General features: G+C 31.1%; 7 protein-coding genes and 1 pseudogene across 15 annotated transcripts in view; 5 read left to right on the top strand and 3 right to left on the bottom strand.

Annotated features, from left to right (window-relative positions):
- Positions 1-107, top strand: part of LOC149513622 (uncharacterized) — a 1,628-nt gene extending 1,521 nt beyond the window's left edge. The window contains exon 5 of the mRNA XM_089746802.1: positions 1-107. This exon is cut by the window's left edge and continues 337 nt beyond it. The gene's annotated coding sequence lies outside the window, so the exon portion shown is untranslated.
- A 1,472-nt stretch (positions 108-1,579) lies between these two features.
- LOC111299009 (putative glycerol-3-phosphate transporter 5) lies at positions 1,580-3,852 on the top strand. The gene is made up of 2 exons (XM_022893849.2): positions 1,580-2,722; positions 3,099-3,852. The coding sequence occupies exons 1-2, from the start codon at positions 1,771-1,773 to the stop codon at positions 3,641-3,643; spliced, it is 1,497 nt and encodes a 498-aa protein (XP_022749584.1). The 5' UTR covers positions 1,580-1,770; the 3' UTR covers positions 3,644-3,852.
- Positions 3,853-4,627: 775 nt separating this feature from the next.
- On the bottom strand, positions 4,628-7,774 carry LOC111299010 (putative protein phosphatase 2C 27). The gene is made up of 4 exons (XM_022893850.2): positions 7,378-7,774; positions 6,665-6,865; positions 5,606-5,817; positions 4,628-5,331 (listed from the first exon to the last, which is right to left on the bottom strand). Exons 1-4 carry the CDS (start codon positions 7,537-7,539, stop codon positions 4,770-4,772), a joined length of 1,137 nt encoding a protein of 378 aa, XP_022749585.1. The 5' UTR covers positions 7,540-7,774; the 3' UTR covers positions 4,628-4,769.
- Positions 7,775-11,790: 4,016 nt separating this feature from the next.
- On the bottom strand, positions 11,791-13,443 carry LOC111300290 (small ribosomal subunit protein uS17). The gene is made up of 6 exons (XM_022895925.2): positions 13,294-13,443; positions 13,172-13,212; positions 12,969-13,069; positions 12,400-12,544; positions 12,223-12,312; positions 11,791-12,104 (listed from the first exon to the last, which is right to left on the bottom strand). Exons 1-6 carry the CDS (start codon positions 13,303-13,305, stop codon positions 12,014-12,016), a joined length of 480 nt encoding a protein of 159 aa, XP_022751660.1. The 5' UTR covers positions 13,306-13,443; the 3' UTR covers positions 11,791-12,013.
- A 1,762-nt stretch (positions 13,444-15,205) lies between these two features.
- LOC111299007 (protein PLASTID TRANSCRIPTIONALLY ACTIVE 14-like) lies at positions 15,206-19,156 on the top strand (annotated as a pseudogene). The gene is made up of 8 exons (XR_016330046.1): positions 15,206-16,209; positions 16,427-16,552; positions 16,689-16,815; positions 17,392-17,515; positions 17,839-17,948; positions 18,469-18,540; positions 18,733-18,825; positions 18,934-19,156. The product of XR_016330046.1 is annotated as a protein PLASTID TRANSCRIPTIONALLY ACTIVE 14-like (transcript).
- A 1,825-nt stretch (positions 19,157-20,981) lies between these two features.
- LOC111299006 (uncharacterized) lies at positions 20,982-25,202 on the top strand. Its single transcript, XM_022893846.2, has 8 exons — positions 20,982-21,214; positions 21,789-21,938; positions 22,745-22,921; positions 23,359-23,447; positions 23,573-23,637; positions 23,890-23,992; positions 24,678-24,788; positions 24,881-25,202. The coding sequence occupies exons 1-8, from the start codon at positions 21,094-21,096 to the stop codon at positions 25,004-25,006; spliced, it is 942 nt and encodes a 313-aa protein (XP_022749581.2). The 5' UTR covers positions 20,982-21,093; the 3' UTR covers positions 25,007-25,202.
- A 1,509-nt stretch (positions 25,203-26,711) lies between these two features.
- LOC111300288 (uncharacterized) lies at positions 26,712-27,841 on the bottom strand. Its single transcript, XM_022895924.2, has 3 exons — positions 27,503-27,841; positions 27,285-27,400; positions 26,712-27,175 (listed from the first exon to the last, which is right to left on the bottom strand). The coding sequence occupies exons 1-3, from the start codon at positions 27,668-27,670 to the stop codon at positions 26,920-26,922; spliced, it is 540 nt and encodes a 179-aa protein (XP_022751659.2). The 5' UTR covers positions 27,671-27,841; the 3' UTR covers positions 26,712-26,919.
- Positions 27,842-43,962: 16,121 nt separating this feature from the next.
- On the top strand, positions 43,963-52,033 carry LOC111299005 (RAF-like serine/threonine-protein kinase 20). 8 transcript variants are annotated; one of them, XR_016329628.1, is made up of 9 exons: positions 43,963-47,718; positions 47,825-48,015; positions 48,162-48,233; positions 48,318-48,470; positions 48,578-48,741; positions 48,857-49,004; positions 50,855-50,977; positions 51,422-51,505; positions 51,598-52,033. XR_016329628.1 is itself a non-coding variant. In XM_022893843.2 (9 exons), exons 1-9 carry the CDS (start codon positions 44,592-44,594, stop codon positions 51,777-51,779), a joined length of 4,248 nt encoding a protein of 1,415 aa, XP_022749578.2. In that variant the 5' UTR covers positions 43,963-44,591; the 3' UTR covers positions 51,780-52,033. The 8 variants fall into 8 exon arrangements, 4 of the variants coding, with proteins under 4 accessions (XP_022749578.2, XP_089603162.1, XP_022749580.2 ...); XM_022893843.2 differs by having other exon boundaries at positions 51,418-51,505; XR_016329630.1 differs by lacking the exon at positions 48,857-49,004.
- The last annotated feature ends 18,519 nt before the right edge of the window (positions 52,034-70,552 follow it).

Genomic DNA, 70,552 nt, shown 5'->3' with positions numbered 1-70,552 from the left:
TTATTATCATAGTTGTTGTTAAACCATCACTTTTGATGATTGAGTAATGATCACCCTTTTTGGGGGCTCTTTAGGCTTTGCGACCTTACATATTATAGAATGAAAAACTTAAAAAATTTATGGATTTAATAATTGTTGGCATACAGTGATAAAGATGTAACCTAATTGATAATACAACTCTCTGATTTTAGAAATTATGGATTCATTCTTTCACACATGCGTTGGTTGGATAATGATCTAGATCTTAACTGGATCTGTCTCATATTGATTATAGTGTTCGAATGGTCAGTGGTCGCTCTTACATGTGGGCTCACATGTCATTTGTAGGGTCACCTATATATATTGTGGCATCAGGGGCCAAGATTTCGGTGGACCATGCAAATGAAGAAATGTTTCTACCTAGAGTATGGTCTCTTTCACGTGTTGGGACAAGGATTTTGGTTCGCTACAAAACCCTGATGGCTGGACATGTCAAGTTGTTTCCAATATAATTGCCTAGCATTTACTGGCCCCACAAAGAAAAATGCACAGCAGCTTAAAAAAAAATGCTGTTATTTGCTGCAATGAAACTCCATGTAAATCTGATTTTTTCCATTTCCAAGTAACTCAGGCTTGGAAACAGCTGTTTGACGTCTAATTTTGGGCAAGACACGTTTTCTTTTGTGTTGGTAAGAGGTCTTTGTAAATACAATTCGGTTGCATGTTTAATTAATAAAAATTTTAAGGGTGTTAAAAATCTTTAGATAATGCTCCTATTGACATTATGCATGTAAATCTGAAAACTGTACTATAACATGAAAATCTTGTCCCCATAACTGTACCTAAGGAACAAATGCATTGCTATAGTCAAATTAATTTTTTATTTTTTAAAATATACTTAAGTGAGTATATGTCAAATTTTTAATTTTATTTTCCTATGTATTAGACAAATTTTCAAATTTTAGTACCCTTTCAAGTAAAAAAAAAATGCCAAAATGAAAAAAAATTCATGTACCAAAAGAAAAAGAAAAAATCTTTTAAGAAAATCACTCTTATGTTATTTGGTTTGTAAAAAATTTCTATGCATGATAGAATACTTGACTCTTTTACATTGTTCACAATAATTTTTTCTTTTTTTTTTTGGGGGGGGGGGGGTGTCATTTCCTTTACCTCTCTGGCTAGTACAGTGAATAGAATATTTAAGAAAAAAAAATATTTCTTATAAATTTTTTTACAAAAGAAAAACTACAGTAAAAAGATAAAAAAAGAATTGACGAATTTTTAAAACTATTTCTTATATTTTATACTGCTAATTAGTTTTATTACATAATCGAAATAAAAATTAGAAAGTTGAACATATGATTTTCCTCCAGAAAAATTCCAACTTTAGTAAGAAGACATTTGTTTTTCTTTAAAATTCTTTTGAGCAATTAAAAAAATTTGTATTTTAAGGAGGAGGCAAATTTTCAAAAGTTAGGCGCTAGAAGTTGACAACTAAGAATTCAACTGCGAGGGCATTATCGGAAAACTAAGGCTGGGACAGAAATTTTGGCGTTGTACGTAACCGCCTACTTAGATTCAGCTAGGCAGAAAGACAGGTACTTGTAAAACTCCATTGTCTTGTCTCAGTTTTCTTCGTCTCTAATCGAACTCTTTTTTTTTTTTTCCCAAATATTTCTACATTTTTATTGATTTCTATCATCTCATGCTTCCCATAATTCACCGCAGTTTCTTCTTGCTTTTATATCACATCAAAAAATTTTAGTGTAAATTGAGTTTCAGACGTTGAAGATGCACTCTAAAACTCTAAGCCTGGCTTTAGGATTCACCCTTTTCCCAACCCTAAAACCCCCTCACAAAACCCTTTTCTTCCACCAAATCCTCGTCTTAATCCTCACTTTCTTAGCCTACGCCTCTTTTCACGCTTCTCGGAAACCCCCCAGCATCGTAAAAAGCATCCTGGGACCCACAATTGAATCAAATTCAAGCTCTAATGACACCGGATGGGCCCCGTTTAACGGGTCGGAAGGAACTCGCCGGCTTGGAGAGCTTGATCTTGCATTTTTATTATCATATGCCATAGGCATGTTTTTTGCTGGACATGTAGGTGATAGGATTGATTTAAGGCTTTTTCTTGTGTTTGGAATGATGGGCAGTGGCATTTTTACGATAATTTTCGGGCTTGGTTACTGGTTTGATGTTCATTTGTTTAGTTATTTTATGGGTGTTCAAGTTGTTTGTGGGGTTTTTCAATCCATAGGTTGGCCTTGTGTGGTTGCGGTTGTGGGGAATTGGTTTGGGAAAGAGAAGAGAGGGTTGATTATGGGGGTTTGGACTTCAAATATGTCTGTTGGGAACATTATTGGTTCTGTTGTGGCTTCTGGGGTTTTGGAGTTTGGTTGGGGTTGGTCCTTTTTGGTGCCTGGGGTTTTCGTTATTGTAGTTGGTGTTTTGGTTTTTTGTTTTTTAGTTGCGAGTCCTGATGAATTGGGGTTCGCAATCATGGCGCCTGGGAAGGAGATTGAGATGAATGTGGAGGGAGAAAATGAGGGGAATTTAGAAAAAGTTGAGTCAGAGGAAGCAGTGCTGCTTGAGAATGAGGATTCGGATTCCTTGGCTGCCATTGGATTCTTAGAGGCATGGAGGTTGCCAGGTGTGGCACCATTTGCTTTCTGCCTGTTCTTCTCGAAGTTGGTGGCTTACACATTTCTGTATTGGTTACCCTTCTACATAAGGCACACAGGTACTTGTTATCACTTGATGCAATTATTGTTACAAGATCAAATTTGGATCGTTTTAGGATATCAAATGGAAAATCTCAATAGAAATGCATTCTCAATGAATAAGGCCATCTGAAAGGGGGCCATAATTTACTATTATCAGTATTAGTTTTAAGTTAAGGATTTCATATACTAGTAAAACCAGTCCTAGTATTGATCGTGGCAAACTGGCAATAGCCTGAAATGGATTTAATAGCCCTCTGACAGATGATTATCGTTATGTAATATGCTATGGAGCCTGAGAATGTTTTAGATATGTGAAGTGAATTTTTACTGCTCTTGGATTAATGATTAGCTAAAATGATGAATGTTTATTACAAATTTCTGTTGGAATTGTAGATGTTGCGGGAGTGCATTTGTCGCATAAAACTGCTGGGATCCTCTCTACAATATTCGACATTGGAGGGGTCTTTGGTGGGGTAATGGCAGGTTTCATTTCGGATGTCATTGAAGCTCGTGCAGTTACTTCAGTTACTTTCTTATTACTATCAATTCCAGCACTCATTTTTTACCGGATTTATGGAAGTGTCTCTATTGTTACCAATATTGCCTTGATGTTTCTCTCTGGTTTGCTAGTGAATGGCCCTTATTCACTGATTACAACCGCAGTTGCTGCTGATCTTGGTACCCAGGACTTGATTAAAGGAAACTCCCGTGCATTAGCAACCGTGACTGCAATCATAGATGGTACTGGCTCCGTTGGGGCAGCTCTTGGGCCCCTTTTGGCTGGGTATATATCCACTAGGGGTTGGAATAGTGTATTCCTTATGCTTATTGTTGCTATGTTGTTTGCAAGTTTATTCTTGATTCGTGTTGCAAGAATTGAGATTGGAAGGACGGTAAATGAAGGGAAAGGGCTTTGGAGTAGTGTGACCACAAGTTGACACTGTTGCTCAAGGCATCACTGTTTTTGTCTTTGGTACTTATAGAATAGGATCTCATTAGGATGCAGCATGTGACGTAAAAGTTTTCTGTTCATTATACCTATATCTTCTATTGTATTTCATTCTTTTATACACAATATCTTCAATTCACTTATACATGTACAACAATTTTTTTGTATCAGAATGAGCTTTACTCCTCTTTTTATCTATACTAGATCAAAGTTTGTACTCTTAAAAATGCTCTTTAGCTGTGTTCTAAAATCTTAGCTTTCTGCTGCTTGCCCTTTATGAATATGAGAACTGGTTTCGCAAGATGGATGAGCTTTCGACATCTTCTGTCTTGGTAAAGAAGAATAGTAACAATGGAAATAGTTGTATCTTGGATTGTGCAAGTAAATTTTGTAGAAGCGATTGTTATTTAACAAAGATGGTGTTTGATGCCTGTCTGCTAGGAGATAATTACCTAGATAGATATGTAAACAGATCAGAAATTGATCCCACTTGTCTGAAGATCATGAAACTGGGGAGGATTTCTTTTTGCAGTCTTGTGATATGTTGCTATGTGTCTTCATGCAAACATGTGCATACGCAACCTGTCATTTCTACGCTGGTATGCAATGCTAGAGCTGGATGCATTTATGTGGCATGGGCTACATTGTGCATACAACTGCTCATTTCCATGATGCTAGTGTTGAGTTGGATTTCCAAAGTAGCACAGGCTACACTGTCAAAAGTTCAATGTTAGCACTATCAGGAGGATGACAATTGTGTGCAATAAAAATAGTACAATAACAGAATTATTTCTGTTTACAATCAACTGTGCCCCGTATATACAAATCAATTCTGTTCCTCTTTTATCCAAAAAAAAAAAAAAATCAATTCTGTTCCTCAAATTATCCCAGAACTTATTATGAAAAAGCCAATATAAGAATGATCGGGAATGAGAATCTAAAATCTATAAAATTATGAATCATAATTCCACAATTTGAGTCTTGCAAATTTTATTTTCTTTTATTGATGAATGTATATAAACAGGGGGATCCTGCCTGAACGGTGTATAATCAATTATTAACCAATTCTCTTCTTTGTGTACCATGTACTGAGTGATTAACTAATATATAGAGTTCTATCCTTCTAAGAGGCATTTGATGCTCTGAAGCCCCTCAGCAGAAATACGTCTCCAGACTCTTGCCCTTTCTATGACAGAAGCGGGAGGTGGCTTCAAGTGAAAACTAACCAGAACAACTGTCAAATTGTCTGTTGTTCCTCTTTTTTTTGCTTCTTCAACTATTTCTTTGCAGCACAACTCCACATCATTGTGCTCCTGAAGCCGCCTCCTTGCAAAATCTATGGCATTTTGGCTGGTAAAAACCTCCCATATTCCATCACTACCTATGATCAAAAACTCATCTTCCTTGGTCAATGTTATCATTTTGAGTTCTGGTTCAGCAATTAGGGGGCCAATCCTCTCGCCCATTTCCTTCACACCTTTAAGGTGCCAATCACCTAATGCCCGTGTGACACCCAGTTGACCATTCAGATAACCATCATCAATGGATCCACCCAGAGACTCAATTCGTGTCCTCTCTTTCATGCAACATGGCCTATGATCCTTTGACATCTCTTTAGCTGCTCCACACCGTGATAGTACTGCCCTAGAATCCCCAGCATTGGCCACAAGTAAAGACCTGTCAAAGCGAAGATCACACTTTCAGGCAAAGCAAAACCATAAATGTTGATTCAAACGTGTATTCAAAACAAATTACAAAATGTCCAGATTATGCATGCTAAAAAGTGCCTTGGATTGATTCACTTCTCCAGACTCACATGCACCAAATTGTGTAATGTCACGTTTCTCAATGTCATTTTGATTTTGTTCCTTTCCAACCAGAGAAAACAAGGAGGGGCAGAAAAACAGAAAAGAGCACAGTCAGGCCAACGGAAAAGCTATGAAGTGCTTACCTTCCAAATATCATTGCAGTGAGAGCAGTACTGCCAGAAGACAGGGCAGACTCAGGAAAGCATAACTTTGCAAATGCAGCATCAGTCTCCATGAAAGACCTAGTGACTGCTTTCTCAAGTTCTAAGGGAAAATCAGCATCCTCAGCAATAACTCTAGGCAAATGATCACGGACAAAATGAGATGCATCCTTTCCTCCATGCCCATCAAAAACCTGGTTTTTTATGCCAAACAAGAGAATGTTTATGTATGCTTGTGAGCTTAACTTTCTCTTATACTTTATTTAATGCGAACCCAGAGCATTGGTTTTGGCTGACAATATGAGTTTCTACTAACAGATAGCTATTCTTCGTTAATGGTCATGTTTCAATAGAAATAATGTAGCCAAGGTCTCCACCAAGAGCATTAAATACACCTGCATCCTTTATGAAGAACTCTGCATCAACTTCATGTTGTATCACATCTGTTTGATCATCCTTGCTTTGCATAGACTATAGAGCTAAACTAAGAACATAACTGGTAAAGAGGACAATACCACTGGCTCTGATGGCTCACAAGCTGAAAGGGTTAAACTGATTGCTGACTCAATTAATGCAAGGTTTATAAGCTAAGAACATTTATGCTTGTGTTTGGCATGGCCTAAAATTCAGGAATTTGTTACTTTCAGGTTCATCCAAAATTATTACTGTAACTTTTAAGATGGCTAATTTTAAGTAGCAGCAGCAGTTAATTTCAATCATTTACTGAAAGCAACGGGTTCCAGCATTTTATGTGCATCCAAAGAATATAATTTAAAAATGCAGAAGACAAGATGACTTAAGAGATGACAGCTTATTTGTCTTCCAATTAAGTCATTATCTGAAAGTAATTCAAATTACCGCAAATGAACAACTGTAAAAAGCTTCTATTCCTAGACCAACAGTTTAACAAGAATCCTTGATTTATCTCCATATTCTAAAATTAACCACAAATTGATAAGAAAAGAAATAGCATTAAAGGCAAGGATATTTAAAAGTCTAATAGGACAATATATATAAAACAAGGATGGTTTACGAACTTACACCATAGAAGGAAACAGCTTCTTCACTCGTTAAATTACAACCAAAATTCTTAGCCAAGTCTGCAATGCAGATATGAGTATCCTCCATAGAAAGACGACCGCCAATGTCAGACCACTCTCCTGACCGAAGAGTGGGGATAAAATTTGTCAACAGATCATGTTTTCTGTCTGTGGCAACTGCATCCTCAGAAATACTTTCCAGCTGAATGAAACACAAATGAGAATAAGACTATCAGATGAATATCATAAAAGAAACCTGCAGCAGCATTGTCAGGGAAGAGAGGGTAATAAATGAACTTAATCTTATCCATATAAAACTGCCTAAGACATGAAATTAACATTAAAAAGACCAACAAAAATGAAAACTACAAATTTCTTTTTCTCTTGTGAACAAAACAGTCTCATGAGTACATGACAGATGAATCTGAGCAAAACTGAACCGCGATAATTCATCAAACATGAATATATGACTGGAGATCAAAGTGCATATACAGGGAAGAAAGTATCAAAATTGGCTATTTTACATAAGGCTTAATGCCGCCAAGAACACGTTTACGGCAACGAATTTCTCAACTTGAAGCAAAAAAAAAAAGAAAGAAAGAAAAGAAAACAAAAAAGACGAGTACCCACAACAGAATTATAAGAAACTTTATCATCAAAAGCAACTTTCTTTAAAAAAAAAATTGTTACAGAAAATGAAGTTAGGATACTAACTCTATTGCTGCCATTGACCACAGGAGCGTCTTTATCGTCCCAATTCTCCATCTGGGTACACATGAAATTATCACCACAAAGCAAAGGCCAAGGCTTTTTGTTGTTGCTGTCACCAAGGTCCTCCGTTTCTTGTCTGACCTGCTCTGCATCTTCAACACACATGATGGTGATGCTGTTGATAAGAAAAGAAGGGAAAAGAAATGGCAACGTTTTTTGTGGGTGGCTTCCTTTTTCAGCTTCTCAGCAAGTTGTTAAGCCTATCTAGAGTAAAGTAGCAAAAAAGAAGATAAACAAAGAGAGAAGAGAGTGAGAATCAAAAGGTTAATAATGGACTGGAGAGAAGATGCTTGAGAATATAATGCATTGGTTGTAATCCAAAAATGGGGGGTCCCTTCCCTTGCCTTCTCTTGCATGCTATTATTTATGCTTTTATTAACTATAAAGTCAATGAAATTGAAGAGCCGGTGAAATAGCAATTCCAGATTTTTCTTTAGGAAAGCGTGGCTGAAAACCAGTTGTGTTGGGATGGTAAAGTTTTTCCTAATGCTTTTGTTCTTTTTCAAATGTATTCATAATTTTCCTTTTGGTACAAAATGTTGGCAGCATTGCTCAGGAAATGTCTTCTGTCCTTGTAAAATTACCTGCCTGACCCTATGTTTTATTTTTCTTAAATATATATAATAGTAAAGTGACTTGCCTTACCGAAAAGGAGGGAGGAGTATGTATATTTTGAAGGAAGATCTAATTAAGAATGTAATAGATTGAATTTAAATTAATATAGGTTTAATTTTAAATTTTAAATTTAATATTTTAATTTAATTTAATTTTTTTAATTTAAATTTAATTTGAAATAAAAATTAAGATATTTAAATTCGTTCGATTAAATTTAATTAATATATAAAAATAAATTTAATTTTTATATTAGATAAAAATTTAATTATTTATATTTTAATTTAATTTTAAATTTAAAATATTTTATTAATTAAAATAATTAAAATATATTAAAATATAAAAATTAAATTAAATTCATAAATAATTTAAATTAAATATAAAAATATTTAAATTTGATTGAATTAATAAGTTAAATTATTTAAATTCGATAATAATAAAATTAAAATTAAATTTTATTTAAATTAAATCTAAATATTTTATAAATATTAATTTATCCTCTCTTAAATATTACAAGAATCAAAGTACCCGGCTTGATGCGGTAGATTTTTACTGACGTATCACGTGATTCGATTTGATCTGACTTTTCTCTTTGACTCCCAAGATGAGATGTGAGCTCGGCAATGGGGAATTAGGTCGGTTGTCCCAGTGGTTAAGTTTCTAAAAGGTTGGTCGAGGCTTGGTTAAAATACCAAAAAGGACTTCTAAATTCACTCTAAAATCTTTTATATACATTCCACAATTTTTTTTTCAAAAAATAGACATATATTAAATATTATATTTAATATTCAATAAATGATGAAAATATCCTCTCATTCTTCTTTCCCTCTTCTTCCTCGTCCTTTTTCTTTCATCCTTCTTTCTTTGATACCTAGTCAAGAATTTTTTATGTTTTCAAATTTTGATTTTTGAAAATATAATATAATTTTTAAAAATCTATTTCAAAAAATTATGATATATTTTTAGAAATAAATTTATGAAATTTATGCTATATTTTTTAAAATGAGATTTCTCAAAAATAAAATTTTAAGAGTTTTAAAACTTTTTAAAAATAAAATTTTGAGAGCATTAAAGATTTCTTGAAAATTTATTTTCAAAAAATTTGAATTCTACGAAATTTACTTCATTAATCTTAACTTATTTTTATATGCATTTAAATCAAATCAAATTAAATAAATATCAAAATTTTACTTTCAATTAATGAAAAATTAAAAAATATATAATTTTAGGATTAATTTGATAAATTTACAATTAATTTGGATTTAAGATTGAAAAGAGAAGAAAAGAAAAGCAAGAAAAAATATTGAGGGTATAAAAAAAATAAATTGTTGAGAGATTTTACTGTATTTAATAAAAATAAAAAATTTAATTTAAATTTTAATTTTAATAAAAGTAATGGAGTGCGTAAAACAAAAATGATGATGGAAATAGAGAATTCTCCATACCGAAAATACCATCTTGATTTGCTGATTCACTTTTTATAAGAAAAAGGCTATATTATCCTTAAGACTATAGATTGAAAGCCCAATCTTTTTATTATTAAAAAAGACATTATTTTAATTATAATTTTATCTTCAATTATATTTTTTTTCATAATTTATACCAAACATAAGAATTTTTTTTCTTTTTCATTTTCTTCTTTCTTTCCTTTTTTTCCTTTTTAATTTTTATCAATCATAATGTTAAATCCAAATTACAGATTAATTTTAACATTAAAGGTTTAGTAATTTAATAATCACTTTTATCTATTTTTCACTATCAAACTCAAATTTTTTTTAATGAAATATAACACCTAATTTTTAGTTAAATATCAATGACCCAAATTCTTGTTCCCCATTTGGTCAATCTCCTTAAAAATATATATTTGTAATTTTCTAACCCCTGAGGGTTAGGATTTGTGAAAGTGAAGCTAGGAATTTCTTGTTTTTTTTTTTTTCTGTCCTGATCTGTAATTTGAACAAAAAAAAGTATTGAAGAGACCAAGGGCTAATGTGATTGCGATAATATCAGGGACAAATCTAATTTGTTTTTCTATAAATGAATGATTGCCATAAACTAGTGATATGCTAAATCAGGGAGGTTTGTTTTATTTAATTGGTAACAATTGAGCTAAAAAGATTCGAAAGTGAAGTTTTAGGCAAATTGTGAATTAGAAGACAAGGAATAGGGCAAAGATGATGCAAAGAAAGTGACATTAGATTTCTCTTTTGCTTCCTCTAAAGGTAGTGATTAAAAAAAAATGTTTTGACAGATAAAATATCTTCCTTTTCTATAGATATCTTCAAAGATCCAACATTTGGCTTTGGAGATTTTTTTTTTTTTTGGTTTAAAAGAGAGGGGGAAAGCTGAGGTCGAACCCCAGCCTTGTGTCTTTCTCGAGGCTGTCTAGGCCACTTGGAGATTGTTTTATTTTGCAGTAATGGTCGCTAACCAAAAAGTTGGTTATTTTATTAGACGTTCATAAATCGCACTAGCTTTTTGTAATGTAAATACGAAGAATCTTAATCTTGCAACCAATAAAAAATTGATTTTTTTTTTTAATGGAAGGTGGAAAAACTAATTTTAGGAGATAAAACAAGATAAGAGATCATAAAGTTTAGAAAAAGGCAAAAAGTAGGCATAAATAATGATCATTGCAAGTCCTGTCTTCGTTTAAATTTAATTAGTTGCTAAGTTAATTGTGTATTTCCAGCAAAGACCATAAAATTCTGTATGTATGTATGTTGAAAATGTTAGGGAATCTGTTTTGTTGCTTTCATTGGTGGCATCATGTTGTCCAATACCAATAGAGCATTTCTTGTGTGTCACGGCTGCATTATCAATTTTACTATTCCTTTGAAATACTCCTAATTGTATTTTCCATTTGGACCGTCTTTAACCTACCCTAATTCAATGGAAAAATCTTATATTTCGATAAAAAAAAAAAAACCAAACTATAGACAAAAACTAGGTAATCTATGCCATACTGGTGAATATTTTAGTTTCCTTTTAAAAATGGTATGTCATTATTATTGTGTTTTCGCATATATATTTTTTATATAAATGTAAAAATTCGAAATATATACTGTTAGCTATTCTTGTTTTGTCATAAATATTTAACTACAAATTTTCCGTCGAAATAGCTGGAACAACTGGGATACGGCGGCAGAAAGCATGAAAAAGAACAGGAGGCAAAGGTCTACCGGATTTACTATAAACTGAGATCGGTTAATGGCCGTTACAACCAAAACCAGAACAGTATTAACAACTATGAATAGAAACCTCATGAACAACAACTACGGCTGGCTGGCTCTTCTCTCCATTTGACAATTAACCAAACATAATAATCACAGTTGCAGGACATGAAATGCTGAGTTTAAACAATATTAAAAACTTTTCAATCGCCAGAAACTATGAAAGATGAGAGGGTGACTAGCACAGGAATTCAAAATCCTCACCCTATTTCGAATTCAGCTGACTGTATTTGAATCTAACATTCAATACACGTAAAAGCTAAATGCAATGTAAAACCAGATAACAACCAAAGTAAATTCTGCATTTGGCCATTTGGGTTTCGAGTAGAATACTGAGAGATCAGAAATAAAATGTTTCTATACATCCAAAGTTAATAAGGATTGAAGTGAACAACTGGTGATGCCATTCAATTTCCAAACAGGATAAATGACAGGATTGAAAACACTGGATACTTCATCCATGATCTAAACTAAGTGATAGAGATATTCTTGGAACCCAACATCATACTAATGAAGTAAAATTTTCAAGCCTATTCAAGAATCATATAATAGGGATATCTTCAAAACTCCAGATGTTGTAATTTGATAGGATCCAAAAATAAATCGTAAAAAGGAAAGAAAATAAAAAACATCTAACAGTCAAAGATTCCTCAAATATAGAGGCAGTTCAAGAACTTCTTAGGTCTTCTCCATGGGGTCCTACACCCTGGACTATTACAGAAAACAATCACACCTTACATTCCAGTGAAAGCTTTCTTCCCACCACCCGAAGATCCAGCAGGAATCACTTTCAATACATTGAACCTCACAGTCTTTGACAATGGCCTGAAATTAGAAAACAATAGACACAAATCAAAACCATCAAAATTGCCTACAGCTAACTATAAAAATGATTAAGATTCTTATACAAATATAATAGAATCGTTCTGTTCAGAAGTTTAACCTGCATTGTCCGATTATGACATGGTCCCCTTCCTTCACACGGAAGCATGGAGAAATATGTGCAGGAATGTTCGAATGCCTCTTCTCATACCTGGAAAAATTGAAAACTTTTTTCAAGAAACTTGGAAAAGAATACCATTCACTTAAGAAAGTATATCAAAATGAAGCTGAATCATGCCTCTGGTATTTCTTGATATAATGAAGGTAATTCCGTCGAACAATGATTGTCCTCATCATCTTGGCACTATGGCAGGTACCAGCTAAGATGCGACCCCTAATGGAAACCGTGCCAGTGAATGGGCATTTCTTATCGATGTAGGTTCCTTAAGGAAACAAATATGCAAAACATCATTAAATAATAACCAACAATCAGAATCCGTATATCAACTGAATTCTGAGTGCATATAAACATATTCTACGTATTCCTTCCCAACATCAGACTGTTGGTGCTGAACAAGTAAAATAAATCATCCTTTCTTTCCTATAAAGCACAGTGAACCACACTTTTTTGTATATTAGCATTATAAAGGATCCATTTTCTGAATTTTCAAAGGCACGGGAATATGTAAACATAGAAATTATTAATTAACATGATACTCGAATCCAGCTAGCTTAAAGAAATCTTTACTTAGCTTAAGCTACAAAATGCAAGTAACCAAGCAAAACTTAAATAAAATTTAAACTGAGCATTCATACCACCTAGAATACATAAATCAATAAACATTAAAAAAAAAAAAGAAAACAAACCTTCAATAGCTTCACGAGGAGTCTTGAAGCCCAAGCCAATGCTCTTCCAGAAGCGGTTCCCTCCCTTTCCTGGCCTCTTCCCTTTCCCAGATTTCTTCGAGCTGAAAACGATACAAAATCAATAAAACCCACCCAAACTCAAAAACCCAAGCCGGAAAAAGTAAAAATTGAAAGATTTTCATGGTTTTGAGTATTAAGACTACCTTAAAAACACTTTGGGTTGCTTCAGAAATGCCTTCTCGGTCTGCAAAAAACAAAAAAGGAAGCCAGAAAATTAGAAGCAAAGCAAATAGAGAAAGAGAAGAGAATGGAGCTGAATGTGTACCTGTTCGGCCATGATTGATGATATCTCTCACGAGTGGCGCTGCTGCTGTGGGCAAAGGAGAGAGTTTTGCTGCGACAAACCCTAACCCTGACGAATAGCCTCGCTTTCATAAGGGATGAGTTGGGGTCAGCTTAAGAGGTTGGGCCTTCAAATATTAGGGCTCTTTCAACCCACAAAAATAAAAGAACAAGAAAAAAGTCCGGCCCATTTTGGTATACGAAGCAGGATCCTTTTATTTTATAAAGGGGGTCTGTGGCCCAAAGATGTTCCACTTCATTATCAGCGTAGGAGTTTGATAATTCAAATTTTCAAAAAATTTTGATTTCTTTTTATTTATAAATTATTAATATTAAAATTTAAGAAAAATATATTTTTAAAAAACTTTTAGTAAATTAGTTCTAAGTATATATTTGTTAACATTTATATAATAAAAAATTTTAACTAATTAAAATCAAAGTTTTATTAAAAATTTAAATTAAGACAATTTGTAGAAGGAAAAAATAACTTTTTATGCATAAGATTTATTTTTTTATATGATACTTGTAATATTGAACTATACAATATTACAATGAAAAGTAATTCTCTTCCATTCTATAAATTTCGTTTTTTAGAACTTGAACTCGAAATCTTCCAAATGAAAATTTAAGCTTTAACTATTGAAATGTCCCTTTGAAAGTCATTCTTATTTCTTATTTGTTTTGTCTTACAAATAAAACTTTCCTTACATATTTTTCTTACAAGACAAACAGGAAAATGGGTTTTGTTTTCTTCTGTTTAAATTATTCATGACTGGAACAGCCGCTTTTCTTAATGCTTGTTTTGCTTAATACTTGTGCCTATTATTTTGGACTGGTTTTAATTGATCGGCCTTTTAGTAGATAACTCTACCTTTTGTCAAACACTATGTAATTTTAACTCCAACAAGTTGTTGCTGGTATTGTTGTTCTTAGCTTCTTGGTGTGGCGAAAGGTACGGTTGGAGAATGAATTTACAGAGCTAGCTGGAGTCCCAGACTTGGAGATATGGTTTTTATCACAACTTTAATCGGATCTAGGCTCGTTAATGCATAGATTACACGTTTTATTCTCGATTGAAATGATTAGGCCAAGAATTTTCCGGTGAGGCATATTTTACTCAGCTGCCATGCCTTTTTGCTCTAATTTCCAGAGACCAAAATGAAATAATATTCAGCCATAAAAGAAGATTGTAAAAGAAACCAAAAAGAACAATTAAAAGCAAATTAATCATGAACATCATAATTCATGTATAGGACATGCTAATAACAAAGCAAAAACAAACATGCCTACGGACCTATATATATATATATATATATATATATAGAGAGAGAGAGAGAGAGAGAGAGAGAGAGAGAAACGTACTACTTCATTTTATCTTAGTAGTAATAATTTTTTATTTCATCAAGTAAAAATAAGATCAGAAATATGACCCTAACAGCAAGTGGTTAAAAGGGTACATCAGCAAAGTACCACAAAAACTATGGATTAACGTTAAACCTATAGCAGAGATATTGTTCCTTGGCTACATAATGTTGGATATGCCTTCAAGCGAATAGGATCAGAAGTTGGGACTACGGACGAGGTTTGTGTGGCTCAGGAGGACCTGGAGGAGGCGCTTGGGGACCTGGGCCAGGAGGAGGGGCATGAGGACGAGGAGGTTCGGCATGCGGTGGACCTGGAGGGGGTGCATGGGGTGGTGGGTGGGGAGGATGGTGGGGGTCTGGCGGTGGAGGATTATGCATCTTTTTTCTTTTCAGTTTTCTCCTATGCTGCTTTAGCTAACTAGCTTCTCTTCAGATAATGTGGTGTGGCTTATAGAGAGATTGTGAATTTATATTTCTAAGTGTCCCATGATCACTTAATTATATACTTAAGCACGAAGTTTTTTACTTTTTTTATCTTTACAACTATAAGTCAGACCAACGTTGTTTGCTGGTAGGTTTCCACCTAAAATTTCCTGGAGTTTCAAGGATGATAAAAGTGCTCTGAAGAAATTTATTATGGATGATAGCGCCTAATGTAAAGATGTATAACATCTTAACGTTCTGATGACACATTTCTGTGTTACATTTGTCATACGCTGATATGTATTATGTAATCGGGCTCTTGAAAACGAGTGTGACTGATGGGAACCTCTCAGTTTGTTCGTGGCAAATGAGTGGAATCGCCTTAGGCCATTTACCACAGCTCATTGTTAGCCCATTAGCATCTCATGCTTCGATGGCTAGCTAAGATGGGCTGGGCCGTTCTGCTGGTTGCTCATTCCTTTTTGCAGGCCTGCATTGTGCTCCCTAGTTGCGAACGGATAAAGGTGTCTAGTTTTGAGTCCAGTTTCGAGCAGTTCCTAACGAAGAAAACGTCAATACTGGAATAGTCCACTGCCAGTCCTGCCACAATGGTACCATTTTGAACTCCAACTGACTCTTTCTCCTGTCCTCTCCAAACTCCAATGGCGGCTTCATCAGTTCCCCTTCATCATGTCAGTGGGTGTTTCACCTATCCCCGCTGGGAAAGGAATATCATCATGGTCATATTCATGGGTGGTGGTCACCAACACCAATAACCAGGAATCATTTGAGACCCATTAATGCTTCAGTGGAAACTCCTCCTTTTCCACTATTTCAGCCTCCCCCACTCCAACAATCTCCCTCTCAGGTAAATGCCCCTGGCTTTTCAATCCACTACTCCAATCCTCTTTTCTTTTGCTTTCGGGTTTTTAACACCTTTCCTTCTCTTTGCTACTTCACCGTTTTCCTCGCAACTGGAGCCTGCCGACCCTGATTTCTACAAGATAGGTTATGTTCGAAGTATGAGAGCTTATGGAATTGAGTTTAAGGAAGGACCTGACGATTTTGGAGTTTATGCCTCCAAAGACGTTGAACCTCTTCGTCGTGCCAGAGTCTGTTTCCACCTTCCTACCTTATTATTCCTCTCTCATTCTTCCCATTTAGATAAATCAAAGTAACTTTTCCTTTCTCATACTTCTCCCTTCCTGCCTGCATCATCACCAATTTCCTGTAACTTTTTATATTTGCTTCCTGGCAAATGTTGTACTAGTTGTATTGCAATGATATCTTTATGTGTTGGTAATTATGTTTCTGCACTTGACTGAACAGGTTATCATGGAAATACCTTTAGAATTGATGTTGACAGTAAGGCAGAAGCTGCCATGGACTTTCTTCCCTGACATAGTGCCAATAAGTCATCCCATATTTGATATCATACACTCAACCAATCCTGAGGTGACTGAATTTGTCCTTGATATCAAACTCTTAATTATATACAAGTATTCTGCATTTATTATTCAATTTAGTAAATGAACTAGCAGACTAATGCTTCTGTTCTTTCAATGCAATTTATGGGTATTTTTCTTGGCAGACAGATTGGATTTGAGAATGACATGCCTTCTTTTGTATGCATTTGATAGGGATGATAACTTTTGCGACTATATGGAGACTTCTTACCTAGTGCAGATGAGTGCACCAGCTTGCTTCTTGCTATGGAGGTGTGTAAACAATCGTTTCAATGTTAATTTTTCTTGCTTTTTCTTTGTTTTGAGTTCCCTTTTATTTTTTGCTAAATTAAATTTTTGGTCTTCGATGAATTAATGGGGTAAGAGAGATATAACTTGATGACGGCATAGAAGCATTAAATTTGGTTGTTGAATGGAAAAGGATATGGATTGTTGGATGTCAAATACACACACAAACACACATACTGCATCATGTTGCGGAGAACTTTAATTTTGTATGAAGTGTTTGTTAGTATTATTTTGCATAATTCTAGGAGTCACCTTTTAGAAAGCAGCTTGCTCTACTCACAACTTGTTCACTCCATGCAAGATGACCTTTCACAGCTGCAGGATCCTGATCTTGCTTCAACAATGAGAAAACAACAACAGAGAGCCTTAGAATTTTGGGAGAAGAACTTGGTATTAGGAACCTGTCTATCATATATGGCACTAAATATTTTGTCTCCTACGATCCTCTAATTTGTTTCAAGAAGTTCTTGCTCACTCTAGTGATAAATTGAGTGTCTGCTTAACCTCACTTAGCATTCTGGTGTTCCCCTGAAAATAAAGTGCCTTGCTCGTGATCCTGAGAGATTCATTTGGGCTGTTAGCATTGCGCAGTCACGGTGCATGAACGTGCAAATTAGGATTGGTGCACTAGTTCAAGATGCAAATATGCTAATACCTTATGCTGGTAATCTTGCTGCATGAGGCTCCTCTATTTTCTTGTCAATTTTTTTCTTGTCTATAATGGTTTATCATAAAGTTAAACTAATGCAGGGTTGATAATTTTATTTATCCTGTTTTTCTTTTTGTACCCTTACAGACCATTCTGTGAACCGTTATTCCTTCATTTATTTCCTCTTCTCTGTCCAAAATGTCTTTGCCTTGTTTTGGCATCAGCCCATACCTCCCGCCTTTTCTCAAATTTGATTGCCACCATGTTTCCTTAAATTATAATTTCTCTTAGATATCTTATATTTAATATGGTTTTGATGTATTTATTTGTCATTGCAGACATGCTAAATCATTCATTTCAGCCAAATTATTTTCTCCACTGGCGTTTTAAGGATCGCATGCTTGAGGTGATGATAAATGCTGGACAAAGGATTAAAAAAGGAGATGAGGTCTTGTTATTCAATGTTCTCTTTTGAATTTCAATTTTCTGCAATTATTGGAGTGAATGGTCTTGGTACTAGAGGAATTCTTCAACAACAAGGGAGGTACAACCTGTGCAGAACCTAGTGGAGTCTTTTATCAGTATCCACTCAATTAATCCAAATTTTAGATGAATAATTGATTTCTATCTTTTCAGGATTATTCATATTTCTTTCTTCTCTATGGAAATTGGCCATTGTCAATATCAGTCTGTCTCTATTATTCTGGACTTTCTTCTCTGCAGATTTGAATTTAAAAACTGATTATGTGATGCGCCATGTAAAATAAAATCAAATGTGTTGAAATGTCTCTTTGTGGTTATTGGAGCATGTTATGATAAAGTTTGGGTTGAAAATATGACTTACACAGATTTTAGCTTTCTTTGTTTTGTCATTTCTATTTACCTGTTAAAGCCGTCAACCAAACTAGATCCTAATGATGCTTTTTATTTACATTATGGTATATCCACAATTCCATAAATTTTGACAGATGACCATCAATTATCTGAGTGGACGGCAGAATCTTATGTTCATGCAATGATATGGCTTCTCTTCATCTGTGGTAATCAGCTTCAATCTTTAATCCTCAATCTGAATATTTAAATCTGTTTTTATGTTAACCTGATTTTATGGAATCAGTATAATATTCGATTTCCTTGGAAATAAAATTTTGAAATAAAACCATGTTTGATCTTATAATCGGATCTAAAGTTATTTTTCTTAAAAATTAATTCATGGAGCTTGAACATTGCAGAATCCTTGGGATTTAATACCATTCTCCGGCTATGCACATATTCACTTGGACTCTTTCTTTGTCAGTCTTCAATATATCTGGTCTTCCTGAAGAGTATTATCATAACAGTACGAGTGATTTTAACTTTTCAGAACTTTTTGAATGAGAACAGTGATTTTTTATGCATAATTCAGCATCTTAAGCTTACAAATTCTTATCAAGTCAGTTAGGGGATAATAGAGATAATTTTGTTGACAGGGCAGTCATAGCCACCGCAAGAACATTGCCCACATGGTCAGATGGTGATATTCCTCCAATCCCTAACATGGAAAGGAAAGCTGTGAAGGATTTACAGGAAGAATGTCAGCAGATGCTTGCACTGTTTCCTACAACTTCTGAGCAAGACCAGAAATTACTAGTTGGCCTGTTCTCTGATTTGGAATAGTTGGCCTGTTCTCTGAAAGCTTGCAGAGTCCTAATTCCTTGAAAAATAATGTGTTTAAGTTTTCATGGTTTAAGCTCTGTTTAAGCTAGCATTATGAAAAACTTTTGCTAATAGTTTATTACCATAAGCATTTTAAGATCTGCTTTTTATCTGCTGTTAAATTTAATTACTACAAAATTGCAGTACCTTTGATTTGAAATCTGAATTATTACTTCATAGAAGCTCTAATTCTTTCGCCGTTTAACTTTCTAGATACCATGTTCATGCCAGTTTTCACTGGCTCTGAGGATCTTATATGGGTTGTAGAGATCAGGGAAAATTTCCTGTTGAGGCTGGGGGCTTGAAACTGGCTTCTCCAAACTTAAAAATGTGTTTTAACTCTAAAAATAATGCTGATCATGTTGACTTGGCTAAATTTTATTTTAGTCTTTTTTTGGATATATGACGCTGTCTTTTTTTACCTCTTAATTTTCTAACAACAGATTCTATGCCTGATGCATGGAGGACGCATGAAACTGCAATCAAGTTTTTGATTCGGTCATAACATACCTTTTCCTCACGCATTTAGATTTTAATTCTTAATTACAGACTGAGTTGAAGTCACTCTCATATGCAGGTACAGACTGCACCGGAAATTGTTAATAGAGAAGGTCATCAAGGCGTTGGACATCTATCAAGAGCATACATTGTTTTAAATGAGTTTTGACTAGATAGGATCCTCGGCAGTTTGTTCAAAAGCTACTAAGTATGCTTTAAAAAATAGAATGAAAGAAAAAGAGAACAATCAGTATTTGGAAAATTTTATGAATGCAGAAAGTATCATGTTGATGAATCCAAAAGATTAGTACATTTTTCTGTTTCTTCATGTTCACCCCATCTTCAATCCTCCCTATCTGTCTCTATTCATACTTGGACAGTTGAATGAAGAAGCAGTAGATGGAAGCATAACTTGATATATAGTTTCATCTGATCATCCTAATTGGGTCTATTACAGTAAGTAGTTGGGAAAAAATATTGATTGCCAACAGGATTTTCTCCAAGTAGAATGCTGATAACGGGAGTAAGTTAGCCGTTAGCCCCTGGTGAAGAAGTGCTCTTTATCTTTCCACCACCCTTGTTTACTGTTTATGTTAGTTCCAGTGGTTAACACTTAACATCAGTGAATTAGGATTATACATTCTTCAACCACAAAAGACTAAGTATCCCCAAATTGTTTATATTGGGATGGATACATATTCAATGAACCGTCGTAATTGAAAAATATCTTCATTTTTACACAAAGACGTTCTACTATTCTACGAAGGACAATTGACTATTCTAAGAGATATTGGGACCAATTTTCTCAGAGTTGCTATCAAAATTCACTCTACAATGCAATTGGCCTCAAAAAGGAACTTGGATTATTCTAGGATGGAATCCAAACTAATCTCAGTAATCCTAATAATTTATATTAATACTAATATTTTATTATCCAAATTCCAAACACCTATCCCTTTTTTAAATACCCAATTTGTTTTTTTTTAAGTTAAAAGATCCCATCAATGAAAAGAATAGAGAATAATCAATATTGAGTAATTACATAAAAAGCATTATTGAATTAAAAAATAGAATTGGATTGGCTTTTGAAAATTGAAAATGGGTACGGTATCTAAAGATGGAGGAAGGGGGGTGTACGTGTGGGGGCCATTTCGGATTCAGATTAGTCCACTCTTCTAATCCAACCTGCAAAAATCCAAAATCAGTTTGCTGTCGTTACTACAAAAAAAAAATGAAATTCACGTTTTTTTTTTTCTTTTTGGTACATGAAATTCATGTGTTCTGGCTGTTTTATCTTTGCCTTTTGGTAGGCTGGAGAGTCAGAGGATAGCTCGGACAGAAGAAAGAAGAAGCAAAGTAACTGAAGATTATCGTTGTCCGAATTGTGCGGAGAAGGAGATATGGAGAAGGTTTCATCATCAATGGAAGCTGGTGCCGCTGCTAAGATATCATCAATCTTCATCTATCCAATCAAATCATGCCGTGGAATTTCTGTACCTCATGCACCCCTCACTCCTACTGGTATTTTCTTCTCTTTCTTTCGCCCACTTCTCTTTTCTATTTTATTACACTTAATCCTTGAAATTTCTTAGACTTCAACTTCAAGTGTGGGTTTATTTCTCTTTCTTCTTATCTGTATGTTTCTCCCCTGCATCATATGCCTTTTTTTTTCTTTTGGTTTGTGGTGCTAAACCCAATTCTTATACCACACCAAGTCCGAGTTTCCTGTGTGATTTGAAGTTAATCCAAATGACATTAGAACTAAGAAATATTGGACAACTATAGTGGTGATTATTATGAATCACTTTTTCTTTAATTTTGGGGATTATTCACCATTTTCTCACTATCCCTTTGATTTCTTTCAACTTTATTCACACACCAAATTGGTCTCTTTTCCAATAAAGTAGAATGGAAGCAAAAATTCCCAACACTTTATTTAAAACTTGTAAAATCTTTGAAAATAAACAGTCAAGGTAGCTTGATTGGAGATGTTCACAGGCCTAACAACCTGTCAACCTGTTCAATTTATTCTTGGTGGCTGACCTGCAAGCAAGGATAATTTCTTTCTTATGTTCGTTTGATGATGGATATACAGGATTTCGATGGGATAGGCAATGGCTTGTTGTGAATCAGAAAGGGAGAGCATATACTCAAAGGGTTGAACCAAAGCTTGCTCTAGTCCAGGTCGAACTGCCAAATGAGGCCTTTTTGGAGGGTTGGGAACCTACCAAGGCCTCATATATAGGTAAATCAGCTTATCATTGACTATCATTAATCTATAGCACAGTTATTGCCGATGTTGTATCATGTGATGCTCATTGTAAGCAGATTTTTTCATGGCGATGTTAATTGTGATTTGATTTTTCAAAAAACTGGCTTCATCTATTTTTCCCTGGCAAACCAACTCAAATAAACTTACCCTTCATCCTGAACTATGTGGTGTTTCTTACATGCATTTTTCTCTGCCTTTTGCTCAGTATGTTGTTATAGTCAAGGAAAGATCTAAAGATGCCAAATCATTTCTCATTACTTGAGTTACAACACTTTTCTGCTCCAAAGCATCTCAAGGCCTATGTTGCAGAGGGCCAAACAATCTAAGCCATCAAAAATTTTTTTCCCTAATTATAGAAATTGTGTGAGCAAGTTGGTATAATGATTATCAATTGGAGTTGATCATTTTAAAAAAACGATGAAATAATTTTATAACCTTGGTAAATTGTAAACAAGAATAAAAACCACCATTTCTTTTGATTTACTCATTGAATTGTCAAGTTGTGGTTCCCATGATTTTATTGAGGATTTTGCACTGATGACCCTTTCATGGAAACTCTTCTTCCTTATATTAGGTGTGGTTAATTATTTGGTATTGTTAATATCCTATACTGATTCATTCTAATAGTTTGGTTCTACCTTCATGTCTCATCTCCTTTGCAATGTGGGGATGCTAAGAAGTTTGTCTTTCTTTTACCATTGTTTGATACGTGCGAATCATGATTTCCTTTGATTTTCATGAGATTTACTGTCATGACCCTTATTCACTTTCATTTGCAGTAATAAAAGCACCTGGAATGGATTTGCTCAAGGTTTCACTTAGTAAGCCACCAGCAATAGCAGATGGTGTTTCAGTCTGGGAGTGGTCTGGTTCTGCGTTGGATGAGGGTGATGAGGCTTCAAAATGGTTTACGAATTATCTTGGGAAACCCAGTAGGCTAGTTCGTTTTAATGCAGGTTGGTTTGATTCTGGTACATTTCAATGAATAGGATATTAAGTGCATTGCTTGGGTTTATGAAGGGAAACGATATGGGTGGAGAGTTGCTTACTTTGTAGCTCACTTGGACATTAAGTGCATTAATAAGGGATATCAAGGGAAAGCAGAGGATTTGGATTGAGAGTAGCTCATGGTCACCAAACCACTCCTCAAAGATCCAAAGATCAAAATCCCTATCCCAGTTATTCCTATTAATTAATCAGAAATAATAAAGAGGAAAACGTACAATATTTTTGGCAGGCTTTACTGAGATGATTCAGATGAAAATATTTGCCTTGAAGAACAGAAAATATATAGATACTTCTGACATGTTGGCATAGTGTGCATATTAAGATACTTTTAGTCTCAAATTTATATGGCCAATAATTTGGTTACATTATTATTTAATAAATGCAGCATCGGAAACTAGGCCTGTAGATCCTGCATATGCTCATGGGCATATTGTAATGTTCTCTGACGGGTACCCATTCATGCTATCATCTCAGGTTTGTAAGATTTGGAAATGATGTTTAGCTTTTTTTTTTCAAAATAATAATAATACTAACAATTATTATTATTATTATTATTAGACAAAGCTCAAACCTGATGTTATAAGTACAAACTTTTGCAGGAATCATTGGATGCACTTAACAAGCTTCTGAAAGAGCCTGTACCAATTAATCGTTTTAGACCCAAGTATTTTTTTTTTCCTTTTCAGGCTTATACTATGTCTCTTGATTTTTATTTAGCATGTGCTTCATCTGTGTACTGCTGCCGTGAACAAATCTCCTTTAGGATCGACTTACTGCTAAAAATTCAAATCTTTGTAAATTTCTCTCATGATTTTTCCTATGGAAAACATGTGGCTGACTCTAAGTTGTTTACCCTGTCTAACTCTTTTTCTGTATTATTTATGACATTATTTCATAGTTTACTTGCTTGTGACAGCATCCTCGTTCATGGTTGTGAACCGTTTTCTGAAGACTTATGGACAGAGATTAAAATAAGCCAATTTTCGTTTCAAGGTGTGAAACTATGCTCCCGCTGTAAGGTAAGAAGCTATCCATTCTGCATTTTCAGAATTTCAGCCTATCTTATGAAAATTAATTTATCTTGAGAGTATAAGTTGGTGATGTCAACTTGTCAAGTGTAAGTACACCATTGTTATTATTTGGGGTTACTCTTTCTATGCAATTTATTACCCCTCCCTCTCTCTTTTACTACCTTATGTTGAAGACAATCAGAAAGAGCTAAAGTGTCTGGTTGAGTGGAAGACAGCCAATAGGTTTAATGGTGAAAAATTCATCAGAATGTCTTGCTGGAGGATTACTGTAGCCATTATTATCACTTGCAATTTTGGAAAATCCTTCATATTTCCTTTCAATAATCCCAATTACATATATGGGAAAATAAAAGAGTAAGATATTTGAGCATCTCTAAGAGCTTTTTATTTGGGTGGTAATGAGGGGTGGGGGTTGTTTGTTTCCGATATCTTACCTGGGTTCATTAATACCTTGATTCTGAATATCTTATTTGGAGGCATGCAAACTTACAAACGGGCGGTTAATTCCAAGGAATAATCCATATTTTCCATACAAGAATGCCTCCTTTTCTTGTTTGAGTGCTTAGCATTTGCAGTGTGCTATAATTTTAAAGTCATCATAGCTGTGAATTTCATATGCTTATGCATACTCTATCGTTAAAACATTTAAAAGAGACGATTTTGCATTTAGTAGATACCTACAATCAATCAAGAAACCGCAATTGCTGGCCCGGAGCCAAATGACACTCTTAAGAAAGTCAGGTCGGATAAGGTTTTGCGACCAGGCTGGAAACATCAAGGGAAGGTAAGATGTAAATCCAGAACTTTCAGCTGTATCCTTCTGTGTCCCTTCCCATGCAAATGATACGTAAATAATTATGTTTCACAACATGGCAGATCTACTTTGGGCAGAACTTGGTTTGCAAAGAAAGTCTTGCTGGCGGGAAGGGCAAGGTGATTAAAGTGGGAGATCCTGTTTTTGTGCTCCAGAAAGTCTCCTCTGCTGCTGAAGCAGCAGCTTGAATGCTGAACGTTATCTTGGACTTTCAACTCTGTTGTCTAAACAATGAAACAGTTAGTGTTGGATGCATTGTTGTTAAATTTGTTTCGGTATTGGTCGTAGGTATGTTCTAGTTATGCCAAAATATGATAAATTTAAAAGAAATATTTCATATCGGATTTGGTATCAAGTAATATCAGTTGTTTTTATTTGTTTCGACTGATTTTAGTGAATTTTGGTGGAATAGCTTATTTCGACTAATACATAAATATAAAATATATTTTGTAATTTTTAATTTATCTTTTATTGTTTGATTATTTTTAACCTAATAACAATAAAATAATTAATATAATAACTCATGAAAGTTAAGTTTCTCTATTTTTTAATACAACTTTTTTTTTTACACTTTATTTTTTTAAATCAAAATTTATAAGTATTTCAATATTTTTCAAGAAAATAATTGTATTTTCTTTTTAAAATTTAAGAATTATAAATCTAAGATTATTTTTTCATCTCTTTGTTTTTATTTTAGTATATTTTTATATGAAAAATATTTCATTAAATATTATATGATCAAATTAAATATTTAAAAATATCATGATAAATTAATAATATTATTTGTTATATTTTAAAACTTTAATATTTAATTTTTAAAGATATTTTATATTTATTTTACATATTATTAGTAATATTATTATGTACAAATTTATATATATTTATAACTATATTCATATTAAATAAAAAAAAAAATTGAAATATTATGTTAAAGTAATTGATACCGATATTATCATTTTTTTTTAAAAAAATTACATTATTAGATATCAACTAGATAACTTTTTTTTTAACAATAATTGACAACCATATAAATTAAACTCCATAAAAATTAAAATATAAAAATTAAACTCCATAAAAATTATTTGTTGACAAAAAAAAAAAAACTCCATGGAAACTATGTAAGCTTTATTAAATCAAATCTTAATTAGCTTGAGTCTGTAAGCTGAATTTCCAAAAAAGAAAAAAAAAAAAAAGAAATACATGAAAATAGCAACAATGGAAATGTTCGTTTAGTAAGGATTTGTTTCCCGAAATCTGAACTAGTTAAAATGATTTTTTTATAAAGAGAGATAGAAGTTTAAAAATTAAAAAAAAAAATTGTAAACGTTGAAGATTGAATTTTAATTTTATAAAAATAAATGAATTATTTGAGTTAAATTTTAAATTTAAATAAAAAACCAAAAAAAAAAAAAATCTAAAAAGAAGAATAAAATTACTAAGATATTTCCTCCCTTTTTAAAATTAATAGTGTGAATCGCGGTTTTCTCATGGCAGTTAGCTATTGGGGATGAAGATGGATGTTTCCCTAAAAAAATCAAATCTCTCTTTACCTAAATGAGGGAGGGAGAAAAAACTTGCTTTCTCCTGTTTTTGAGTTGCCCTCTTTAAACCCTAATTAAGGGATAACATAAGGAAATTAGTAAAATTTACCAAAACGAAATATAAGAAGAAAAAAATGACCAAGTATATACTAATTATCAAGGAAAAGTTGACTATGGATATGATTGGACGGCATTGTTGGCTTATTATACCATAAAAGCTTTTGGAAAAGTACCAAACGATGAAATCAGCAGCCGAACATTTAAAGAATTGAATTTAAATCTTTTTGTTTTGAAAACCAAAATGCTAACACGATCAACCATTTTGAAATAAGGAAAGCTACAACTATAAACATGAGAAGAATTAGAAATTTTCATTTCATATATATGGAGCTAACAATTTCCAGATTCGTGGGTAATCCATTAAATGTCATGTTATGTCATGCATTTTTAGCATACCAACCTTAGAAGGCTACAAGAATTCTTTGGCATCCTACCGGAACAAGAAAATTGCTAGGATGGGAAGAAAAAATAATTTTCTTCTACAACATGGGCAATGAGCATTATTCTCTGGCCATGTGACCAGGTAGGCCCCTTGAATGAAACTGATGCGAGCATGGGGGATGAACCTGGGTCTCACCAGCCTTGAACCGTTCTAGACATATGGCGCACTCCTCCTGAACCCAGGCCTTCCACCTCAACTTGGTCCAACTGAACCTCTTCTGACCACTCTTCTTTGACCCAGACGCTTCTGTATGCAACTCTCCTTGAATCAAACATCTCCCATCCACGCACTTCAAACTTTCTTTGCTATTTTGCCTGATGATTTCAATTTTCAATGCCCAAAACAGGGGAACCAATAAGTGCCAAAACTAGAAGCAAATTGATGTTCATATTAGCAAGTAGCATAACAGTTTTGCTTTAGTACCTTTCGGGTTTTGATTTTCTTTGTGTTCTCAGCCTCTGATCTAATCTTTCCTTGGCTTCTCCTGCTGCCCCTCCCAACCTCTCATCTTGATGGGCTTGAATTAATATGCTCCTTTGCTTTTTTTTTTTTTTTCAAATAAAACCCAAGTCAGTTCCAATTACAATCTCCTCGATATGGACCCAAAATTACTGTAAATAATCAGGAAAAGAAGAAAGTACCTGAGAAGAAACAGAGCTATTATGAGTTTCATGGTTGCTTGTATACAAACAAAAAGTGGATCTCCTTGTCAAGCCAGTCGCTGCCAGGCTTGGTGAATCAGACGACCCCCCGCTTTGATAGATCCGTCTCCTTCTAGCACATTCAACACCAGGAAGCATACCAGCCATTGATGAAAGATAAGAGTAATAATTCTGAAAAAAAAGACTATTAATAGAGATGCAGTGTGTTTTATTTGTTATATTCAGACTTCAGGCTTCAGTGTCTTCCTCAATCATTTCCGGCTTTCAACCTTTGAAAGGAGAAGAGAAAGTAAACTAAAAAGGGAAAAGGAAGGAGGCAAGGAAATTTCATGGCTCCGACCAAAAATAAAAGGGAAGCTTCATGGTAACTTTCTTGCTCCAGAATAATTTTTGGGCGAAGAATTAATTTTCTTTCTTTTTTATGGAAATAAACATTTTCAGATTCTTATTCCACAAAAGTATGTGTTACTATGTAAAGTTGAATTTGACTTCATGGACCAAGACTATATCAAAATGAAGCGTTTATATTGTATTAGCATTATTACCCGCGTCGTATTGTTGAGATAAATATTTTTTTTCATTTTATAATATTTATTTATTGATTTTCTTATCATAAAATTTATTTAATTGAAAAATAAAATGGCGAAAGGTCCAAAATAACCAAGTAGGGATGATAGATGGATATTTCAATTGCCTCTTTTTTTTTTCCAAATTTCCCTAATTAAAAAAAAATTAAAAACAAAAAATGAAAAAAAGTGAAAAGATAAAAATTAAAAAGCATAAAAAAAAAACCTTATAGAGGATGTCATATTGATACTTTTATTGAGTTTAAAATATCAATTTATTAAATTAATGCATCAAATAATAATTTTATTAATATAATATATAATAAAATTAATAATAAAAAATATATTTATATATATTTAAAAAACATTTATAAAAAATTTATTAAAAAAAGCAAAAAAGGGAAAAAAATTAGCATAAATGTATCCCATTTTTTAAAATTTTAAAAAAAAATTTATTAAATATAAAATCTTGTAAATAAAAACAAAAATTAAAAAACAATAAAAAAATTTTAAAGTAGTAAAAAAGAGTTTCAAAAAAAAATTTTGAGGGTGCACTTGTGGTGTCTGGTTAAACTTCGTACAAAAAATTTTATTTAATTAGTGAATTTTAAAAAATTGAAAGAAAAAACTTGATAAAGTGGATTCGGGTACGGCAAAACATGAAATTAAAAATATTTTTATATATTTTTTATATTCATAATTTTAATTAAATACAATTAAAAAGTAATTAATGGCGTGTAAAAGTAAAATAAAATATAATATAACTATAAATATAATTAGAATTGTGTAGAAAAAAATTTAATAAACATAATTATAATTTTATTAATTTAATTTTTAATGCTAATAGTTTATAAAATTCTAAATATATTTAGTATTTTTTTTCTTTTTTTCCTTTCTTTTTCTTATTTTTTCTTATTTTCTTTTCTTTCTTGTTCTCCTTCCTACCTATATTTTTTTCTTTTTTTTTTTCTCTTTTTTCCTCCCAAACGCTCTATTTAGATGCGTTTATAAATGATCTTTTTTTTTTTTCATTTCTTCATTCTTCTTCTCTCTGTACCCTCTCCGTCCTTTCACCTCTAAACTCCGCCTAAATTTTGGCATGCTGCCATCGCACCCGTATCACCCATCGTCAACCACCATCATTTATTGTCTGCCATCATCCATTTCAACCCAAAAAACCTAAAACTCGTCTCAACCTCCTCTTTCTTTCTATCCAATTAGATTTCCCAAAAATAACTAGAAAAGCCTAGATATAAAAAAATTGTTACCAAGATCTACAAAAAGAACTAGAAGCCACCATCAGTTTCCATCCCCTTTTTACTATTATTCATTGCCTAATTCGTGTCAAGACCGTATCTGATTTGTTTTTTATTTTTTTGGCATATCCCATCGTATTTGGTATGTATTTTGACATGTCGATGGCTTACCTATATCGAACACAGATACAACACTAGTACGAGTAAAGGTTTGTTGTGTCATGCTTCATAGAAGGATTGTCTTGCAAAGCGAAATGATGATTCATGTAGAGTGGAATCGTATGTAGAAGTATAATTCTACACCTTTTTGTTTTGTTAATGATGCACAACAACTCTAATATTATTTATTAAGCAAAATAGCCTCAATCCAATTAAAAAAAAATTCATGTCAGTGAAAATAAAGTCAAATAATTAATCAATAACGTAAGAAACAATAATTTAACATAGTTTGATTCAATTAATCTATATCCACAATAAAAAAAAATTCATCAGTTGTAAAGAATTACAAACATACATCAATAAATCAATCTCATTCAACAATTAATACCCATAGATCATCTCAATCTTTTCTATTGCTATGAAGTATTCTTAATTCAAATAAATGTATATCCATGTATAGCCATGTGTACCAATTTATCATATCTATGTAAATCCTCTCAATTTCTTCCTATTCACTCACAAACATTTAAAAATACACACTCATAAGACATAAATCTTCAATAATCTTATAAGATATCTATCTCATAAAATCTTATAACATTTTTATATCTTTTTTTCATATTTAACTTTATAAAGACTCTACCTATTTATAAATATACAAACTTATCTATCAATAATCATTTCCTTTTAAAATTTTTCTCCTACAAATTTTTTTATCCATTAAGTAATATTTATCAAATTTTAAACAAAATTTTTGTGAGATTTATGTTACTATTCTCAACAAACTTTATATTGACGCAAATTCTATTAAATCATCAATTTTTATACTAGATATGCTTGATTCTCCTTGCAATAAAAGTCTTATAACAATCTTCTCTTATACATCTTCAAGTTTCACACAAATTAATTTTCAAAATACAAACTCGAGCTTTTCTCTTGAATCGAACCCTAATGGGATTGCCTCTTTTCATGTCTTAAACTTTTCAGCTCTGATATCACTTGTTAGGCTAAATAACTTTATTCCAATTAAACATTCACACCAGCAGAAACAAAATCAAACAATCAATCAATTATAAAAGAGATAACAATTTAATTTAGTTTTGCCCAACTAACCTACGTCCACGGATAAAAAAAAAATTTACTAGTTGTAGAGAATTATAAATCTCCATCAACAAATCCATCTCACTCAACAATTAATATCATAGATCTTTTCAATTTTTTCAATCCTATGGAGTATTCTCAATCCAAACAAACACATATCCATGTACATCCATACACCATATCTATATGGACTCTCTCACTATCCTCTAATTCATTCACAAATATTCAAACATACACACCTATAAAACGTAAATCTTTAGTAGTCTTATAAAGTATTTATCTTAAAAACCCTAAAACTCTCTTATATCTTTTTATCATATTTAACCCTATAAATATTTTATCTATTTATAAATATATAAACTTACTTATCAAATTTTTTTTTTTTTTTTTAGAATTCTTATCTTAAGTCTTTTTATCCATTAAATAATATTTAACCAATTTTAAATAAATTTCTTATAAAATTTAAATTACTATTTCTAACAAAAGAGAGCTTGAAAAAGGATTCTAGAGTGATGATTTCATTCGAAAGCTTTGAACTTTTAAGTAAAATTTATGGGCATGCATTTGAATAAAATAAAGTGAGGTTGTTTAGTTTAGAGATTTCTTTAGTCACGGGAATAGCTTAAAACAGTTATTAAAAATTAGTCATTGAGAGTTGAAAGATAAAAATGTTTAGCCTTTTCCAAATCTTATTGATTCGCCCTTTGTCTCAAAATTATTGTCCTTTATTAATTTTTTTCGTCAAACTAAAGCAATTTTGACCATTATTTTTAATAAAATAACAAGATTAAAAATAAATTTGTAAATTTTAAATTTTGAATTTTTTAAAACATATTTTTTAAAAATTTTAATTTAATAATATATTTCAAGAAATAAAGTCAAAGTGAATTTACTTTGACCAAAAAATTATATAGGGGACAACTATTTTGGGACGGAGGGAGTAAATATTATCATTTTCCTTATTAGTGGGGCCTTCAGTTTTAATTTATATTTTAATTTATATTTAAATATATTTTTTATTTTCAATAAAAATTAATATATTTTGAATATTTATTTAAATACAAATTAAAAGTTAAGATTTATTTGAATATAAAATAAAAGTTAATGTCTTATTTAAATATAAATTAAAAATTAAAAATTTATTTAGATGTCGTAAAAATATATAAACTTATATAGTGATAAAGTTCAAATATTTATTTATTATTTTAACAAAAAAATGTACCAAATGAAATATTGAGAAAAAAAAATCAAGTGTAAACTAACCTCCAAGGAAAAGTAAGTTATGGATATGATTGGACGTCATTATTGGCTTATTACCTTTAAAACTTTTGTTGAGACCATTCTCAAAAGAGAAGTACTTTGTTGGGGGTAGGCTAAAAGAAAGAGTTAATGTTATGAACTTCATTTAAATTATAATAAAATATTTAAATTTTAAAAATTTTTAATGTGATATATAATTATAAATTTATTAATTAATGTGATAATTATTTTTATTATTATAATTAATTTTAAATAATAATATGTGATAAATAAATAATTTTTTAAATATTATATTATTTAATAAATTTATAATATAATTATTAAATTAAAAATTTTTAAAATTTAAATATCAAATCAAACATTTTATTATAATTTAAAAATCATTCCTCATGTTACTCTTAAAATAAAATGTTAAACTTTTTCATTCGTGCGTGTGCATAGGTAAAAATCGTTAAATATATTTGTTTCAAAGTTAATGCAATTTAATGTAATATCAAAAAAAATTTTGATACATAATCCTAGCACTACCAACCATTTAGAAACTAGGAAAAATATAACTAGAAATTACACATTGCTAATTAGAATTTTAATTCACACCTATAAACAAGCAAATTCCTTATTTATGGGTAATTCATCACATGTCATGTCATGTCATGAATAGCAATAATTTTCTTCAAGAACAACATGGCAATGAACATTATTCTCTAGCCATGGCAGCAGGCAGGCCCCTTGAATGAAACCGATGCGCTCATGGGGAACGAAGCCTTGAACCGTTCTGGACAAATGGCGCACTCCTCCTGATCCGAGGCCTTCGAACTCAAGTTGGCCCAACTGAACCACTTCTGACCACTCTTCTTTGGCCCAAGCATTTCTGCATGCAACTCCGTTTGAATCAAACATTTCCCATCCAAGCACTTCAAACTTTCTTTGCTATTTTGCCTGATGATTTCGAATTTCAATGCCCAAAACAGGGAAATAAGTAAGGACGGCAAAAGTTAATATATCGGTTATTTTCCGGGTACCTGTAATTGAATTCCATTATTTATCAAAATATTTTAATTTAATAATTACTCGAATACTTTTTAATTTTTGCTATTTAAATCTTACTCATATAATATTAAAAAATTCATTAATTATCGGAATTCATTAAATACTAATTTATTATTTCAAAGTTTGACTTTTATACTTAAATTTAAAGTCAAATTTAATGTATATTATTAAAAAAATTAAATTAATAAATTAAAGTTAAATTGTAGAAATAAAATAAAGTTAAAAATATTAATTAGAGTATTTAATGAATTAATTTAGTTAAATATTACATTACTAATAGGATAAATTTCCATATATTCCCTGTTACCATAAGACTTACAGTGCTAATATCTCGTACAGTTATGCACTTTTATCATATGCTCAAATTAAGTAATATAAAATTACAATTACACCCTTATTTTCCCTTTGAGTAATTTCATTTTTCTTTCAAAACGTCTTTCCTCTTCTCTTACCCACTTCTTCCAATCTTTCAAATCCCTAGTTTTTTTTCTTGCAATCTCTTAAACATAATGGGGCAGCATATTTTTTTTCCAGCTCTTATCTTTTTTGACTTTCCTTCAAACATTTGGTTACTCAATTCTTTGTTAGCTCTCAGGAAAGATTGCCTTGTAACTTGCTATTCCTGTTAGATTGAAAGCCTTTCAATTCAAGACTTAGCTAAACTGAGCTTTCGCATAGAAATCCAACTTCTATTTAACTTACTTCCATTGTCAAAAAGACAAAGATAAAAGACACAAAGCGAGTCTTTAAGCCCTACGAATGAAAGATTCTAAGATCCTCCTTGCTTTTTGTGGGAATGGATAGTATCTTTGTAGGAGAAATTCACAACTCTTTATCTTTTTCAGGCAAGTATCCGATATTAGTTTTTCATATTGAAGCTGGGTATGTAATTTTTATGGATATGAAATTCTTTTGGGTCTGTAATTTTCCCTTTCTACCTATTTTTATCTCTAATTTTGCTCACCATTTCATAAATTAATTGATTGCTTGCCAACCCACCCCATGGATTCTTTATATTTTACAACTTTTTGGACAATTTTGCTGAGAAAGAAAAAGAATTTGGGGATTTGTAGAATTGGGTAGTTTAGGTATGATCAATTTAGTAAATTTGACACTTAGCTTATTTAGGTGATGATTATGATTGTGGCTTTTTTTTTTGGTTAAATATGGTGATAATAATGCTTTTGAAAAGTAAGATGAATTAAAGTTGATTGTTGGTGCTAAGCTATACGATAAAAATTTCAATTATGAGTAAAATAAGAATGTATTTATATTTGATGTATTGTTAGTATATCTATTTTATATATTATCAATGAATATGATGATATTATCTTATTAATGAAATAAATCGGATGATATCACTTTATTAATGAATAATTTTTTTTAAAAAATTAATTTTTATATATTTATTTTGAGGTCGATATTTACTCATTAATGATGTGATATCATTTAATTTATTAATAATATATAAAATTTATACATTAATAATGTATCAAAGTGTAAACTCAATAAAAATACCCATTATAATTGATTGTGGGCCATCATCTTCTTTATCTTTTGAGATTTTCAACTTGGTGTGAAGTAAGAAAATAGTTTGTGAAAGCTTCAATTTTGTTAGGAGAATTTAAGATAAACATGAAAGTTAAACCTTTTTTTTTTTTTTTTTCATTTTCCTCTTTTAAAGAGGCCATCTGTTGTTGAAAGCGTCAATTTTCAACTATTTTTTATTATTTTTTTAGAATTACAGTTGAAATAAAACTCATGATATTGAGCTAATGTTCAATTTTTTTATTTTTAATAAACACTGGATTTTTGAACTTGGAGAAATGGTAAAAACATTTAACGAGAAAGATTTTTTAAATCTAATATTAAGGTTTAAGTAGTTATCAATGGCAAGATTTGAAAATTTGGGTTAAGAAAAAGGATGTTAAAGTTATTTCATTAATTCATTAACGCCGTAAGACTTTATGATAATAAAGAGATATCTCAGAATTATTTAGGGTTACAAGTGAAAAAAATTCTTTAAAAAACATATGTGAGAAAGTCAAATATCATCAGATGGGTACGTGGTTTATCTTTAATTATAAATCATTCATAAATAAAATATAATATTAAAAATTAAGCGGCATGTTAGCAAGTAGCATCACAGTTCTGCTAAGAGGAGCCTAATATAAGCAAATATTCTGCAGTTTAGTACCTTTTGGGTTCTGATTTGGCATGTGATCTCAGCCTCTCATCTAATCTTTCCTTAGCTTCTCCTGCTACCCCTCCTAGCTTCTCATCTTCAGAGGCCCGAATGAACATGCTCCTTTGCTTTTTTTTTTCAAATAAAACCCTTGTCAGTTCCAATTACAATCTCCTCAATATAACCAGGAAAAGAAGAAAGTACCTGTGAAGAAACAAAGCTCTGATGAGTTCCATTATTGCTTGTATACAAACAAAAGTACGATTTTCTTGTGAAGCCAAGTGCTGCCTGGCTCGGTGAATCAGATGACCCTCCGCTTTGATGGATCCGTCTCCTTCTAGCACATTTAACACCAGGAATTATAAGAGCCATTGATGAAAGATAAGAGTAATAACTCTCAAAGAGTCTGTTAATAAACATCCACTATCTTTTATTTGATATATTCAGACTTCAGACTATTAATAAAGTATGTAATTCATAGTAATATCGAACATTTTTTAATTTTATTTTTCGTATCACATTTTTTAAATATATTTTTTCAATTCAAATTTTTTTTCAATTACAATAACAAGATTAAGTCTATCAACGGCTCACCACAAACCCTGCAGTTACGTACAAGGGTGAGCTATGTCCATAGAATAATTTGTAATGTTGAATTTGACTTTGATCAACCATGACTGTATCAAATATGAAGTCTTTATATTATATAAGAAATAAATTTTAGATTTTACTAATTCCAAGGCGTTTATTGTTATGGCAAATTAGTAAATCCAACCGAATTTAATGAATAAAATTTAATTTTTAATAATTATTATATAACAAATATCTAAAAGGAAATGAGATTTGTCACTGCAAATTTGCATGAGATCTCGACAATGATCCTTTTCTCAAGCGAAGGAAAGAAAAGTTGTCAAGTGAGCAGGATACTGAAGATGGAAAATGTTAGGGGCAGTGGAACTCGCTTACTTATGCTGCCACGTGGTATGACCAAAACTTTAATCATTCCTTTTTCTTTTTTTTTAAATAACCTAAACTTTCACAGAGAATAGCATGCTTATTCCACTCATTAGCAAATTTCTCCGAATTAACTCAGAAGTCCGCACTGTATCAAGCTGAGTCAAATGGCTTCTTAAGAAAAACTCTATCAAGCTGTTCTCTCTGACTCCAAATCTCTCACTTTTTTTCTTGAATCTAATCATCAGACATACCTACCTACATTTCTTTAATTAAATCTATCCACAAGTTGACATGATTATACCATTGGTATAATAGTCACGTCAACTAGATGAGTGAATTCAATTCCATACCTCCATCTTAGAAACACATGCTTCAACCTTTCATTTTGTTGTGTGGGAAGGCTTGAAGACCCTTTTTTTTTTGCTTCCTTAGAGGCCAAACTGATGACTTGAAGAGCGGAATAAAGTAAAATTCAAGAAAAAATTACTCTACAGAAGTTTGTGGGTTTTGTAACATTTGTCCAAGCAAATAAGACATGAAGACGAAACTCCTAAAAAGGCGAGAAAGGAGAGAACTGCTTTCTTCTAATTTCTCCACCATTTTTCTTCGATTCTTGATCATTTTCTTCCATTTTTAATTCTTTGTTTTGCTGTTCTATTCTTTGTTGGTTTCTCAGCTTTTTTTCAGCCTGTTCCTAGTTGTATTTTGGTCTTTCTAATGCCAAATTTGAAATTCCTTTTGGATTTACAGTCTTCGTTTTCATCTTCTGAGTTCTTGATTGGAGAATCATCTTTCTCGATTCTCACCAGCTCTAAGTTGAAGCAGAGGAAATCTTTAGATCATCTGCTGAGACTTGATGGGGAAAGAGACTGCAAACCTTTTATGGGAAAGAAGGGTTCTATTGAAATTAAGGTTGCAGGCCAAAATTTGTATCTTTCTAAGGTCTCTAACTCGGGAACTTGTAGTTGGGTACTGGAATCTGAGCCTAGCCATATTAATTAATAATAAGCCCATATTCCTACGTAGATGGGAACCAAAGTTAAAGTTGTTGGGTATTGATCTGACCAGAATCCCTGTTTGGGTCAACCTCATGAATCTTCCTCTTGAGCTCTACATGAAGACGGGATTAAGCTACATTGCTAGTTCAGGTGAAAAATTGGATTATGCAAAAATCTGTGTGGAAATAAATGTTAAGTTCCTGATTCCATTGAAGGCTTGAACAGCTTGTAAGATTTGATCTTTGTCTTATTTATTTTTGTTTTTTTATGTCTCGAACAGATTTTGAAGCCTTACGTCTTTTTAAGAGAAGGTAAAAAAATTCGTAACGAACGAGTTTCGATTCGATTCGAATTTTTAAAGTTAATTTATTTTAAAAAAATTGGATATCAGATCGTGTCGGATCGACTGACATGAAAAAAAAATTAAGATCAAGTCGGGATTGGGTTTTAGATAAATCTGACTCTACTTGACCCTATATATATATATAAAAATAAAATTTTTTAATTATTTATTTAATTTTTTAATTATTTATATATATTTAATTTTATATTTATATTAAAAATAATATTTTATTAATTTCGAATTGAATCGGATCGTATATAATTTTATATAATATCAAATCGAATTTAAATATAAAAAATAATAACAAATTATCAGATCGAATTAAATTTAAATATAAAAAATAATAAAAAATTATCGAATTGAATTTAAATTTTATATATTTAAAATCAAATCGAATTTAAAACGAATAAAAACTCATCTCATTTCTATCCGTTGACATTCATAGTTCTTTATCGGAGATTTGAGATTTTCTTGTAACGATCAAAGAAGAGGAAGTAAAAAGTCCATAAACTTAATGTAATAAGTTACCGATTGCAAATTTAAGACTGAAGATGACGTGGTTGAATAAGGAAACCAGTGACAAAGGACAACTAAAGTCCATTAACTTATTGTAATAAGTTACCGATTGCAAATTTAAGACTGAAGGTGACGTGGTTGAATAAGGAAACCAGTGACAAAGGACAACTAAAGCAGTGACTGACCCTATCATTGCCCTACTGAAGATGGAAGAAGGAAAAATCAATTATGTCACCCTGGATTTAGACTTTCTTGTTTTATGCTACAGACATCTGCTGGTCTGCTCATCACTTCGTACAATGTTCCCTTAATTAGTTTAGGGACAACAACATTATTTGTTTGAAAAATATATATATATATATATTTTTTTGCCAATCGAAATATATACTTTGAATAAACAATTTATAGATACGTAATTACATGGTTTTGTTAACAAATGCTTCAAAAATATTTTTTAAAATTGATTAAATTATTATTTATGATAATATTTTTATTAAATGTAGTAGTTGAAAATGAATTTGATGAATTCTAGAGATTGTTTAATATTTTTATTTTGATATTTCGAATTGTAATAAATTAATTAATATTTTATTAATAAATTACATGAATTATACGATTTGTGACAAAAAAATTACTTAATGTGATAATATTAGAGAATATTTTGCTAACAGTGACTTTATCTATTGATAAAATGTTAGATTTTTTAATTTTAATAATCAAAATTTAAAATTTGATAACTTCAAATTAAAAAAAAAAAAAACTGAGTACCTTTACAAACTTAACTGAATAGTTGTTATGGTTACTGAAAAGTAAAGGTTTAACATTTAATTTTACCTTTGCAGTCCAACATAATTCATATGCGGTGGCTCCCAATGAGTTTAGACGGAGTTCGAAAGGGGATATGTTAGCTAATTACAAGTTAGCTCTCTGTAACGACTTGAGTTAAACCCAAATTGAACCTTTCTTTTGTAACTTTGTCAATTCATAGCAGCTGGTGCTGATGTTGGTCAGCTGCCTGCCGCTAATATATGGGCTTAGTTTTGAATTATTTCAACCAACAAACGCTTTTTATGATCAAAACATATTTCTCAGAGTAATTACAAAAGTAATTATTCATGTGAATAATTATTATATGAAATATCATGCTTTTATTCTTAAATTTTTTTTTTTTTTTTTTTTTGAGAAGTCATGACTTTCATATTGAAGCATTCGGATATTTTATATGGGTATTGGAATATTCTTTTGTATTTTTACTTTTAGAGTGTTAATAGAAAGTAAATGTCCAAAATAAAATTCTCAAACATAATGTTGGCATTGAAATACCTTGAGTAAAGCATTTGAATGCCCTATCTAAAATGCACAAAGTCTGGCAATCCATTTTAATTTTGACACAACCAATTCAACAGTTAGATCTGCATTTGCCTTAAGGCCCATCAAATGAAGCCCAAGCAGGGTTGGTGGCCTGATTTGCCGTGGAACAATAAAAACAAAGAATGTTCTTCTTGTTCGCATCATATTTGAGGTACAACAAAATACACCAGACAAAAAAAAAAAAAAAAAGGGGGTGCATGAGAATCAAAGATACCACCTCCCCAGGATAGACCACTCTCGTCAACTCCAAAGATTCTCCCATTTTGTCCAAAAGTGAGGTGATGGGCTCTCCTTTATGAAATTTCCTCGCTGGTTTCTGAGTGTTGCTGCTGTTTTAGTCCACAAACTGACACATAATTTTCTCAGTGACCATGTGAATGCAGCCGTTCCGTTTATCGGTTCGCCCAATCCACGCAAATATAGATAGATTAATCGACTCAATCACATCACTTTTCATTTTCCATAGCAGAAAAGAAAACCAAAGGCATTGTCAGTCAACATTATATGTATATATTTTTTTTCATTTTAGTCGGTGGGAACAGTGGGAAGAAAGATGGACCCATTTTCTAAAAACTGGGTAAAGCAGGAATGGACCAAACATTCAATGTCGCCAGTTTCAGTATCCGTCCAAGTAATATTGAACTATGATATTGCTATTGCCGACTTGACTTTTGGCTGATATTGCAGGTGGTGTTTGAAAGTTGTAGATTTTAAAAATTTTGTGTTTATAATAATTTTTTTAAGTCAGATAAATATAAAAATAACGAATTTAAGAATAAATTAAAATTTTTTAAATATATTATATTTTTATTTAAAAATATTAAATTTAATAAATAAGAAATTACATCAATTGATAAGTTTATTTGTTTTCTTGTTAATTAGTTCTCAATTCACCTAACCCCAACTTCAAGCAAAAATTTCTCATTAAAGAAAGGGGTAGAAATTCCCAAATTTGATAAATAGGTTTTAGTAATGTTTTAAGAATATTTAAAAAAAAAATTTAAGTAATGTCTTTTATGTATTGAATCATCACATCAATTATCAATTACTATATTTTTTATTTAAAAGAAAATTTTAAAATTAATATTTTAAATAAAATGATACATTTTCCTATTATTGAAATAAATATTATTTGAATGCACCAATTATTATACTTAATATAAAAATATTACTGTAAAAAATAATTTTAAAGAATATTTTTAATAAACTTGTTATCAAAAACTCCAGCAATTTATAAAGAAGCATACTCCAATTTAGAAGTGAATTTTGAACTTAATTTAATTAATTTATATAATCACTGTTATTTAATAAATTTGTAATTTAAATATCAAATATTTGTAATATTGTTTTCTCAAATTAATTTTTTTTTCGTTTTCAAAATGGTGCCTCAGAAAGTGGGGATTGAAAGATTGACCAAACACCTAGTCAATCAGCATGTATCACCAATCTCTATCACGGAGTGAGTAGACAACCGAAAAGACAACATAAACGTGTGGGGTTTCATATCTTTCACTGATTTCAGCAATTCTCTAGGAAACACCCTTAAATGTCCCACAAAATAGGCTCGTTAGTTGTTGCAAAGATGTCAAACGTACGTTGGTTGCGTAGTAAGGAATTCAATAATAGAAGTTCGGATTCGAATTTTATAAACGAAAAAATAAATTTTAAAAAATAAATTTATTTTATAAAATTTGATTCTATTCAATTTTAAATTAATTATAATTTTAATTAATTAATAAATATTAAAAATTTTAGATAAAAAAATAATTTTATGAAGTCGAAGTGAATATGATTATATATACATAAATATGTAATTTATATTTATATTTTATATTTTGAAAATAATTTTTCGTAAGTTAATATGTAAAATGTTCATGAATTATATATTATTAATTTAATATTTTTTAAAAATAAATATTTTATTTTATTATTTGAACTTTTATTCCGTTGTTATTATAAAAATAATTATAATGGCAAAGATATTATACACTATCATTGGGTTTTCTTCCGAGCCATATTTTTTTGTTTAGAATCAATGACAAAAGTAATTATCAAAGTAAACAATGATGATGCTGTCGATGATAATAGATGGTTACATTCATGCCATCTAATGGAAACATGAGAAGATGGAAAGAAAAAGAAATAAAAACGATCAACTAACGACTCATTTGGTCTTTACTATTTTGCTTAAAAAATTAAAAATCAAATTAATTATTTTTTAAAAAATAATTAAAACTGACCGATTTATTTTTAGTAATTAAGCTGACATAAATCAATCAATTCTATCAAAAAATTAAAAATTTTCATCATTCTTTTATAAAAAAAATAATGTATGACATTTTTTAAAATATAAATAAAAATATTATATATTTATATTATATAATATATTTAAAAATTTATTAAAATGTTTGATTAATTCAACCGATTTTATTATTAATTTTAAAAATAAAAAATTGATTAAATTAATCGATTAAATCACTTCATTTAATTAATAATTATCAAAATTAAATTAATTAAATCAATTTGATTGAATTCAATTGATTTTAATAAATCAAATTGATTGAAATTAACTTATGATTACCCTGCTTATAAAAAAAGTTTTGGTCATTCAAAATCGCAAGCTTTTTAAATTATCAGAGACAAAGATAAATGTATCAGAAAAACTTTTCACCGACATAGTCAATCAACCTTATCTTATTCAAAGTGCAATTTGCATATAACAATGCCTTTGCCTTTGTTATTATTATTTCATCAGATAATACAACGCGGTTTTGCCACGGAAAACAAGATTATAGGTTTGGATTTTTCCATATAGCCTACTTTTTTTCTGTCCGCTTTTTCTGGTCCATGATTTCGTTCTGTTCGCTTAATTATTTTATTGCTAATGCAAATTAATAAAATATTCAGAAAGTTAATTAACAAATAATAATACCTCGTAAAAGATCTTCAACTAATAACTGCCAACACCATAATTAACTGCTTTATTCTAAAAGACTAAAATAATTGAAAATTTGGGTTTTCTTTTTTTGCATAAAAAGATAAATATCCGAACAAAAAAAAAGGAAAAATGACGAAATTAAAATTCACGTTCATATATATATATATATATATATATTTAAAGCTTCTTAATCATTAAATCAAGAGGTGAAAGATGAAAAATTAATTGTTTTTCATCCTCCAACATCTCCTTTGCTCTCAGTGGTGGGCATTTTTTATTTGACTGCATTTGATTTTTTTTTTTGTAATTTTACATTTATTGATTCAAAATTATCAAAAATTAAATTTAACTTTTTAAATTAAAAATTTAATATTCTACTAATAAATTATTCGTCTTATAAAATTAAAAATTCAATTGAAAGTAAAAATCAATTGTGTCAAATCCAACTAACACTTACAAAATTTTGTTTTAGTTTTAATCGGCCCGACCATTTAGGTGGATTGTTATTTAAAATATTATTAATATATTTTAATTTATAATTTTAAATATATTTTGTAATTAAAATTAAATAAATTTTCAAATCAAATCAATCAAATTCGAAATTAAAAATCTTTATTCAAAACTTCATTTGTATGAATAGGTATAAGTCACTAAGTGTAATGGACTAAGATTTAAATAGAGCTTTAGAAAATTTTGAAATTTCCAATTTAATTGATTGAATGTCAGGAGTGAGACAAATGTTATGTACCAAAAAAAAAAAATGATATGTTACTACTCATCAATTTTGGAATGAAGTACAAGTATTTTGCCCTTTAAAGTCAACTAAAAAACTCGTGCTATATCAATCTCAATCCAAAAATAGCCATTTATATTTGATTTGAACTTGGAATCTAATTGAGATGAGATTTGTGTAAGATCTTAAGTTTGAGCTTTACTACTTTCTCTTGTATAAAAAATATTAGACAAATTTTTTTTTTATTATCATAATAAATATCAGATCTGAATTTTTAATAATAAAAAATTAGATCTCTTAATTTAAAATATTTTACGGTAATATGATATGAAAACGATACGAATTAAAAATACGAAAATAATATGATTTAAAATTTTAAAAAAATCATAAATAAACTTAATAAAACAAAAGAATATTTTATATTTTATATTTTTATATCGATATGAATTATAACATGTAATTTTTGTATAAAATATAATATAAATATAATATTTTATACGACACGATGATACGAATTACTAAATATACAAAAAAAGGAAAAAAAGAATTTGGATTAGGATTATGGACAAAAAACAAAAAGCATTTTATTTATAATTATTATAGCATAATTAATTAATTAATTATAATTTAAATTATGTGAAATTTATAAAATTTTATATAAAATTCATATTTATAAATATAGATTTTTACATAATTTTTTATTATAATTAAATAATTAAAATAAAAAGAATGACACATGATATATTTAAAAAATAATTAAAAAAGAAAGGAAGTAGGAAAGAATTTGCACAGAAAGCCCACCCAAGCACCAAAGTCCACCTCATTGAAGTCGAACTTGTCACCTTCTTCTCTTTTTAGTTTCTTAAATAATCCAAATCCTTCCCAAATAATACGAACTCTTTTGGTTTTGACGGAAATTTTGCATGAAACCATCCACGTGCCTTCACTCCTAATCTCTTTCATTTTCTCTCTTTCTTTAATTCCTTACAACTTAAGGAAAAAATACAAGTCACTGCCATTTTCAATCCCCTTCAGTTTTTTCGAGAAAATTAAAACCCCCCGCCACCTCCCAGCATCCGGAAAAGAAAAAGAAAGAAAAAATTCCATTATGAATTTTATTTTTAAAACAAAATAAAAACCAAAAGACTAAATTCCCACGGAGTGAGATAGAGAGAGGGAGATTGGAAGCAGAGAGACAAAAAGAGAATTTGATAGAAAGAAAAGATTCATCGAAAGTGCATAAAAAAAGCCCTGAATCAAAGGCGGCCCAGCCCTAGCACCAACACCGATCCAGTATCTCCGTCTCTTCTACTTTCATATTAACTCTCTCTCTCTCTCTCTCTCTCTCTCTCTCTCTCTCTCTCCCCGCTTAAATCTGGTACTTATTAATCTGCCTTTTTTCTTTTTTGGTGAATTGTTTCTTTTAGCTCTGTTTGTTGCTTTTAGAAAAGACCCTTTTATGTAAAGGAAGGTTTATTGCTGTTTCTTAGAGCTAGTATGTGAAAATTCTAGTATATTTTAAGGAAAGGAACAAAACCCAGAAAAAAAAAAAACCCTAGCTTTATCTCTTCTACACTTGATTTACACTACATTTAAGCTGATGTCCCATTTTAGCTGAACCCTGTATTATACATTATGGCATTTGATCAAAACTCAATACCAAAAGATCTAAGACCATTGAATGAAGTTAGAACTGTAACTGAAGAGCCCCGCATTGCGGCTGCGGTGGCAGCTACTAGTAATGCCAGTGGCAGAAAGATTGAAGGATTTTTTCCCAACCCATCTCGGGATTCTGGAAATCCTGGTTCTATGTCTGTGTTTTACCCGGCATCAGTGGCTGATGCCGGTTTTGTAGGTTTAGGGTATGGGAATGCAATGCCCTTGGCACCTGGTGTCCGTGCATGGAGGCCTCACATGCCGGTGTCAATGCCTGTGCCTGTGCCTGTGCCACTGGATCATCCAAGTATGAACCCTGTTGTTGGGTTTGGTTATAATCCCAATTTGAGCAATATGGTGGTTGCTAATGCTGTGGATCAGGTTAGTAATGATGTGGCTGGGCATGGTTATGGTCCTAGTTTGGGCAATAGGGGCGGTGGGAATGGGAGTGATCAGGTGAGTAATGATATGGTGCCAACAGGTTTTGGACATAGTTCCAATGTGGGAAACAGGGGCAGTGGCAATGCGAATGATCAGTCTAGTAATGAATTATTAGGTGGGCTTGGTTATAAACCAAATTTAGGACTTAGTAGTAATAGCGGTGGGGCTGATCAGGTCAGTGACGAGGGTATGGATGATTCAGTTTCAGGGAAAAAAGTTAAGATTTTGTGTAGTTTCGGGGGGAAGATATTGCCTAGACCTAGTGATGGGATGTTGAGATATGTCGGGGGGCGGACAAGGATTATTAGTTTTAGGAGAGATGTGGGCTTTAATGAGTTTGAGCAAAAAATGGTGGATATATATGGGCAACCTGTGGCTATTAAGTACCAGCTTCCTGATGAGGATCTTGATGCATTAGTGTCCATTTCATGCTTGGATGATCTTGATAATATGATGGATGAGTATGAGAAAGTGGTTGAAAGGTCTTCAGATGGTTCAGCTAAATTAAGGGTATTTTTGTTTTCAGCTTCTGAACTTGATCCTTCTGGTATGGTTCAATTTGGTGATTTACATGACAATGGGCTGAAATATGTTGAGGCAGTGAATGGTATTGGAGATGGAGCTGCTGGTGGCATCACTAGGAAGGAAAGCATAGCAAGCATGGCTTCAACACAGAATTCTGATGTTAGTGGTACTGAGGCTGTTGATAGGATAGATGCTGGTCAAGGGGATGTTAGAGGGCCTCCATCGACAAACATGTTGTCACCTAGTGGGAATTCAGCTACTTTTCAAGACACTGCTCCAAAAATGATGGCTGTGGATCCTAAACCTGCTGTTTATGCAGATGCTTCTGCGCTTCATTTAGGAACTCCAGTGGTTAGGTCTGGTCCTCCTCAAACATTGTCTTCTCAACCTGAGGCTGAATCCGAGAGAATGGTGCCCTTTACTTCGACACAGCAGCAATTGGGATATGATTTGCAGCAGCACTTTGCATCTACATATATTGATCCTCATCATGAAGTTATTAACCATACTGATTACGTGCATCTCGAGCCTCAAATGGGGTTCTTGAATACTAAGTTGGTGGGAAATACTGGTCCTGTATTCAGCCAACAGCACTTTCGTGATAATGATACCCCTCATCAGTTTATTACTGCTTTGCACATGACAATGGCTCCCTCCACTTCCCTTGTTGGTATTAGACCAGCACTGGTTCAGCCACTGTTGCAACCCCAACAAACTCCTTTGGAGCGTTATCCTGATGAAAGCGCATTTGGAACGAGGGTAGTTCAGCTTCCTGTTAATCAGAGCCACAATGTTTATCAGGCCCAGCTTCCATCAGCAATGGTTGGAGGAGGTTCTGCCTGGCATCATATTCCACAAACTGAGCACGTTGTCTTTTCAGATGGATCATTGCCTCGGCACCAAGTAGCTATTCCTGAGAAGATACCAAGGCTAGAGGACTGCTTTATGTGTCAGAAGGCATTGCCACATGTACACTCTGATCCTTTGGTACAGGACCAAAGAGATAGTGGTGTAACACCTATAGTAAATAAAAATTCAATTTATCATAGTCTCCATCGAGAAGATGCTATGAGAATTTCATCAGTAAACAGAGTTGTAGTGACTGGTCCATTAGGGGATAGCATCGCTGAACAAGGAGTAGGGATTCGACAGCTTGGTCACATTGATCATCAAGTTGGAGCACTTCATTCAGAGGCAGTTGGATTCTCTCAAGGTCTTGATTCACAAAATGAACATGAGAGGATTATTTCCCTTAAAACAGATAATTCTAATCATCCTAGGATCCCAGCAAGCCAGGGTATGACAGGTTTGGCGAGCGAGTTACAATCACCATATGTTTTGCCAATTCAATACCAGTTTAAACAGGGGGTTCCACACACTGGGGCAATTGGCGTTCAAGCTTCAGAACAACCAGTGCATGAAGCCTCAAAAGAATATCATGGCAAGCTTCCTGCTTTCCCCAAAGAAGATATTGTAGACCCTAACCATCTGATCTCAATTGATGGGATGATGGAGACTTTTCGGATAAGCAATGAGCAGAGTAATTCACCTGTTGATAAAGCCAGAATTGAAGATATCTTGAATGAGAGATCTCCACAAATAGTAGGAAGAGAGATACTTTTGGATAATATCTTTAGCAAACCAATGGACTCCAATGAGATGGTTATCTTGGGTAATGTAGTAACACATGCACAATCAAAAGTTGGAGCCCAAAACTTGGATTCTGTTGATGTTCAGTATGGGAACGCTCTGTTTTCTGGTGTTGAGTCAGCACATAAATTGGATGATGTTTCATGGTTGCAACAGAAGGTTGTACTAAACGACACTGAAGCTGCCCCTTTGAATGGTGACGTCCAAACTTCCTTGTCACCATCCAATAGAGGTGGAGATGTATTGGAGTCCTCCAACTCCCTTTTTAGCAATCAAGATCCTTGGAATTTACAGCAAGGTACTCTTTTTCCTCCTCCTAGACCTAACAAAATTCAAACAAAGAGAGAAGGATTAGCTACTACAGACCCTTTTGGAGAGAAACAGGTAGTAATTAGTGGGGAATCTAATTCCCAATTGGAAGATGAAGTTTACCAGCCATTAGGCCATGTAAGCAAGAATTTCAATTCAGACCACACACGGTCCACAAAAGGTGAGATATTTGATTTTAATGTTGCTATAAAATGTTGGCATTTATCAATTTATGCTTGTGGATTAAATGTTTGTTGTTGTTGCTGTTGCTGCCTTCGCTGCCAAAGGCTCAGCTGAGGAACTTATCAAGAAAGAACTACAAGCTGTTGCTGAGGGAGTAGCTGCTTCTGTTTTTCAGTCATCTGCCTCTTCCAATCCTGACTTATCAACACAGGTCAACGTGTCTGGTTACGAAGTTAATCAAGACACAGATGTTTCAACTAGTGACATTGAAATGCAGCATAAAGCTAAAGTTGAGGTTTGCAATCTAAGATCTCTTCATCCTCTATTTGTATGCTCGTTGTCCTCACTGCACCCCTCTTCTCCATTGCCTATTTTTGTTTTTGGTGGCCTTCTACATATGCATTTATTGAACTGTCTTTTATGCTATTTTTATTAACTCAGGAAATCAAGATGAAACAGCCTGACAGAACAAATATTGGTTTTCGAGTTTCAGATGGCATTGGTCGCTTGCAGGTTGAAGCATTGTTTTTATATGATTTTATGCTTTTACTGTTAACCTCTATTGCCCATTAACTTAGTTAAATGTTCATTTGGCAGATCATTAAAAACAGTGACCTTGAAGAGCTGCGAGAGCTGGGTTCTGGCACCTTTGGTACTGTTTACCATGGGAAGTGGCGCGGTACTGATATTGCAATAAAACGAATCAATGATAGATGTTTTGCTGGAAAACCTTCTGAACAAGAACGCATGGTTTGGCTCTTTCTTTTCTTTTTGTAAGCTTCTATTTTCTCCATATTAGTTCCACTTTGTAATTTCACTTGCAAACAACTTGTTTTGTGGTAAATGCATATGATCAGAGAGATGATTTCTGGAATGAGGCGATTAAGCTTGCTGATTTGCATCATCCTAATGTTGTGGCTTTCTATGGTGTTGTGCTTGATGGTCCTGGTGGCTCTGTGGCAACAGTGACCGAATACATGGTTAATGGTTCTTTAAGAAATGCTTTACAGAAGAATGAGAGGTACTAGTAATTCTAGTTTAGTTTTCTATACAGTCTAGCGTATAACCTTTCTCCAATAATTGTGTTTCAATTGTACATTTATCTGAATAGTTATTGAATGACCTGCTGTTGCTAGGAATCCTGATAAGCGTAAGAGACTCTTGATTGCCATGGATGTGGCCTTTGGAATGGAGTATTTGCATGGAAAAAATATAGTGCACTTTGATTTGAAGAGTGACAATTTACTTGTCAATCTTCGAGATCCTCACCGCCCAATATGCAAGGTTAGTTATTGGGCCTGAGCTTTATTGCAATCTCATTCCAATGCAAGTTCTACGTTGGGAAAGCTTTTGATTATTTATTCCAGGCATCCTAGATGAAATTGACGTTTCTTTAGATTCACTCTAGATATTAATGGATAGATATGTAAATTTGATTCCTTGTTGGAGCATGTTAAGTTGGCATATTAACAAACTACTCTTGTCTTGAACTCTGAAGGAGATTACTTTTGTAACTAAGTTGATTGATGTATAAGATAATCAGGTACTATTTGCTGAGGATTTGGGGATGGGATTGAGGTTTATGAAGCTTTTATTGCAGATGCTCGAAAATTATGTTTGGTTTAAGAATAGCAGTCATTAACAGGATATAAGCAGAGCAAGGTCTTGTATGAATATTTATTAACTTGGAATGAATGTTCCTGAGATCTTTAAGCTTAATCTCTAATTTTAGTAGTAGCCTTTTAATTTCAACCTTCTGTATAACCTTAATGGAAAGTATTATCTCGATGCACGAGCCTTAATTAGTCATTATAGTAGTTTGCCAATCGCACACCATTTGCCTGTAGCTGTATATATACTTTATAGCATGGGATTAATGTCTAGCAGAAAAATCTACTTGCTTCAAAAACAATCTCATCCAAGTTTTATACCTTGATTGACATTCGTTAATAATTCAACACGAACCATTTTGTTAGTCGTTATTTTCTTTCCCTAGTTGTTTCATGTTTATCTATTTCTTAAAGGTAAGCTTCCGTTTATTGTTTGTTTGTTTTTGGTTGGGGAAACACAAATTGTCTATTAGTTAGAAATCAGCTTGCTAGAAATTTTGGGTCTTTGTTGTCCATGTTAATCTACCGTTTTCTACAAATTCTGGGCTTCTTTATCCTATGATTTTTTTTTTCCAACTTTAACCCATGAATACCTTTTATAATTCAAATAACTTGGAGTTTTGCTCTCGTGTTTCTGTTTGACGCATGTTTAATGGCTATAATAGAGTGAGCTGATAGCTGTCCCCTTCCATTTGAGCATCTTCCCTCAAAGTAAAAGAAATAATTTCCTTATGGTTTAATGAGTTATAATCTTTTATGGTCACAGCTTACCACTAGCTTCTTTATTATTTGTTTCCTTTCAACTTGCTTCTCTTAATGTGAGGGTGGTAAACTTAGAATCCGTATTCCCTTTCAGATGTTTACTCTTTTATATACTTGTAAAATATTAATAAGATATGACTAGTGCCTAGTGATCGATTTGAGCATTTCTGGAGTTAACTCAATCAGTTTCCATATATTGGTCGATCATATTTGAAAATACTCCTTTGTATTTTCTTCTCATTTTACTGCAAAATAAGACGCATAATATGAATTATGAATTTGTAATGAAGCATGAAAGATGTTGTTCTACAGTTCTACTCTCTTTTATAAGGTCCATTAGATGTCATCTGCAAACTTTCTAACAAATTGGTCTCAATGCACTCTCTTGTTGGGCTATAAATATGAATAACTGATTGATTTAGACTTGAGACATTGACTGGGAAGTTTCAAATGGTTTTATAGAAATATTAACCCTTCAATATGTGCAAAGACTGCTTATATGGATTCTGTTTATTCTTGAGTTGAGGACCTCGATTGTCTCAACATAAAGTATGATATATGATATGATCAACTGTTGAGACAAGTGAGCTGCCAATTAATGGGTGATTGCATGGTACTGTAACCTCTAAGATATTGCTGTTATATGTTGTTTCTGTTAAACTGATACCTGAAGGTTATCTTGTTTTTGCTTATTGGTTTTGTTATTTTAATTTCTGAACTCATTCAATGGATTCAGTTTTCACACCTAGTTTTTGCTACCAGGTTGGTGATTTGGGCCTATCAAAGGTGAAATGTCAAACTCTGATCTCAGGTGGCGTGCGCGGAACACTTCCATGGATGGCACCAGAACTTCTAAATGGCAGCAGCAGTCTTGTCTCAGAGAAGGTTTGTGCTTTGCACATTTTCTAGTACCCTCTATCATTTGATTTTGGGATAATGTCACAAATAGCTCCTAAACTATAGTCACATGTTCAATGTGATACTTGAACTTCAAAAATCTCTAATGTAATACTTGAATTATGAATATATTAACTAATGTGTTACTTGAAGTGTTGTTTGGCCGCCATGTGTCATCATTTGGAGCTAAGTTAGGGGTAAGTACCATATTAGTTAACAGAGTTGATAGTTCAGATATCACATTAAAGATTTTTAAAGTTTAGATATCAGATTGAACATTTCACTATAATTCAAAGACTATTCGTAACATTAACCATTTTATTTTCTTACCGCGTCTCAGTTATTTCCTTTATAATCATGAGAACTTTTTTTTCTACTATATAGTTAATCATGAGATTTTTTTTGTTTTGATGTTTCCGCTAACTTAGGTAGATGTGTTCTCATTCGGTATTGTGATGTGGGAGCTTCTCACAGGAGAAGAACCATATGCAGACTTACACTATGGGGCTATTATAGGTAATTGTATTATTTGTAAATGTAATCATGAATTCTGTTTTTGGTGGATCACAGTTTGTCTCACTGATCATTTTGCTTGGAATTCCATTCAGGTGGAATTGTAAGTAATACACTACGCCCACCAGTTCCAGAATCATGTGACCCTGAATGGAGATCATTGATGGAAAGATGCTGGTCATCTGAGCCATCAGAGAGACCAAACTTCACTGAGATCGTGAATGAGTTACGCTCAACGGCTGCAAAAATTCCACCTAAAGGACAAAACCCACAGTAAACAACCCAAAGTTTCAAAATGATTTTTGGCAATCTGGTCACTGTTGGCATCTCATGTTTCATTTGCATGGCAGTTGGAATATACGTTGTAAATGTGCTTGGCAAGAATGTAACACAGGGAACTAAGGTTTTTTTAAAAATTTTTCCCCACTGTTAATAGAAATTATACTAGCTTGATTGTGTTGCACTTAAAATTCCATTTCCATAAAAATGGTGCTTATAAGAAATTTATTGGTTAATTATGTTGAAATCTTACATCACCTGTCAACCAAACAGCTTGTTCAATTGTTTGCATTTCCAGTTTCTTCGACCTAAATTCTCTGTTCTCAAGCTTAGAAATGTGCAGCGTGGGGGGCAAAAGGGGTATGGTCTTGACAAACTAATGGCTCTGAAGAATAGCATTTAGGTTAGGGCATCATGCCAGGAACATAGGCTGCTTCCAGGGGCGTATAGTACACGGCTAGGTCCTAGGGGGACCTGTTTGCTAATTTATTAACTTACTATATATGTTGAATATAATTGATTTAAAGCAGTTATATGTACTGTTAAAAAAAATAAATAAAGGAATAGAAAAAATTTTAAAAAAATGTTTTTGAGATATATTTTTTAAAAATAATTATATTTTTAGAATACAATAAAACTTTAAAATTTTTTGAACAAAATTAATGAAAATGATTATGCATAAAGATTTTTGTTAATAGTTGATAAACATATATGTTTTTTTTAATGAATAACCATGTCAAGTTGTTTAAATAGTTATAAATTTTTTTGTTATAAAATTATTATAAATAAATATTTTTATTCAAATATAATTATTCATTTAATAGTTGTATTCTTTTGTTACATAACTATTTTCAACAAATATTTTTATTCAAACATAATTATTTAAACCATGGATAATTAAAACAAATACTAAGTTTATTCATCAATGCACAACATTCTAAGTTACCAACAACAATTCTTTACTAGCTTGGAATGTTGGTACATAATTTTTAATTTTTCAGACAAATAAATATTATAAATACAATAAAATATATTTTTTTAAACTTTCAATTAACATATATACTTTAGAATTTTAATGAAGTGGATGGTGTCTATAGATTAAACTTAAACTCTTAATGTTAGAATTGAAGATATAACACATATTAATTATTATTCTTTCAAAGGTTTATAACCGTTTTGACACTGTTATGATTATATGCTTATCCTATTCATAAACATTTATAAGAGAGATCTCAATTCTTTTTATTTAAAAGACATCATTTTTATGTTTATATAGATAGAGTTTTCATAATATCTCAATTGTTTTAAACATTTAAATAATAAATTTCATTAAAAGTATAAAAACTCATCATCTCCATACAATAGATCACACTAATTTCTAAAATTTAAATGAATTTTACTAATACTTAATACGCACGTAATAATAACATGATTTGCCCATTAAACTTTGTAATTAGAAGTTACTAATTCAAAAGTGAGTTCCCATTATTGGTGTCTAGTAGTTCGATTTAAATCTATTCTACTTGTAGTACTAATAACCAAAATTTTCTTTTATGGTAATTACCTTCACTTAAGATTGAATATCTAATATAATCACTTCATAAGCTAATATGTCTAAACTTTTCATTTTACATATAATTTATATGCTCTAGATAAGGGCAAAGCTAGGTTTTTTACTTTGGAGGGCTATATAAAAATAAGGTGAATTGATAAAAATCTAATAAAAAAATTAATGTTAAATAAAATAATAATGTAATTAAATAAAAAGTATAAATTTCTTTTTACGATTAAAATTTTTTTTTTGGATATTTAAAGAACAATTAAAATCTAATTAATAATTGTTTGAAAAAATAAAGAATAAAAGTAATGTGTTAAAAGGTTGGGTTTTAGAAATGAAAAGTTTCGTAAAAATAAAAAAAATTATAATGTACAATTAAATTTGTAATTTTATGTGCACAATATATATAGGTAGTTGAATTTTTTTGCCTAAATAAAAAATATTTGATATAATAATTAATGTCAACATGTTTGTTTAGTTAATTGAAAACATTTTATTTTAAGGAATTAAAAAATTCAATGAAATAATAATTATTACATTAAAAAGGATAAATTTTTTATTGAAAAAGAAAAGAAAATTGAATTATTTATTACATTTACAAGTAACATTTATAATAATTTATGAAATTTATCACATCATTACAATTGTTCCTATACCAAATTATTATTATTATTTTTAGAGGAATATAATTTTACCATTTTTTGGATGAAAATATACTTATCGTAAGGTAATTTTAAGGGAATCAAGGTGGTCAGGCCCTACCAGCCTCCTCTAAATTTGCCATGGCTTTAGACATTGTTGTATCATTTTTGTCATTTTAAACAATAGTTAGTATTAGTTGGGCCACAACTCTAAACTCATTAATATAAAATTTTCAATCATTCTATTTTTGCACTTTTATCTTTCTTTAATACAATTATTTTTCTAGTATAATTGAATAAACTAAAGGGATAGACCAAATCATTTTAGTACTTTCAAGATACTTAAGGATCCTTTTAATGATTTTCCATTAATAAGTTGTACTAAACTTATTACCTTATATAATTTATGTATAGTAAAATTACACTCAAATTTTATAATAATATGATGGTAATTTTTATTTATTTTATTTAAAATTTATAAGGAACTATCTCCCTGCCATGTGCAAATATGTATTTTTTATTAAAGAACTAGATGGGTTACTCGTGCGTTGCCATGGGTCAAAATTTTTTTGTTTTATGATCTTATTAGTAGGTTTTTTAATTTCTTATAAAATTTATTTAATTAAAAGTAAAAAAAAAAAAAGATAAAAAGTTAAAAACAGTAACATAGAGATGACATGTGCACACCTTCATCAGCCTATTTTCCTCACAAAATTTATTTAATTAAAAAATAAAAATTGAAAACCCAAAAAGTTCTGAAAAAAAGAAAAGAAAAGTAAAAAATAAAAAAGAAATTGAATCTTATTAGTGGTTCTGTTGACATGGTGAACGTGTTATTTTCAAATCATTTGATCTAAATGTACTAGTTTAAAATCAATTGATAGATAGATTGATATATTCTAATAGATTGAAAGAGTAAGAATAAAAAGAGAAAGAATCTATCAATAAGAAGGGAGAACTCATCTATTTCTATCTATCAATTTAAACATAATCTCTTTGTCAATAATTCATCGATTTCAATCCAATGTGCATCTTGCCTTTTTTCAAATTACTTCAATGCCTATTTAGCTAGCAAGACATTAGTAAAAATCGAAAACTCAAAAAATTGAAAAAAAATGAAAAGAAAAAATAAAATAATTTATCTAATTAAAAAATAAAAATAAAAACAAAAATGAAAACAAAAAACAAAATATGCAAAAGAGCTTATAAAGGGTGAGACATGGATATATATATATATATATATATTTTTGAGGTTGCAACAATTTGAACCATAATCATTGGAACTAAGACTTCTATCCAACAAACAACATGATTGTTAGCCACGCAAACATTTTCAGTGAGTTTTAAATACTAATTTCTAAATTAAGGTATCAAATAATAATTATTTTATTAATCTATATTTGAATACAAAATTAAATTAATAATAAAATATATTTTTATATATACCCCAAAATGTGTTATGACAGATCTCATTAAACACACTTTCGACATAATCTCGTTTCTCTTAAAAATTCAACTTGTCTCAACTCGATATGTAAAAAATTTTAAAAAATCAAAATAAAAAAGAGGAAACAATGAACCAAAAACAAAAAACAAAATATGAAAAAGAGCTTATAAAAGGTATCACACGAAAACTTATAAATATATATTAAGGTTATAAGGATTTGAACCTTGGTCATTGGAACTAAAAGTTTTGGCCAATAAACCATATGATTGTTAGCTACGCAAACATTTTCATTGAGTTTTAAATATTAATTTTAAAAATTAAGGTATTAAATAACAATTATTTTATTAATTTATATATGAAAATAAAATAAAACTAATAATAAAATTCATGTTTTTATATATACCATGAAATGTGTTATGACAAATCACTCTAAATACATTTTCGATCCAATTTCATTTCTTTTAAAAACTTAACTTGTCTCAACTCGATATGTAAAAAATTAAAAAAAGTATAGAAAAAACTAAATGCATGGCATATTGTTGGTATTAAACAAGTCATATAAAAAATTTTAAAATCCCAAAAAAAAATTTATTAAATTTTGTAAAAAAAGAAAATTAAGAAAAATAAAAAGAAGGGTAAAAAAAAGGGACAAATTTGGTATAAGTGGGTTTAACACACAAAAAGTAAAATTATTTAAAAATATTTTTTTAAAGTAGTAATATATTAAGAAAAAGTAAAAAAGAAGAAAAAAACTATTTCATAAAAAAATCTGAAAAATATTTATGATACATATAAAAAATTAGAAAAAGATAAAAGTAAAAAGAAAGAAAAAAAAAGATATACCTTATATGTCAAGCGAGTACAACAAAAAAAATTAAAATTTTAAAAAAATATTAATTAAAAAAAGTAAAAAAAGGGTAAAAAAGCAAAAAATGAAGCATTTTGTATAAATAGGTCTCACATAAAAAAAACAATCTTTAAAAAGATTTATTAATTTTTTTGATAACTTTTAGGAAAAGTAATTAAATATAAAAATTGAAAATGAAAAAATTAAATATTTATAAAATATTTTTTAAAAAATAAAAATATGAAGAAGTGTATATATATATATATATAATTTAAAACAAAAAAATTAACAAAAAAAGGAAAAATGAGATTTTGTAACTAGGTACAATGAATGAGCATTCTTCACCCATTCATGAGTTACTTTTATATTATGGATGGATATCAAATGGGATTATATGAAAAAATTTTCAAATATTTAAAAATATATATTAAATATAAAATAGAAAAATGAAATTGTCATAACATATAGATATGTAAATTTATAGCTAGACTTAATAAAAAGAGTCACCACCAATCTTTTTTACTAAGTGTGATTGGTCACCTGAGGAATCTATCATTTTAAGGAGCTCCTAAACTTGACTAAAAGTCTCTAAAAGAATAGGTTAGGGATTAAACCAGAATAAGGTTCGAGATTCAGTTACATGTGAAAAAGGTTATAGCACCCCCACATGCACATCTGAAGGATAATACCATATTATTTCAATTTTATCCTAGGGTGGTTCTAATAGTTTCAAATTCTTATTTCAAATATTAGAAAAATTCATAAGATTCTTCTATCAATCTGATATAATTCTTAAAATATTTCTTCACCTTAAGAGTATTCAAGAAACCCATTTTGTTTCCTTAAAGAGGCTCCATCGTCCAAAAAATGTTTATTTATTATTATTATTTTGTTGAAAATATATCTAATTATTCTACAATTTGGATCAAATTAGAAATATTTTTTTTTTGAAATTTCTAAATTTTTCACCATTTGGGCCTATTTAGAAATTCTCTTTATTTATTTATTTTTTTGTTGGATTTCTAAAATTTTCACTATTTGGGTCAATTTAAATTTCTTTTTTGAAAATTTTAAAAATTTCACCATTTAGGTCAATTTAGAAATTCTTCTTTTCTTTTTTTCTCTTTTTTTTTTTGTTTTTGGAAAGAAAATAATATGACAATTATTTGTATTAAAATTTTATTTAAGTTCCTCTACCATTTGGGACAAATTTAAAGAAATTTCTCACCTAGAGATTTTTTAAAAAATTTACTATTTAAAATTTTTAAGAATCTCATCCTTGAATAATTGTCAAATATTTTTAATAAAAAAATTTTATTTATTATTTTTTGGGTTATTTATTTATTTTTTGTTTGAAAATAAATATTAATTATTGTTATTGAAATTTGATCTAAATTATTCCACAATTTGGGATAAATTTAGACAAAAATTTTCACCTAGAAATTTTATAAAAAATTATCATTTGAAATTTTTATAAATTTCATCATTAGATAATTAATTCTTATTTTCAAAAAAATTTTATTTTATTTTATTTATATATATTTTTTAAATTTATTCATACAAAAATACTCCTAAAAATAAATAAACACATAATAAATAAAGAAAATACCAAAAAAATAGAATGCTCAACTTTTATGGCTTGGCGTGGCTCGAGTTTAGGATCAGAAGATGGCTTGGGGACTCGTTGTGTGGCTTGGCTTAGCTAAAAGCTAGGACGATATGCGAGTCGAAGAAACAGGTTGATGTGCGAGTCAGATCGCCTGCTAGAAAATGCGTGGATCTTGGGGTTTATTAAGCTCCGAAACAACGTTATTTTCAGTAGGTATATAAGCCCAAATCTTAGCTTTTCTTTTAGAATTTCTCTTCCCTTCTCTCTCTCCTCATTTTTTTCTCTCTTTTTCTCTTTATAAACCTAGATTTTCGATTGAATGCTTCACTGAAAACTGGAAAAAGTCACTGAAAACTAGAAAATGTTGTTGAAAAATTCAATTTTTACAGGAAATTTTGCCAGAATCTTGAATTTTTCTAGAAATTTTTCAGAAAAAATCTTCAATTTATTTTTTCAAACAAAAAAACCCTTTTATTTTGATCTTTCTCTAAATTTTCTTTTTTGTTTTTGATTTCCCCCTATCTGTGTGTGATCTGTCTACTTTTGATCCTATATTTATAATGAAAAATCAGAAGAATTTCCCTTTAACCCTAACTCCCCCTTTAGCCTTTATCTTGTAGAGATTGAGTCTATTTACAATTCCACAAATCCCATTCGTGGCAGAACATTATCCCTTTTTTTATTGATTATTATTATCACCTAAAAACTAATGGTAAATCTAAAAATAAATAAAATAAAAACAACATAAAAATAAAAAATAGATAAATAAAAAAATTGAAGATAAATAAGAAGCAAATGAATAATCAGCCCAAAAATAAAACAATAAAATAAAATAAATTAAATTAAAAATAAATTTAAAAAATGAAATAAAAAAATGACCAATTGGGTCTGATAGCATGGGCCCTATTGAGCCAAGCCCAATGGGCTTGGGTCCAGACCGATTAAGGTGTCTACAACTACCTCTCATGTGTAATAGGAATTGTGCAAAGATATAGATACCCTTCATATCCAAATAATCATCTCAACACATTTCTCTATTTTTATTTTTTTTAAAATTTTTTTCGATAATTGGACACTCAAACCGACTAAATGACATAAAGCTCTCCTAAACAGGGGCTCATAACTTTGACAAAATAAATATGGCTCCTCTAATCAGAGGCTTAACGGCTTTAAAAAAAATAAAAAATAAAAAGCTCATATAAGCAAAGACTCAACGACTTTGAAAAAAATAAATGCTCCTCTAAACAGAGGCATAACAACTTTTGAAAAATAAAATACTCCTCTAAACAGAGGCATCACAACTTAAAAAATAAATGCCCCTCTAAACATAAGCACCATAACTTTAGAAAATAAAATGCTCTTATAAATAGAGGTGCCATAACTTTTGAAAAATAAAATGCTCATTGATAGTCATGTCTAAAAGAGTCATAGATCGTGTTTGAAGGAATTTGTAATGAAAACTCAAATATTCATAGCTTGAGTTTGAAATTCAAAGGCTCATATTCGCAAGAGCCTTTCGACTTCGTAAGAATTCACTGAAATTTGATTATCAAAACTTTAGTTTCACAAAAATTTGATTCGTAAAATTTCATATATGCAAGAATTCAGATTTGCAAGATTCACATTTGCAAATTGCAAGACTCACATCCAGCATTTAAAGATTTTTATTCGAATTTTGGAGTTCACATTCAAAAGTTCAAAGCTTCTTATTCAAGTTCAAAGCTTCGCATTTGAGAAATTTAGGTTTCACATCCAAAAAGTTTAATATTTTTCGTTCAAATTTTGGAGATTCACATCCCAAAGTTTGAATATTCTTATTCAAGTTCTAAGATTCACATCCGATAAATTTCACAGTTTCACATCTCAAAGATTCTCATTTGAAGATTCAAGACTTTATCAAAATATTCAAAATTATTTTCTAGATGACTTTCAAACTTTTATCAAAATCAAAATTTTGTATGTAATGGATGTCATGATCAAGGATGCAAATGCAACAATCTAGATTCTCACAATCCTAAAAATATCATGTTCTTAACCATGAGTCAAATGTTTGTTGTATAATGTAGGTGTATGGCCAAACCAAAGTTTTAAATGTTCTCCAAACAACAATACAAATGTAATGCATGTGTCATAATGGTTTTGGGATCACCAAACATAAAGAATTTTAAAATTAAGAAAAAAAAAGAGTCACCACCAATCTTTTTTAAGGTGTGATTGGTCACCCAAAAGTTTATCTTTTAAATAAACTATAAAAATGAGTTTAAAGTTTATCAAAAGATAATTTTTGGCCTACGAAAAATCAGGTTAGGCTCGGGAGTTAATTTTGTGTGGGGAAGGATTAGCACCCCCACAACGCCTATAAATTAGTACCAATTAGTCATATGCTATTTTCGGTATTGGATGAAATGGTTTTGTTTTGAAATTTAATACTAATTCTCTTTATTTTTAAAAAAATAAATTTAACTCTTTATTTAGGAATATTGAAGAAATTTTTAAGCTAAAGAATTATCTTAAAATTCTCTAACATCTAGGCAAAATTTAAAGTAACTCTTTTCACTTGAGATTTAATACAATATTCTTTAAAATGAAAATCACATTCTTTGTAGAGGACAATTATTGGTGACTTTTCAACATCTAGGTAGAATACCAAGAATTATTTTTTTCAAAATATTAGTTTTGTTTTATTTTATAAATTCATGTTTTTAAAGTAAAAAATTTGTGTGAAAAAGTAAATTATGGAATTATCAGGTAGTGAACAAAAATTAAAGGCATAAATACGCAAAGTAAGTGCAAACAGTAGCAAATAGATATGTGTACGCCAACAAATGTTATGCATGATGGTGAAATGCAATTTAAAAAATGGATTCTTATATATAATGAGACAACCTTGACTCTCCAACATCTAGGCAGAGCTTAGGTGCGACTATTTATATTTAAGATCTCATTTTATTAGTATAACTTTTTATTAATTATTGCTAAAGCAAATTAAGGACTCACATGAAAACTTAATGAAATAAAGTTTCTTAAATATCTCATCATCTAGGTAGTGTTCGAGAATAAATTACTTCACTTTGAGATTTTTGCACGTATCCTTAAAGCTTTGGAATGGTATTGAACTTGGGTATGGATCGAGGTTTTAAAGTTTGGTGACTTCAAGATTTTGGAGTTTTGGATTTTGGGGTTTTGGTTTAAGTCTCAAGGGTTTTAGTGCTTGGTTTTAGGGTTTAAAAGATTTTAGGGCTTGAATTTTAGGGTTTTAATTTTAGGGTTTGGGGATTAGGTTTTTTATTTTAGGGTTTAAGGTTTTAGTTTTACAGTTTGAAGGATTTAGGGTTTTGATTTTTGAGTTTAGGGGGTTTAGGGTTTAATTTTTGGGTTTGGAGGTTTAGAGTTTTGATTTTAGGGTTTAGAGGGTTTAAGGTTTAATTTAAGGTTTGAAAGTTTAGAGGTTCGTTTTTAGGGTTTAAAGGGTTTAGGGTTTAATTTTAGGGTTTGGAGGTTTGGGGTTTTGATTTTAAGGTTTGGAGGGTTTATGGTTTTGTTTTTAAGGTTTAAAGGGTTTAGGGTTTTGTTTCAAGGTTTGGAGGGTTTAGGGTTTCATTTTTGGGGTTTGAAGGGTTTAGCGTTTCGTTTTTAGGGTTTGAAAAGTTTATGGATTAAATTTTAAGGTTTCAATTTTAGGGTTTTGAAATTTAAGGTTTTGAAATTTAGGGTTTAAAGAAAATGCAAACATCTTTAAAAATTCCAAACATCTAGGTGGATTTTCGAAGCAAGTTCAATTTTTATAGTTTTTTAAATTAATTAAAATTTTTCACATATTTTTTATGAAAATTTATTGTTTTTATTATTAATAAAATTATTAATTAATTTATTATTATTTTTAAATAATTCTCTAACATCCAGGCATAATTATTATTATAAAAATACTATTATATTCCCTTTAACATCTAAGCAGAAAAATTTTCTTATTACTAATTTATTTTGTAATCATTTTATATGTTTTTATTTAACACCTAGGTTATTATCATTAAAGAAAAATATACCAAAAATTTGAAATCATTTTTTTATTATTGTTGTTATTATTAATTATTATTAGAAAATAAAAATTATTTATTCTAACAAACTTAGAGGTATTAAAGATGCATAAATAACAATAATAAAATCAAAATAATGTAAATAATATATATAAAAAATAAAAAAATGAATAAAAAATAAAAAAAAATTACCTGAACCAGATGATCAACGGTCCAGTTAATGTCGGTTCCGGTAATTCAACAGTTCAATCAATGGTTTGGGTTGATGGGCGGTTCGATCAATGGTTCGATCGGGTCCGATCTGATTCAACGGAACCAATCAAAGGCTATTGAAGGAAATAGGTCAATGGGTCATTTTGTGTGGATCTCGGGTTGGGTTCGGTCCACCCACGGATCCTTGGTCCCAAGAGGACGTCATTTTGGACCACTGAGCCTATATATAAACCAAGTTTTTTTTAGCTCATTTCTCTTCCCCCTCTAAAAAGAAACTTTATTTTTTTTCTCTCAACTAAAAAATGTAGAAGGTCGACTGACTGCCAGAAGTCGATCATCACAATCGCACCGACCACCGTACCTCACCAGTCACCGATGTTGAAAAACCTTTAAAAACATCTGAATGCTTCCTTTATTCATCTTTTTTCTAGATCTGGTGTCTTTTTCACTAGAAATAGCCTCGATCATCGTAAATCGGGGTTTTAAGTTTCAGTGTCTTCCTTTTTTCTGTTTTTTTTTTTTAAACTAAAACTAATGTATATTTTTTTTTGTTTTTACAGGTAGCTCGACATTGGGTTCCTCCCTGCGGGGAGGACTATTGTTTTTTTTATGGATTTTTGTTTGGTTTTTCTTTTTGGGTTGTCTGTTTATAAAAGGAATAGGTATCAAGTGAGGTTAAGGGTGCATAGTGAAGGGTTTCGTGAGGTGTTTCTGAACGTCCAAGTCTGTGTCCCAATGGAAAGAGCTGGGTGGAGTAGGGTGGCTGTAGAGGTGGATGTAAGGTATGCTATAGGGGGTGGTTGCTATGATGGTTGGACAAAGGGCGACAGCAACGCCGTACACCAGCCCCCTTGCTTTTTATTTTTCTTTTTTTTAATTATTTAATTATTTTTATATTTTTTTAATATTTAATTAATAAATGATATTTGATAAATAAAAACAAAAGTAAAACTAAAACAACAACAGTGGGCTCGGGCTCGAAGAAGAAATTAGGCTTCGGCCCGCGAATTTGATAAAGCTTGAAAACTTAAACCAAAACTCGAACAAAATTGGTGTTTATAGCTACCCCTCTTTGTGCATTACTGAAAATCAAGAATATGACAAAGATAAAGACAAGAATTTGGTTTAGAAGAAAATTAAGGATTTTTCCAAAGTTTTTTTTGTGTTTTTTTTTTCTTTTTTGTGGTTGAACCTCAAGTCAAGTGATAAAGACAATGACTGGGGTGACGTTGCAAGTTGAAAAATAAAGAACGATCGGGATAACTCCGTAAATTAAGAAATAAAGAATCGATCAGGACAACACCGTAAGTTTAATAGTAAAAAAAATGATCTAGACAACACCGCAAGTCAAAATTATGAAATTGATCGGGATAACATCGTCAATCGAAAAGTAAAAAAAATGACTAGGACAACACTGTAAGTCAAAATTATGAAATCAACCGGGATAACATCGTAAGTCAAAATTATGAAATTGACCAAGACAACACTACAAGTCAAAATTATGGATCGATCGGGACAACACCGCAAGTCAAAATTATGGAATTGACTGGGACAACATCGCAAGTCAAAATTATAAAATCGATCGAGACAACACCATAAGTCAAAATTATATCCAGAGGTTTTGAAAATTATACCCGAAAGTCTTAGATATTGTATCTGTAGGTCTTAGAGTATTATGCTCGGAGGTCTTAAAGAATCGACCGGGACAAGATCGTAAGTCAAAAAATAAAAAATCAATCGGGATAACACCGTGAATCAAAATTATGCCTAAAGATCTTAAAGATTATGTCCGAAGGTCTTAAAAATCATGCTCTGAGATCTTACAGAATTGATCCGGATAACACTGTAAGTCAAAAAATAAAGAATCGATCGAGACAATATCGTAAATCAAAATTATGCCCAGAGGTCTTGGAAATTATATCTGGATGTCTTACAAAATCGACTGGGACAACACTGTAAATCAAAAAATAAAGAATCGATTGGGACAACACTGCGAATCAAAATTATGCTTGGAGTCTTAAATATTATACCTGGAGGTCTTAGAAATCATGCTCGAAGGTCTTATAGAATCGACTGAGACAACACCGCAAGTCAAAAAATAAAGAATTGATCAAAACAATAATGTGAATTGAAATTATGCCTAAAAGTCTTAAAGATTATGCCTGAAGGTCTTAAAAATCATGCTCGAAGGTCTTACAGAATCGACTGGGACAACACTGCAAGTTAAAAAATAAGAAATCAATCAGGATAACACCGCGAATAGAAATCATGCTCGGAGGTCTTACAAATCTCAAAATTTTTAAATGCTCCTCTAATTAGAGGCTATGAAACTTTAAAACCTTGAAAAGTAAAAATGGCTTTCCCCCAATCAGAGTTGATAAATGCAATTATGATACAAATGTCTATCCTTATCAAATGATGCTAATGGAAATGTCGATATGAATACAAATGTCAATGCAAATACAAGAATGCGAATGTTTGATGCAACTACATTTGACAATGATAATGTGATTTTCATGTAAATGCTCATACAAATACCTTTTCTTAAGATGCAGATGCCATGATGCAAATGCAAACTTTTCTTATGATGCGAATGCAAATATCTTGTACAAGTGCAAATACAAGTGATGTAAATGCGAATATCTTTCTTATGGTGCAGATGCAAATGATGCAAATGCAAACTTTTCTTATGATGCGAATGCAAATATCTTGTACAAGTGCAAATACAAGTGATGTAAATGCGAATATCTTTCTTATGGTGCAGATGCAAATGATGCAAATGCAAATGTCCCTTTCAGGATGCACAAGTAAGTGATGTAACTATGAATGTCTCTTTTTATTTTTTTATTTACAGGCTAGATGTCTTTCTCACGATGCAAGCAATGCAAATACAAAGACTCTTTTTGCCCTTATTTTTTTGAAAAATCTCTGTTTAAATTTTCAATATTTCATTTTCATGAAAAAAATTATCTTAGTATTATATACAAAATGCTCAAATAATCTCTAAAATTTTAAAAGTAATCAAAAAATTATCCCACATAAAGTGTCTTTGCAATCAAATAAAAAATTTTAAAACTCAAGATTTTCGAATCTCTTAGAAATTGGTGACTACTATTTGGAAGGCTTATGGGTGGATAATTGACAATTCAATTCTTTTCTCTGGTAGGCATATCTTATGGAAAGCTCGACAAGGGTTGTAAGGATTTCTCTTGGGCTCACTAAAGAGATAATTTTTTAAAGCACTTTTTCTTTTATTGAAAACATGATACTTTAATGTGTGTCAAAACTAGCCATTACCTTTCAAACAAGATATGGGAAGAAGACAAGGCTAGTTTTTTTTTTTTTTTTTGAAATGTAAGGTCTTTAATGGGTATTGATCTTTCAAGAGGTTTCGCATTGAGAATTTTTTTTATTCTGGATAGAACCCTAAAATTTTAAAATTCTTTTGAGGGCATCAAGAATAATTTTAGCTCTAAATTACCTTTTTGGGGTTTTCATCTTAGAGCTCTATTTTCTATCAATGAAGAACTTGGTGAAATCTTACCAAATACTAAGTATATACAAATTCAAGGACATTGCTCTTCAATCTAAGTGTCTACATTTGATCAAAATAGACTTTTCAACGTGTGTAATATAGGTCGAGGTTCGTGGTTTTGAAAGAATGGATAAATATGCTCAAAATATATTATTCAAGGTAATTAGGCTAAGGATCCTGATGAGCATTCTCTGACTTTTTTTTTGCTTTTTTTTTAAATATCTGGCTTTAATTTTAGTAACTTTATTCACTTTTTTTTTTGAATTCTCATTTTCATATTTTCTCTTTTTTTTTTTTGTTTTTGAAATTCTAACTGAAGCTTCAGATTCTTATCTCCAAGGTTTCTATGCTCTTCTTTAGAAATGCCTAACTTGATCTTTAGCTATTCACTTTCTTGAATTTTAGGGATTTCAATTGAAGCCTTGTTCATTTTTTACCCCAACCTTTTATCTCCAAAAGGCATATTAGATGCTTTCAATATCAAGCACTTTCATTAAAGTTAGTCTCTTAAATGTATCTTTATTTTGCCCTCAATGTAAAAAATGATCTTTGGCCATGGTTCATTTTGGAACAAAAAATTTAATAGGCTTAAATGGATAAAAGTGGATAATTTTTATATATAAGAAGGATAGAGAAAGATGGTTATTCGTCATTTCAAACATGATCACTTAGTTCGAAGAGCAAATCATTGAATATGTCTTTTTATTTTTATTTTATATTTTTTATCTTGTTACTTTTTTTGCTTTTTTTTATGCCCCATCATTTTTCCACTCAAGGTTCTAATGACAATCAAATTGTATAGGATTGATCACACAGTTCAAAAAGGCTTTTTTGGGCTCTAAATTTTTGGGCATTTTTTTTGTGAAATGAAGAGAAAATGTATAAAGGTATGAAACAAATTGTCTTAGGCAAAAAGAGATTGTATTTTTTCAATGTGCCTTAAGACATGAAACAAAGGTTACCTAAGAAAAAAAGTTTAGGCATTTTTGTGTCTATGGTCATAGCAAAATTTTGACACACATTGAATAACCAATTAAAAATTTAAAAAAGCATCTAACTTTTTTTAAAAAAATTCAAAATAAAATTTTAAAATTAACATCTTTTACTCATTGCCCAAGAAAAGATTACCACCCTTTTAAAGTATGAATTCAAACTCACATTCTCGGAGGGGTTATGATCGATGGGTTAAATCATTTGAGTGATTAGGGACATGAAAGTATTCAAAAAGGTATGGAGGTATTTGATAAACTTTTTCCTAATAGTAATTATCATTTCCTTCAAGAATCCTTCCATCTTTAGTACAGAAGAAAACTTTTTTAAAAAATTTTTAAAATTTTTCTTATCTTGAAAATTACTAATGTAGGACTTTTTATTCAAATAAATGCATAAAGAGAAATTTCATAAAAAAAAGATCCAAAACATTCAATTCTTCCAAAATAAGTTAGATAACTCCAAGGGACACCATGCACATGTCATACATAAATAGTGAAAAGATTCAAAAGAAAATCATCATATCTTGATTTTTCAAAACTTGAGACCTACCCCTTCATTTCAACTCCTCACATTTGGCAATTGGATGTAGTCATCAACTTCTATTGTTCTATCATCTCTAAAGTCAGAATACCACTCTTGGTAAGATCTTCAACCTTTTTTTTCAACTGTTTTCAATTTTCAGTTGAGTGATCGAATGTCCTTATATGATAATCATATTTTTCATTAGGATCATAGCTTTTTATCGATGGATTTTATGTTATTTTTAAAGGCACAAGAGTGAGATACTGACATTCTATTAGTAAAGGTAAAAAGTAAAAATAAGGATTGACGGTTTCTCTCGATCATTCTTTGACCTTTTTTGATTCTTTGTTGGTCGAGTGGTAGGTTTAAATGTAGGGACAAGATCATGAATGGTCATTTGAGGATGAAATTTTACTAAAAAATCCAAATGCTGGCTTGGTTGGCAAAGATAGGGGTTCTGAGATATACCGCTTGTGACAGGGTGACGAGGCTAATGAAAAGGGTATAGATTGTATGGGATAAAGCTATTAGGTAGATGCCCCTCCATTGTGACTGTTTGCACATCTTTTTTATTCTTTTTTTATGTACTTTTTTCTTTAATATTTGTCGCATCTTTTAATTTAATCGTGCCATTCTTGATTGTATTTTTTATAATTTCACTAAATAATCACCATATCAGAAAAGTTTTTGGAGACATTTTCGATCATTCTTTTATAATAAGGAGTATTCAAAGAATTAACAAATAGACCAATAATTTTTTTCTCTGACAAGGGTGGTTGTACTTTGGCTGCTATGTCTCTTCATCTAGGTGCATATTTTTTGAAAGTTTCAGTTGATCTTTTCTTCATGTTCTGTAGGGACATCCTATCTGGCGCCATATCTTCAACATGCTTATATTATGCTAGAAAAGCCCTAGCCAAGTCATTCAAAGAGTAAATCTTATTTCAGTCCAGCTGAGCATACCATCTTACTGTAGACCCAGTAAGACTATCTTAAAAGTAATGGATCAATAACTTATCATCATGAATGTGGCCTATCATCTTTTGATAGTACATGGTGATGTGTGTTAAAGGACATTTTATTCTATCACACTTCTTAAAATCTGAGACTTTGAATTTTGATGAAATAACAAGATTAGGCACTAGAGTAAGCTCGTTAACATCAGTACTCCTATACATATCATGACCTTTAACTACTTTTAGTCTTTCTTCTAACAGATTATATTTATCTTTCATCACTATATCTCTTGATGGATCTGACACTCTTTTAATTTTTTTAATTTTTTAGGATCATCCACAGTAATAGAGTCGTAACGAGTAGGCTGGAGATTGACATTTATCTAAACTGATGGTAACTTGGCAGAAGGGCCAGTATAAGGTTGATGAGTTGTTAGAGGTGCTTGCGACATATAAGGTCTTGAACATATGTGAACCTAGGTGGATACAATGGTGTCTCAACAAATGCTTCCTCCCTTGCCCCATTTGGTTCAACAATTCCTATTTTTTTTGTCAACTCTGCTAAAATTTTTTTAATTCTGCCAACTATCTGTCCATGTTTTGTTGCATTTTCATGACTATTTTTTTGATCTCTCATTGGGCCTTTTCTACTTTGTCCACCTAACTTGCATCTTTATTTTTCATAATTCTAGTACTAGTTTAAATGCTATAAGTATGCATTTTTATTTTTCATGATTCTGGTACTGATTTGAATGCTATAAGTACATTAGCTTAATTGATCTCGTTTCCTATGATGGCTATCATTGAACCTTTTATTAATTATCAAAAATAAAAAATGCATGACATGAATTAAAAATCTTTTGGCTTTGAAGGTTTAACAAAAACATATTCACAATCATCATTCTCCGTTCTTAGCTAGCATGAAAAATAATGAATTCAAACAAATGATGCATGATATGCAAGTCAAATTTTATTATTTTTAAGGAGGGGAAACTTGAGTTCCATCTTATATTCTGGCTAGGTTATCTCAAGATATTTCTTCCTCCTCAAAAGTTCGATGAAAGCTTATTCACAACCATCACTTTTTTTACAGGTTCTTTTAGACATATAATTATTAAAAGTGGATAGAGGCGTCAATTTATAAAAAATTCAAGTCAAAAGAAGTTTTCATTCATTCTCAAAAGTATCAAGTTTATACATCATAAACTATTCTAGGGCTAGGGCTAGGGCTAGATCTGCTCTCACTCCCTTTTGTTTCGCCTAAAAAATCTAAAAAAAGTTGATTATGATTGCTGAAGAGGACAACCTTTCGCTTTAAAAGCTTATACTTTTTATTTGTCATCTTGGCCAACCTTACTATTACCTACAGCATTGTTTGCTATCTTGGCATGGATCAATGAAGGGTTATTGTGAACAATTGGCTTCATTTTAATGTCAAAACCCAGGTATCCGACTTTCATCAGTCCCTGCATCTTATGTTTTAAAGTCATGCAGTCTTTCAAAAAATGGCCCACGATACCAAGATGGTATTCACATCGGGTATTAGGGTTATACCATTTAGGGAAAGACGGTCTATGAGGTTTAACAGGGATAAGGGCAATGAGGTAGTTTTCTAGGAGTAATTGATATAACTTTGTGTAAGACATGGGTATTGGATCAATAGAGGTTTTTCCTTTGGTATTGCCAGAGTTTTTCTGCCTTATAGTTGGTTTGCTTTGCTAAAAAGATAGTGATATAATTGGTTTTGAAGTGAATTGAGAAACTCTAGGTCAAAGATTGGGTTCAGAAAATGGTGATGGGATAGCATGCTGAACAAGTGATTGTGAAATATGAAATGGTGGACGTGGATTCATGTGTGAAATTCTTTAAGGTTGCATGAAATTTGGGGTCCTAATCCTAGGTGCTTGAAAATGAGGTTAAAAATAGTCAAGAGAAGGACTTAAATGCAGGTTTGGAATCAGGATAGTTGGTGATGATGGTTTAAATCTAGGTAACTTTTTCTTGGAAATCAAACTTTTAAGCTCAATCATTTGTATGGCTAGTTCACCAATTCCTCTCTTGAGTTCGTCTAAACCTTGATCACTGTTTAAATCACCCAATGCCTTAGTATGCTCTGAAAAAAATGCTGGAACTAATAGGAGTTGATTGACCTTGACTTAATGAAAGTGACAATGATCTTTAAGGAGCAACAAACTTGATCATACCACTACTTTTAACCATTTCTATTAATTAAGCAATCTATTGTTTCATTTTCTGAAGCTCAAGCCGAAATTCCTCTTGATTCAACTCCAAAGCAATAATTCTTGCTTCCAATTAATCTCTAATTTTTGTCACTCTAATTCCCACCAAGATAGACCTTTTATTCCAAGACTTAGATAAAAAATTTTATATTATCACCCTTATTGAATGAATGTCA

This window comes from Durio zibethinus, chromosome 18 (assembly GCF_047325235.1).
Source record: "Durio zibethinus cultivar Kanyao isolate XHJ-2024 chromosome 18, ASM4732523v1, whole genome shotgun sequence".
Lineage (NCBI taxonomy): Eukaryota > Viridiplantae > Streptophyta > Magnoliopsida > Malvales > Malvaceae > Durio > Durio zibethinus.
Note: the sequence above shows the minus strand (reverse complement) of the source record. Positions and strands in the feature narration are given on the sequence as shown.

What these genes read in the sequence shown, in the direction of transcription:
- LOC111299009 (XM_022893849.2), top strand. Translation starts at nt 1,771, where the DNA reads ATGCACTCTAAAACTCTAAGCCTGGCTTTAGGATTCACCCTTTTCCCA. An exon ending in CTTCTACATAAGGCACACAG is followed by an intron (nt 2,723 to 3,098) that starts GTACTTGTTATC and finishes TTGGAATTGTAG; the next exon opens with ATGTTGCGGGAGTGCATTTG.
- LOC111299010 (XM_022893850.2), bottom strand. Translation starts at nt 7,539, where the DNA reads ATGTGTGTTGAAGATGCAGAGCAGGTCAGACAAGAAACGGAGGACCTT. An exon ending in TGGTCAATGGCAGCAATAGA is followed by an intron (nt 6,866 to 7,377) that starts GTTAGTATCCTA and finishes TGTTTCATTCAG; the next exon opens with CTGGAAAGTATTTCTGAGGA. An exon ending in AAGCTGTTTCCTTCTATGGT is followed by an intron (nt 5,818 to 6,664) that starts GTAAGTTCGTAA and finishes ATAAAAAACCAG; the next exon opens with GTTTTTGATGGGCATGGAGG.
- LOC111300290 (XM_022895925.2), bottom strand. An exon ending in CAACCCAAAGTGTTTTTAAG is followed by an intron (nt 13,070 to 13,171) that starts GTAGTCTTAATA and finishes TATCGTTTTCAG; the next exon opens with CTCGAAGAAATCTGGGAAAG. An exon ending in TCCTCGTGAAGCTATTGAAG is followed by an intron (nt 12,545 to 12,968) that starts GTTTGTTTTCTT and finishes TGTTTCCTTAAG; the next exon opens with GAACCTACATCGATAAGAAA.
- LOC111299006 (XM_022893846.2), top strand. Translation starts at nt 21,094, where the DNA reads ATGGAGAAGGTTTCATCATCAATGGAAGCTGGTGCCGCTGCTAAGATA. An exon ending in GCTAGTTCGTTTTAATGCAG is followed by an intron (nt 22,922 to 23,358) that starts GTTGGTTTGATT and finishes TAATAAATGCAG; the next exon opens with CATCGGAAACTAGGCCTGTA. An exon ending in GCTGGAAACATCAAGGGAAG is followed by an intron (nt 24,789 to 24,880) that starts GTAAGATGTAAA and finishes ACAACATGGCAG; the next exon opens with ATCTACTTTGGGCAGAACTT.
- LOC111300288 (XM_022895924.2), bottom strand. Translation starts at nt 27,670, where the DNA reads ATGGCTGGTATGCTTCCTGGTGTTGAATGTGCTAGAAGGAGACGGATC. An exon ending in ATAGCTCTGTTTCTTCTCAG is followed by an intron (nt 27,401 to 27,502) that starts GTACTTTCTTCT and finishes AAAAAAAAAAAG; the next exon opens with CAAAGGAGCATATTAATTCA. An exon ending in AGAAAATCAAAACCCGAAAG is followed by an intron (nt 27,176 to 27,284) that starts GTACTAAAGCAA and finishes TGAAATCATCAG; the next exon opens with GCAAAATAGCAAAGAAAGTT.
- LOC111299005 (XM_022893843.2), top strand. Translation starts at nt 44,592, where the DNA reads ATGGCATTTGATCAAAACTCAATACCAAAAGATCTAAGACCATTGAAT. An exon ending in AGCATAAAGCTAAAGTTGAG is followed by an intron (nt 48,016 to 48,161) that starts GTTTGCAATCTA and finishes TTATTAACTCAG; the next exon opens with GAAATCAAGATGAAACAGCC. An exon ending in CTTCTGAACAAGAACGCATG is followed by an intron (nt 48,471 to 48,577) that starts GTTTGGCTCTTT and finishes GCATATGATCAG; the next exon opens with AGAGATGATTTCTGGAATGA.